Below are 72,089 nucleotides of genomic sequence, written 5' to 3'. Positions count from 1 at the left end.
AGCATTAACTAACCCTTAACTTAGTGAGCCTTATTGTAAAGTGTTACCAAAAAAAACCCAAACACATCAGTCACTATAAAGAAAAACAAAGAACAAAAATATATCCTAAATAGGCCTATTGCAATTCAGGTATTAAAACACGGTGACTATGAATTACATTCACATCCACCCACACAGGTAATCAATCAAACCTAGTGGTGGAACAGCCAGGTGATCACAATTCATTTTGGTATACTTTCATGGTTTTAGTGACCAGGCTTGTTCACTAGATATTACAGTGCATTGTGGGAAATATGTAGTGCCCTCAAAACCATTCCACAATGTCATTTTATGATTCGGACACTAACAAAAAATGGCTGTCGTATGTATTAGTGCCCTAAAACGTAGATAGTGATCCATTCCGGTCACAACCATAGTAAGCTCCAGCTAACACTTTATCATACACTATGTTGAGTGATAGTAGGTTCCATGCTAACACTTTAGCATACACTATGTTGAGTGATAGTAAGCTCCATGCTAACACTTTATCATACACTATGTTGAGTGATAGTAGGCTCCATGCTAACACTTTAGCATACACTATGTTGAGTGATAGTAAGCTCCATGCTAACACTTTAGCATGCACTATGCTAGTAGGCTCCATGCTAACACTTTAGCATACACTATGTTGAGTGATAGTAAGCTCCATGCTAACACTTTAGCATGCACTATGCTAGTACGCTCCATGCTAACACTTTAGCATGCACTATGCTAGTAGGCTCCATGCTAACACTTTAGCATACACTATGTTGAGTGATAGTAAGCTCCATGCTAACACTTTAGCATACATTGTTGAGTGATAGTAAGCTCCATGCTAACACTTTATCATACACTATGTTGAGTGATAGTTGGCTCCATGCTAACACTTTAGCATACATTTTTGAGTGATAGTAAGCTCCATGCTAACACTTTAGCATGCACTATGCTAGTAGGATCCATGCTAACACTTTAGCATATACTATGTTGAGTGATAGTAAGTTCCATGCTAACACTTTAGCATACACTATTGCCGCTTTTCCACCGCATGGTACCGGCTCGGCTCGACTCGACTCGACTCGCCTTTTTTGGTTTTCCACTGGGCAAGTACCAGGTACCAGGTACCATATTACCTAGTACCTGGTACTTTTTTTCGTAGCACCTCCGTCGAGGTTCCAAGCGAGCTGAGGCGAGCTGAAGTGATACCAAAAGGTGACATGAAAACACTGCAGACTACTGATTGGTCGGAGAGAATAGTCATCGCGACACGGGACATATGCTAACGTTAGCTACCAGGCTAGCTTACCCTCTTGCGTCGCCTTGAGCAACCAGAGAGCAGTCTGCTGTCTCGCTGCCTTCAGCCTCTTCTGAAATAAAATCTGTTTCCTTGCTGTGACTAACAGCCATATACCGAGAATCAACCCTTCGATATCCTCCATTGTTGCTATGTGTGTCGCGTTTCATGCAGCGTCGCGGCGTCGCTATGACGACCAGCTGTGGGGGGGTGGGGCACATTGAGGGGGTACTATCTGCAGTGGAAACCCTTACTACCAAAAGCGAGTAGAGGTGATGCGAGGCGAGTTGAGCCGGTACCATGCGGTGGAAAAGCGGCATATGTTGAGTGATAGTAAGCTCCATGTGAACACTTGAACAGAAAAATGAGAAAGAAATCATTGGTGCCTGTGCCTGAGCTCAGTAAAGGACTACAAGTGGTAACATTTTACAATAAGGGTACATTAATTAAGGGTTAGTTAATGCTTAATAAGTATTAACTAACCCTTAATTAACAGTTAACTAATGTGTCTGGTAATCATTTACTAATGGTGTTCATGCTAAGGTATTAATTTATTTAATAGTCATCTTTATAAACTATTAAATAATGTATAAATTAATACCTTAGTTAACATGAACACCATTAGTAAATTACACATTAGTTAACTGTTAATTAAGGGTTAGTTCATGCTTATGAAGCATGAACTAACCCTTAACTTAGTGACCCTTATTGTAAAGTGTTACCCTACAATTTTGATAGGGCTTTATGCTACAGTGCTGTTTTTGATCGATTGGCCAGCTCTCTGTGATAAAAATTGATAAGTGATGTGATATACAGTACATGTACATGGTAAGAATAATCTCTTTCAAACAGACGTGCAGCACAGAGCTGTTACGGAGCACATAGCTAGCTACTGCATCAAAATGGTGCTGAGGAGAGCGTGACAGTGGAACAAGCGTAAGAGCTGTTCTAAATGTGTGATTGGTCAGGAGTTGGGGAGGCTTATGGGTATTGTAGTAGGTGTCATGGAAACGTATGTGTCTGACTATAAATAAGCACATTTTTCAACACAGAGGTTGAAACATTTGCAATCACTGATGACAACAATCACATAATGCAGCCTTACTTCACCCTGTAGAAGATAATAAGCCGACTTTATAGAGATCGGCTGTACTCAAAAATGGAATGAAGCTGGACAGGTGGCTAACATAGGGAAAATCACTTGCTGAACCACTGTGGGCCTCCCACATAACTAGCCAGCTCTATGTTGAGTGACAGTAGGTCACTAGCATTATCCAAAATAAGAAGACAGAAGTAGTGTTTTTTTTAGGCCTATATGGCCTGTAGATTCAAGAATTTTAAAAATGAAATATCATTAAGTCAACAGAACTGATGTAGCCAGGTTTATTTTTGGAGCTATTTCAGGTGAGAAACCATATATTAATCTGCTGAGCAGCTATTTTTAGCTGTACACAGTCTCCCATCACCCACCACCTTCACTTACTAGTCCCTGCTAGTTCAAAACAGCATGTTATTTTTCGTCGTATTTCATGTCAATCTCCACAAGCCTGCCAGATTTAGTCTAGACTTGTAAAAGCTTTCATGAACTGGCTATAGATTGAATCACTATTGTGTAATGTCAGTTGCCCATAGGGAGTAGCAAAATGGAAATTTAAGTGTATGAAAATGTCACAGATTCTTACATTAAGAAATTGATTGATTTAATGTAATATTTATTTGATATTATTTGGACAGATGCATTTAGCATAGAGAATTGCACAACAATTATCCAATGCAATGCATCACAGCATTTATAGCTACTGCTAATTTCCAATGCCCGTCCCTAGAAGGGCCTTTAAAATAACAGACATAAAACATGTTCACATAAAACATACAGACACTTACACATATATATATACACATATGTATACATACATATATATACACATACATACCTGCCCACCCCCCCACCCCTACACATGACTACATAATTGATTGTCTTTTATAAATTCCTTCAGTTTAATTTTAAAATGTTGACAATTTTGGTCTGTTTTGCATTCCATGTGTTAGCTCCCTTTATTGAAAAGGACGTCTGGCCAAAAGGAGGTATTCCGGTATGATACTTTACAGTTCCCTGCCGTGGTATTCCTAGTGGACAATCCAAAGGCCTATAACGGTCGCACCATGACCTACAGCCCAGTCTCACCACCTTAGACTAGTCTCCACCTGGGATACAAAAGAGGTCCAGCGGGCCTATCTGCAGACACGACCTAGGCTCCTCCCTTTGCTCTATAGCAGCCAAAATTTCTCAACCATGCTGAGTGAATTTTTCCACGCTGCTGGCTTCCAGTTGGGCTCAGTAACTTGTCGACCAGCTGACGGTCTTTAGGACTGGACCGTGCTTGCCGCAGCTAACTGCAATCCACTCACAGTGACTCACACAATGATACCCAGGTAGCAGCATCCAGTCTGCTTTAAACTTAAACTTTAAACAGTCCCTTCAGTCCACACTCAATCAAAACGTGTGCCAGTGCTAACAGCTTAATGCACCGCGGTGATTCTTCTTTTAGGTCAACAAAACAGGCAGCGGACCTTGCTCTAGAGTAGGCTAACGTTAGGTAAGCTGTGTTTGTTTGGAGGAGGAAGCTTGCAGTTGACCTGACAACAGAGAACTGGATTTATTAGAGGAATAACTGGTATTACTGGAGAATAACTAGTTTTATTTGTGAATAACTGATTTCACGGGAAGATAACTGGTTCTATTGGTTTTAGAATAACCAGTTTTATGAGAGAATTACTGTTTTTAATAGAGATGAACTGGTTTCATCTCTATTAAGCTCTGTTAAGCTTGCAGCTGACCTGACAACAGAGAACTGGATTTATTAGAGTAATAACTGGTATTACTGGAGAATAACTAGTTTTATTTGTGAATAACTGATTTCATGGAAAGACAACTGGTTGGTTTTACCAGAAAATAGATAGTTAGAGAATAACCAGTTTTATGAGAGAATTATTGTTTTTAATAGAGATTAACTGGTTTTATGGAGAATAACTGGTTTTATTGGAGAATGACTGTTTTTAGAGATGAACTGGTTTCACTGGACCATAACTCATTTAATTAGAGATCAACTGGTTTTATTGGACAATAACTGGGTTTTGGGTTTTTTATTTATTTATAAGAGAATGGATGTTTGTTTTAGAGAATAACTGGTTTTATTTGAGGATGACTGGTTCTGTAACAGAATAATGGCTTTATTGGATGATAAGTGGTATTACTGTTTTTTAACGCTTAACTGGTTTTATTGAAGGACAACTTTGTCCTATAACAGAATACCTTATAATAATGGTTTATAAGAGAATAAGTAGTTCTGCTGGGGATTAACTGTTTTTATTAAAAGCAGGAAGCAGAGTGCGCCCACACGCTACAGCAGGCTGGAGATTTCCCGTTGCCATGGAGATGAAGATGATCCAGATGATAATAATAATAATAATAATAATAATAATAATAATAATAATGATAAAAATAATAATAATAATGTGCTAATAAGAGGAAATAACAAGAGAAGTGAAGATAAGTAAAGATAAATAGCAAGAAGAAGCAAGAAGAAGTAGTTAGTTCGTTTATTTCCTTCCCATGTTGATCCACAGCTTTATCCTTCCTTGTGTATTATATTTTATATATATATTATATTAAATTGCTAGTGTTGTGAGGCTGCAGGCCTGCCGGACTCAGACTGATAACATTTCCTTGTAACATCTTCCAAATCGTTTACTAAAATCAGCTTTTCTTTTATCATGTCACATGCGACATCTGCAATTGGGCTATTATTTAAAAAAAAAAAAAAAAAGAATAATTAGGCTACATGTATATGTAATTAATGGAATCGTGTTTTCTTGTAGACATTGACTAACATTATAATTAATCCCGTTTATGGATCGTCTTGCAGTGTTATGTAACCATCCACCCCCACCGCTCTCTTTCTAACAGAGCCTGTATGGATGAATTAAATAGGCTAACTACCAATAGCCTACCTTCGAAAGGAAAAGCGAAGGGAAAGATGCACAGCCTACCTTATTGATCAATGTTCGTCATTTTAAGACGTTTTTTTTTTCCACGCAATTTCTCTGTGTCTGGTTGTAGTTTCTGATGTCGAGTCGCTCAGTGGGGACGGATTGAAGAAGAAGAAGAAGAAGAAGAAGAAGAAGAAGAAGAGCCGCTAATTCCCCCTTTCCTCCATCCTCTCTACAGAAAATACATCTGCCGCCTCCACCCCTCCTCTGCTGGGAAAGAGACATAAGCAAACAACGGGGAGGGGGGAGAGAGAGAGAGAGAGAGAGAGAGAGAGAGACATAGATAAAGAGTGTTGAGATCGGGATACTAACAACAAGTAATGATTGAATACTACTAATAATACTAATAATAATACTGATCACTAATAATACTGAATAGGCTACTACTACCACCATCACACATTTCACATTGACAGGTCTATTCTCATAGAGTATATGGCCAAGCTAATGTGAATCAACCTCACTAATATTCAATAATATATAATGTAGAATTCTATCAAATATTTGTTATATTAGTTAAAACCAATATCAATATTAAATGTAGTATTTTAGGCATAATTGTATTAGCCTACGTTGTATTTATCCACATTTAATTTTACATTGGCATGTCATTGCAATAATTTCCATTTTAATTTTTCCTCTTTTGCAGAATGCCTAAGATTTTTCCCTCCTTTAGTAAAGAGTGGCAGCCTGAAAGCAACAAAGCAGAAGACCACTTAGAAAAGGTGCACTCAGATAAGGAAAGGTATAGGGGGATAGGGCTCCCTCTAGATATCCCACCAGCTGGAGCAATACACCACCAGATGGATGGTAGCCCCCCCAAGTGGAGAGAGGTGCAAAATGTGAAAAGAGATTCTTGTGAGAGCTTTTGAAGTGAGCATAGAAGAAACAGTGTTTTCCTAGATCATGGCTTAGCGCAAGAGGAATTTTTATTCCCAATGAGAAAGATTTCGGTAGATATGAATCATTTTCAATGTAGAAGGGAAGATTTTTCTTTCATGTAGTGGCACAGAGGTCATCAAGATACCAAGAAAACAATAGGGTTAAGGATAGGGATAGAGATAGGGTAAGGGTTAGGGTTAGGGTTAGGGTTAGTTAGTTAACTCAATAGCGCAAAAAGATGGAATGCCAAGCTATTCTGGCTGATTAGTACGGTTGCCCTGAGGGTCAAAACACAACAACTTTTCAGAGAACACAACATTTCAGAAAACACAACAACATTTTACAAAACACAACAACATATCAGAAAACACAACAACATTTTACAAAACACAACAACATTTCAGAAAACACAACAACATTTTACAAAACACAACAACATATCAGAAAACACAACAACATTTAAGAAAACACAACGACATTTCAGAAAACACAACAACGTTGTTGTGTTTTGTGAAATGTTGTTGTGTTTTCTGAAATGTCATTGTGTTTTGTGAAATGTTGTGTTTTGCATGGTGGACGATAAAACTACTATGACTATAACAGCACCTTGTACCAAAAGGTTGCTGAACAAATTAAATGATAATAAATTGGAGTAGGATGAAAGTTAAGTCACGTGAGTCTAGTAGCTTCTCCAGTTTTAAGGGGAAACTGGCAAACAAAAGGTTCTACATAGATGAGGAAGCAATTCCAACAATTTTATGCCGCTTTTCCACCGCATGGTACCGGCTCGACTCGACTCGACTCGCCTTTTTTGGTTTTCCACTGGGCAAGTACCAGGTACCAGGTACCATACTACCTAGTACCTGGTACTTTTTTTCATAGCACCTCCGTCAAGGTTCCAAGCGAGCTGAGGCGAGCTGAGGCGATACCAAAAGGTGACGTGAAAACACTGCAGACTACTGATTGGTCGGAGAGAATCGTCATCGCGACACAGGACATAATGCTAACGTTAGCTACTAGGTTAGCTTACCCTCTTGCGTCGCCTTTGAGCAACCAGAGAGCAGTCTGCTGTCTCGCTGCCTTCAGCCTCTTCTGAAATAAAATCTGTTTCACATACCGAGAATCAAGAACACCATCCCTTCGATATCCTGCATTGTTGCTGTGTGTGTCGTGTGACGACCAGTTGTGGGGGGTGGGGCACATTGAGGGGGTACTATCTGCAGTGGAAAACCTTACTACCAAAAGCGAGTAGAGTCGAGTCGAGTCGAGCCGAGGCGAGTTGAGCCGGTGACATGCGGTGGAAAAGCGGCATTAGAGGAATCTGTCAAAAGCGTAGGAAGGTGGTACGATGCGACCCTCAACGACAAGGAGGAGATTCAGGAGATAAGGCAGGAGGTTGTTAGAGGCAATGAGGGCACAGAGAGGTCAGGACTACCGGGCAAGCTGTGGTGCCTGCACTTCAGTCTGTTGCCTCATCGAATGTGGCTCTTGACACGTATACAAGATACCTACATCAAAGGTAGAGAAGGTAGATAGGCTTGTTCACTCATATGTTGGAATCCACAGTGTCTTAGCAGCTTTGAATGTTCCTCACTTAAACATACATTCTCTCTGGTACTATCACTACTATGGTCTTGGGTCTCTTACCTTGTCGGTTAAACCCTCCATAATAAATCTAGGTGTCACTATGGACCAGGCTCTGACTCTGGACCAACATGTCAAGTGTCTGATTCGCTCTTGTTTTTTCCAGCTGATAAACATTGCAAAGCTCAGGCCCATTGTGTCTCAAGCAGAGATGGAAATGTTAATCCATGCTTTTATATCGTCCCGTCTTGATTATTGTAACTCCCTTTTCACCTGCCTCAGCAAAACATCCCTGGATCATTTACAAGTGGTCCAAAATGCTGCTGCTAAACTCTTGACCAGGTCCTCCAAAAGGTCTCATGTGACACCGATTCTGATTGCTCTTCACTGGCTCCCCATCAAATTCAGAATCCAATTCAAAGTTCTTGTGATCTCCTATAGAGCTCTGCATGGTCAGGCACTTGCCTACATTAGAGATCTACTGCAGCCCTATGTCACCAGCAGGTCTCTAAGGTCCTCTGATCAGGGTTTGCTGGTTGTTCCTTGATCTAGGCTAAAAACTAAAGGAGACTGTGCTTTTGAGGTTGTGGCTCCTAAAGTTTGGAACTCTCTCCCTCTGGACTTAAGATCTGTGGACACTGTGGACACCTTTAAAAAGCAGCTCAAGACCCATTTATTTAGACTTGCCTTTGTGTAAATTTACTTTTGTTTTATTGTTTTTTTTTGTCTGTTTTTATTGTGCTTTATGTCTGTATGTATGTTTATGCTTTATTTCCTCTGTGAAGCACTTTGTGACGTCTCTGCTCTTGAAAGGTGCTATATAAATAAAGTTACTTACTTACTTACTACAACATACTAGGTGAAACAGAAGAGCAAGAGGCGACCTTAAAGAAGGGGAAGGCTGCTACATAGAGAATGAATTGGGAAATGTATGTATCTTTTTATTATTTAGAGCAGCCCAATTCATTCACATGCTCAAGTTTAACTAATTGACATTCCACTTCTCCAACTACGCACATCTGGGGGGATACCAAGTGTGCTGTACCCTAACAGGTTTCCAGACCCTACTATCTTGACAAATAGCCACCCAACAACCGTCTCCACGGGCTACTTCTGCTACACAGAACACAGCTTTAACTTGGCTGATGGCAGCAAACAGACAAGATGACTGATTACACAACTGCGGACGTACCTACTCACCAAAATATCCCCATGGGTGTGACTCTGATCTCTCTGAAGGGTCCTTGGTTACATCATATGCGTTGCATTTGCATGTTGTCCTGCCTGTGGGGGTTGGGGGGTGCAAACAGACACATTTTCGCCCTGGTTAACCTCTAGCTAAAACTGTCCCTGCCCTGCCTGCCCAGTACTACAAACTAGAGAGAAACTGATCCAGTGGCCCGTCACTGACAGGCAGTTAGTGAGGGGCCATTGGTTCCCTCTATTAAGGCCAGTGACCTTGGGCTCTCCTATCCTTTTAGGGCATTGATCTGATGTCCAGGGCCTTCAGGAGCTTGAGAGTTCTGCTGGGCTCTTCCTCCTTAATTTCTGGACTGACTAAAGGCCTACCAGCCTTGTGGCTGGGTTATTGACTCAGTTCTCCCTACCAAATTAAGTCCTTTGACTCTTTAACAGAGTAAATCGACTCGGACACATGGTAGAATCTTTTATGTGTTTTTATTAAAATGTGTGCCCTTTACAATGGATCTAAGGATGAAGTCTTAAATATATAAGATAACTAGAAGGGCACTCGGAGAGCGCAGACCTCCGCCAAGGTTCGTGCTATTATTGCTTGTTCGTGAGTGGGATCCGGATCTGCTCCAAAATTTAATGGGTTCTTCCTTGGCTCATGCTACACCCTTCCACGAAGTTTCATGAAAATCGGGCCAGTAGTTTTTCCATAATCCTGCTAACAGAGAAACAAACAGACAAACGGCACCGAAAACATAACCTCCTTGGTGGAGGTAATCATCTGAACACCAGCCTTGTCTTAGAAGAAGGCACATGTTTTAAGACTGGCTGCCTGGACAGACAGGGTCCGATGTTAAAATACCCTCCTATATGTCCCTACCCACCCTGCTGTCCCTAGAGAACAAACACTCAATGACCCCCCTAAACTTACTAAACTCTATTGCCAAGGTCTGTCTGCTGGAGAACAGGAATCTCTATTTCCCTCTCCAACCCCAGAACAACAGTTTCTTATATTGTTTTTTCTCTGCCTTGACCTTCACTAACAATGTCACTACATCTATGTCAGCCATCTAGCTTAATCATAAAACTAAAGAAATAAGAAATAACAGTTGTATAACTGTATACAATGTCTTGGAATATTCTTTATTACATTGTCACCCATATTTTACATGTGTATTTACCATGTAGAATGTAGAAAGTAAGTATTTTCTTTTTCTTCCAGAGGAAGAAGGAGCAAAAAATACATAATTACTCAATAATTACCCATGTACTTACAGGTGATTTGATATTACTGATAATTAATATATCATCATATTAATCAACTACTTGTTATTACTGATACTTACCACATACTAACCTGGTATATATTTAAGATTTGTTTTTTTAGATAATTTACTTTAATTCACTACATATACCACCAGGTTACAAATTTTATTATTAATAATTACTACATACCTATCTGGTACATATTTAATTCTTTCTATATTCATTACTATGTTATTTAGTAGTATTTATCAGAGATAACTACTTGTTTACACTAATAATTACTGTTTATTTACCTGGGACACGCAAGGTAATTGCCACACTGTAAAGAAACAATAAGCAAGTGAGTGGAAAACTCTGACAATGTCATTTTTATGAGGATAAGAATAGTTTCATACATGTAGAAATTTAGTTTTCCCTGCTGCTTCCACCCATTCTCTGAAAAAGAGTCCAATATTCCCAGTGGTTTTTAAAGCCTAGACGATAAAAATACAGAAGGAAGAAAGTAACAAGTAGATTATCTTTCTGTTTCTCTCAATCCCATCTGTGTATGTGTGTGACTGAACAGGATACATTCTTGAATCTGTAACCAAGGAAACACAACAGTGAACACAGATAACAAATCGCGAATAAAAACAAATGGATAATGATGACAGATATGATGACAAGTCAATAAATTTGACTTTACACTGATATGGACAGAAAGAACAGCAGAACTGTCATCTTCACACACACACACACACACACACACACACTCAGAGTCTATTTCCTGTAAACACTAGCCCTCAGTAGGGTTAATAACAAACGTAAGGAGTGTAATTCAAGGTCATACAGTTACACACCGATTGGTCAAGACTTAAAGAGTCATGTGACATATACTGTAAAAGAGATTGATCATTAAGCCAAAAATGTTTTAGAATGCAAGTCCTACACTTCTCCTAGACCAGGTAAATTAACTTACTCCAGATTAAGAACTATTATATTCAGTTTTTAATTACAATGCCCAGAACACTAGAATTCAAAGTACTATACCGACACATCTAACAGTATGCTAATGATTTGTCAAGGAGTCATAATGTCCTTCAGAAAACTATTAGGCCTTGGGAGTAGTAAATCAGGGCGTGTATAAAGGAACAACAACCATAAAAGGAACAAAACAAACTCAAGTCTTCACACTAGCCATTCCCACTTGTGGTGGACGGAGAGGTGGGGAGATAAAAGCCAACCCACATGCAGACAAGAGCTTATAGTTCTTCACTTTGTCTCTCATCTCTGGTCTGCCCTAAATATCACTGTGCCAAAGTTCAATGCACACAACCTGGGACAATAGGAGAAAGAAGACACTGAACAAGGTGTTCTCTGGCAGTTTCGCCTTACAGATTACAACTCCTTGGACAAGTGAAGGCAAACACCTGAGACGATTCAACAAGGTAACAACTTGGGATGTGAGTATAACGCACTTAAATGTGAGATTTATCGAGAAAACGTCGATCATTTCAAGTTGACACAACCGTTCTTGTGCTCCTGCAATGCTTTACTAGCAAGTTAACATTCAACTTTGCTGAAGTGTGTGTATTAACCTCGAAAAGTAAGAGCAATCTGTTGTAAGATAGTCTTGTTTTGTGAATAAATGTTTTGCCGTATAAAACATTTCATGAAATCATTTCAGTTTATCATTCAGCCTAACATTTTTTCTGTGATTTTAGACCGTTTGGTATTTCTGTGTTAAATACTTTAGCTTTTTGCGATTTGTTCATTTGCTGATTTTTTTTATTGTAAAGTGTTACCAAAAAATTGATAAAAAAAACTTTCATGTTAGATGAAAGTTTTTTGATCTTTTAACTTAAAAAAAAAAAAAAAACATTTGTCAGAAATGTTGGATTCAATTCCTAGTGGGATGTAAGACCTGACCTATCCTATCACAAGGGATCATAAATTAGGCAATAGCGTATGTGTGAATAGATGCACCATTGATGGAAGGTTTGATGAGAAATGATTACAGCACTAAGCAAGCAATTGTGTCTTGTTTGGGTCTTTTTTTCAGTCTTTCTGTCGGCAATGCAAAACAAAACTTCAGAGGTCACAATCAGTTATAAATGACCAAGAGCAACATGACCACCAGGACGGCCGAAGTCCAGCGAAGGATCGTGTCCAAGGATGGCCACAACAACGTGCGCATCGACAATGTGGAGGGCATGGTCAAGCTGTATCTGCACGACATCTGGACCACCGTTGTGGACATGAAATGGCGCTACAAACTCACCTTGTTCGCCTCCACCTTCGTCATGACTTGGTTCATCTTCGGCGTCATCTTCTACTTCATCGGCATGGGCAACGGCGACTTCGAGGATGGCCTGCAGTCCAACCACACGCCCTGCGTGACCAACGTGGAGACGCTCACCGGGGCCTTCCTGTTCTCTCTCGAATCGCAGACCACCATTGGCTACGGCTTCCGCTACATCTCAGAAGAGTGTCCCTTGGCCATCTTCACTCTGGTGGCTCAGCTGGTCATCACCGGCCTGGCCGAGATCTTCGTGACCGGCGCCTTCCTGGCCAAGCTGGCTCGCCCCAAGAAGCGAGCGGAGACCATCAAGTTCAGCCAGTCGGCGGTGATTTGCCGGCGCCAGGGCAAGCTCTGCCTCATGGTGCGGGTGGCTAACATGAGGAAGAGCCTGCTGATCCAGTGCCAGCTCGCAGGCAAGCTCCTTCACTCCAATGTGACAGAGGAAGGCGAAAAGACACAGGTCCACCAGAGCTGTGTCGATTTCTACATGGACTCCAGCGGAGACTGCCCTTTCCTCATCCTTCCGCTCACTTTCTACCACGTGCTGGACGACAAGAGCCCACTTGCGGGGCTGACAGCCGAAAATCTCCAAACTCGTGATTTTGAGCTACTGGTGACCCTCAATGCGACCATGGAGTCCACTGCGGCCACATGCCAGAGCCGAACCTCCTATGTTCCTCAGGAGATTCTCTGGGGTTATGAGTTCAAGCCGGTGTTGTTCAGCACCGCTAGCGGCCGATACGTGGCTGATTTTAACTTTTTTAACAAGGTGCAGGTGAGCAACGACGCCGCCTTGCTCAGTAACAATACAGAGAAGCTAAAACTGGAAGAAGATTATAAGAGAGAGTAGAGGATGTATTGTTTGTTATTGTGGTAATAACACAAATGTATTAGAATTGTTACAATCTCGGAACCCATCGTCTATCGGTCTGACGACAATTAGACTCTGGGGGCGACGGCCAATATTTCGGGGTTTCCGGTGTAGCCAGCGGACATCCGGGCCAAGACTTCCTCTTCCGTGCGCCAGTCATTGTTTACAGTCCGATTAGCAACTTGAGGCGCGAGAATGGAGTTGGAGTTGAGTACAATACACAAACATCGCTACTTTTTGTAGGTGTTTTAGGTCCAGACAACATTTCGGCTAATCTCTATAAACAGATATCTGCATATGAGACGTCGTCTCAAGTCCAACTCCATTCTCGCATCTCAAGTTGCTAATCGGACTGTAAACAATGACCGGCGCACAGAAGAGGAAGTCTTGGTCCGGATGTCCGCTGGCTCCACCGGAAACCCTGAAATATTGGCCGTCACCCCCAGAGTCTAATCGTCGTCGATACGATAGACGATGGGTTCCGAGATTGGGATTGTTACTGTTTTGAATCATTGCTACCCCGGAGATATGTTAGAGTTTAGGTTTAGACCAATATTTTTGTTTGCCGATATATCGGGCCAGTACGCCCACTGGCCTTTTATTAAATATGGGATATCGCCCAGGCAGTGTCGTCCACCTTTGATATGATGGAGGTTCCTCCCTGACCACAGCTACAGAAAAACAGTCCGGAAAACCTGACATGACATTTGATTTTCTTTCCACTTTTTATTAATTCATTTAATTATTCAGTGTTTTGTGTATATTAATTCTTCATTTAGAGGAATAGTTCACCCAAAAGTGAAAATACTGTCATCATCTACTCACCCTCATGCCAGTTGAAACACAGGTGAAATTTGTCCATATAACACACAGGGAGGTTGCCAGCACAACTCCATAGCAGCCTTCTCCAAAACAACTGAAGTCAATGGGGACCAGTTTCTTCAGAGTTCCAAAAAGACCTACAGTATATTTACACCATCATTTAGTGCAAATCTGAACTACAGCTGATTGATTTGCACCAAATAATGGTGTATAGGTCTTTCTATTCACAGTGTGATTGTTTGGCTGTTTTTGTTTTGGAACTCTAAAGAACAGGTCCCCATTGACTTCAGTTGTTTTGGAGAAGGTTGCTACGAAATTGTGCTGGCAACCTCCCTGTGTGTTATATGGACTAACAAATTTCACTTGTGTTTCATCTGGCATGAGGGTGAGTAGATGATGACAGTGATGACATCATGTCTTCAAGTTCTCCTCCCTTCCCTATCCCTTCCTCATCCTCATGTACTGTAAGAGTTTTAAACCTAATAAAAAAAGAATCACTATTGTCTTTAAAAAGAAAAAAAAGAAGAAGAAGAAAGCACCAAGGCTTCCCTCTCCCACCCACTCCCACTTACCTACCTCCCACAAAATCTACATTTAGACTTGAGACTTGTGCCTCAAGACTTGAGACCTCTGCTAGTTTGAATATTTTGAATGGATGAATAATGTCATTTTCTCTCCCTACTAGCAGTGAAGTATGAATCTGAACTGAGTATATGCTCTGTCCAGCATGTACAGTATGAAGCAGAACAGCCGGGTCTCAGGTGCTGAGGCTTGGACGTTATTGGATTTGTGTGGCAGTTGCTGTCGCTTGATGAAAACAAATGAGAATGTACGTAACATGATTCCTGGAAAGTAGATGTAAGATATGCCTGTTATGTATTACTCAAGTAGGACAGGCAAATTATCTCAATACAATAACATAATAACATTGGGCATAGGAGTGGAAAACATGTACTGTAAAGTTTTAAACCTAATAAAATAATGAATCAATATTGTCTTTCAAAAAATGCTCCTTATTTCACTGAAAGATTGAAAGGGGTTGCTCATTTTTTTGTGAAAGCAGGAAAACCTATTTGAAAGATACAACAACTTCAGCCATCAGCTCTCATATTACAGTTGTCTATTGCTTTCAGCTATTGTTGTGGCAACAATGAGAAGCCAGTGTGGTCTAGTTGACTGTTGGCAACTGTATCTGGTCAAAACAAAGCACAACTCGCTTTCTTTTCTTTTCTTTTCTTTCTTTTCAGTGGCATGTCTTGAATTAAATGACTACTATATAGAGATTACTGTGGGTTTTGTTTGTGATGTAAGTTCTAGCCAGTTCCCCCTTTTTGTTGCCATTTTTCTTCCTGCATGTCTGTGTGACTCATAGTGTCACATGCAATCCATTAGTCTTGCTTTTTCTGTATATTTTGTCTGTCTTCCCAATTATTCTAGTATACTATTTGATTTATTAAAATTACTGCAGGGTACTTACAAACGCACATGCGTATATATTTATATATGCAGATATGTCTATTTTTTTTCTCTCTCTTTTTGTTTTTCATATATGTCTATATGTGTCAGTATGGTTGGTTGAATTATTGATTGTAAAAAAAAGAATAAAAAGTTTGATCATAAAAAAAACAAAGCACAACTCATGTTTTACCTTCAGAAACAGACACAAGAGGCAACATTTTGATCAACAATACTTTATTAGAAAATACTCAGAGGGGAAAAAAAAAGAAGGATATAATTTTTGTCTACTTTATTGACACCCTGTTTTAAGATTTCAAAGTATGTATAAAGTCTGCATACCATAGAATAATACTGAACAGGTCTGAAACATCTTGCCAGCCCGATACTCAGTTTTATATTAAAGTACATTTATACAAAGAATATACAGATTGAGCTTCTCTTTATTACTACATACTCTTTTTTATAATAATAATAATGATAATAATAATAATAATAAACTTTATTTGTATAGCACCTTTCATACAAGAAATGCAGCTCAAAGTGCTTTACAACAAAGAAATTACATGCACCAAGTGCTTCACATAAAACTTGATAATAATAGTAAAAATAAGGTAAAGATGAGAATAGAATACATAGAATGCATCTTCACATGAAAATAGACATAGAATGAGCATAAAAACAGGGATAGAATGCCATAATTAATGTAAAATAAGATGGAGAATAAAACCCACTGAATAATAATAATAAAAATAAAGTTAAAAAATAGAGTACATAGAATCCATAAAATCAAGAGTATGTATAAATCTTTGTCTGTTTATTTGGCTTGCTAAGATCAAGTTATAGTGCATAAATGCATAAGTTATACATAGTTATTTTAAAATGATTGACATAGAGAAACATTGACTTTAATACTTAAGTCAGACTACCGCACAGTACCGCAAGTGCGGTGAAGCACTTCAAGTAAGAAAAGCTTCCCTTTGCATTCCATGAAACCATGATGCACTATATGTAATGTACTTTATTACACAGCTTTGTCTGATTGGCCAATGAACATTTTCTGAGGTCTGTAACATTCTGCTGTTTCACATCTAATCATATAGTTCAGTGATTCTCAACCTTTTTCATATCAAGGAGCCCTACTTTACTACATATTAGGGCCACGAACCCCCATGTGATGAGATTTTGTCTCTTGGACCCAAATCTGAGAATATTTTTATTGTTATGATTTTGTCCAGAATTCCATGACTATCTGTATTGTAGGTAGAGAGATAACAGTGAAACTATGATCATTCTCTAATTGTGTTAACTTCTTGTAAATGAAATAATGCTGAAGTTTAACAATTCATCAATTTGCTGGGGACCCCCTGGAAATCCCTGAAGGACCCCTGGTGGTCCCTGAACCCCACGTTGAGAACCACTGATATCGTTGACTACAGGCCTGATTGATTTTGTTTCTAATCAAATTAAGTGGCGACACCTTGTGGCAAAAAGACTTCACTCCACAGTTACTACAGACAGTCCTGCTGGAAGCTGGTAAATGATTTTAGCTTCTAATAAATCAACATAAATTAACACAAATCATAAAATCAGTATTTTGTGTCAAATGTTAATGTCAAATGTTAATGTCTGTGGTAAGTACCCATGTAATAAGTGGGAAAATGTACAGCATTGTTTTTGTAATTTTTGTCATTATTTTGTAATAATGCCCAGCTTACATAATATAGATATGACATGACAGTTCATATCCAGTCACGTTACAGTCTTTGTTGTTTACCCCACAAATAACATCAAAAAACACAACTGCTCATGCAACTATTGCGTTTTTGGTGTCAAAATCCTCACTTTACAAATATCCCTATATCCTTATAAATATTCCATGTTTACTATAAGAAACTACATACACACCACAATGCCTTTGACATTGGTCAATTGGTCAACAAGCTGCATATGCATAATGTACAGTACTGTGCAAAAGTTTTAGGTGCCCTAGATTTTTTTATATAAATTTAGATGTTTATTTATTCGTTTTCTCCATTAGTGTGTCAGTAGACTGCTCTTTATAGTAGTATTTTTTTTTTTATATATATATACAGTACTGTGCAAAAGTCTTAGGCACTTACTTTTTTCTCTTACTTTTTTCTTTTACATGTGCCTAAGACTTTTGCACGGTATTGTATATGTATTTAGAAACTTAGACCACTTAGAAAGTATTGCTTGATCACCAACTCCACTGATTGCCCCCCATTCAATGAAATCTGGACTATGGTCTCATGGTGTGTGTGTGTGTGTGTGTGTGTGAGAGAGAGAGAGAGAGAGAGAGAGAGAGAGAGAGAGAGAGAGAGAGAGAGAGAGAGAGAGAGAGACCCCATGCTGTCACGGAGAGAAAATACATCTGCCGCCTCCACCCCTCCTCTGCTGGGAACGAGACATAAGCAAACAATGGGAGGAGAGAGAGCGAGAGAGAGAGAGATACAATCTTCTTTGCCCCTATGCTGTCACGGATCCCTTAGCGCCCCCTTGCGGCCCCGCTTTAAAAACCACTGCTCTAACCCACACTCCAGTTCAGTAGGTGGTGGTAATGCACACCCTGACATTGGATGCCAACCGCCGATACAAACCGAAGAAGAAGAAGAAGAAGAAGAAGGAGGAGGAGGAGGAAGTGCAAAACACAGTAACAGTATTTATTAACAAGGAGGATTCTACTGGATCTAATTAATTGAACAAAACTGCGTGGTTGATGCTCGGTGGTCAGCGATGAGTGTCACTTTGGATATACGACTCAAAAGAGCAAATAAGGTTTACCATGAAGGGGTAAGTCAACCACTGTTAGCTAGCTGCTCCTGGACCGTTTAGCTAACTTTACTCGCTAATGGCAACGACGTTACTATCTCCATAGCACACGAAACATGGACCACGTCGTTTAACGTAGCTGTAGTTCACAAAAACAGGATTTATTAAAGACGAAATAAACCATAAACATGTCCCGGTTTGTTTTCCTTTCAGCACATGACCAGCAGCTGACCTGTCTATGGTATCTACAGGACAGTTAGTCTGAACGGCCACCAGATGCCGCTGTTTTACTCGTTTTCTTTACGAACCAGTAACATAAATTCACCCCTTAATTCATGCAAAATCCCCTCAAAATGAGTGAAGGGAGTTATTAATGGAGGAGACCCCATCAAAACCTCCTTAAAAACACCTTAATTTTTTATTACAATTCAGGGAGACAGGGACTTTCCATTAATAACTCATTAACCCCTTGTACCCTGACGTTACCCTTAAATTTCCCCTTAAGCAGCTTCAAAGTTAGACAAAAAAATGTTCCTAACTGTACAACAATGTCACATCCATATTCTGTATCTGCTGTTCCAACACTTTCTTGAAGCTCTAGCTGCTTATATTGAATGAAATATTCAAATACGCATGTTTTTATGGCTGCACCATCACATCAAATGGAAAAAATCTATATGTTTGTGCGTCATTTTATACACATTTCCCTGTAATTCAGCATGACACATTTGGTGTCTTTGGAAAACTTGTTATCTTGACCAGAATTTAAAATAAAGTTCAGTGGGTTTGAACAAAGCTTGGCTGTGCAACCAGCGTTTGTAATGATGGACCCAGTGGCGGGGGCGGCAGGGAAGAGGTTAATAACCTGTAAACCATGCACAATCTTTAGACTCTCACTGACAATTTAGCCCATATCTTTTATTGTGTGTATAGAGAAAAAACAGTGAAATCAGCCTTTACTCTGTTTTCACAAATAGATAAAAAGTTTCACAAATCTGAAAAAGGGTCTTAAACAATCTTTAGGCTCTCACTGACAATTTAGCCCAGGTTGGACCAGTCTAAATACAGTAGTTTTTGATCTAGACCATATCTTTTATTGTGTGTATAGAGAAAAAACAGTGAAATCAGCCTTTACTTTGTGTTCACAAATAGATAAAAAGTTTCACAAATCTGAAAAGGGTCTTAAACAATCTTTAGGCTCTCACTGACAATTTAGCCCAGGTTGGACCAGTCTGAGTACAGTAGTTTCTTTTTTTATCTAGACGTAGTCTTGTGAAATCCTCTGTTTGAATTTGAATGTCAAACGAATATCAAATATCATGCTGTCTTTACCGCGGTCTCAAAAGGCATGAAAAATCCCTGAATTACTAGTATCTCCACGAACCAACCCATGAATAAACCCATGATACTAACCTTACTTTTCTTTTTTTTTATATGGTTTGGCTTGGTAAATGGAGATGTGGTTGCTAGTAAATTCCCTCCATTAAAGCTGGTCAGAAGAGGAAAACAGTGCCACATTTAGTTTGTAGTTCTGTAGTTCTGCCTTTAATACAGGAGACAACTTCACCTGATAGCCTTGTTGATCTGGCCAGATTATCAGGAGTTTATTACAGTTCCAGAACCTTGTTGGTATTGAAGTGTGTGTGCTGTCTGCAGGAGGCGCTGGCCGGGGTCGTAGTGCTCATGAGCAAGGAGCCGGTGCAGCACCAGGGCATCTCTCTGAACATGGAGGGCGTGGTCAACCTGCAGCTCAGCTCCAAGAGCGTCGGCGTCTTCGAGGCCTTCTACAACTCTGTCAAGGTGAAACCCCAAACCACAGTGCCGGTGCCGGTGTTACACCGAATTTGGTGACCCATCAGATTCTGTGACCTGCCCTGATATTCTTACCCTAACCCTAACCATCTCAGTCCTCATGCCTAAACCTAACCAACCTAACCAACACTGCAGGTCACAGAATCTGATGGGTCACCAAATATGTTTCTCAACCTGTTTCGTATCAAGGACCCCTAATTTAGTCCACATTAGGGCCACGGACCCCCACTTGATGAGATTTTGACTCTAAGTAGGGCTGGGCGATATGGACAAAATCAAATATCACAATATTTTTGACCAAATACCTCAATATCGATATTGTGACAATATTGTAGCGATGATTATTGGTGCTTTCACAAAATATTTACACAATGAGATTTTTGATAAATAATCATCAGTAATGTGGATATAATGACTAAGTGGGTAAAGGCAAATAATAGAACAGCTAGAACAGTCAGAAAATTACGTCACTTTACTGTAATGCAGCCTTTAAAACCAGGAAAAGACAACACTTATGCCATATCACGATATCCAAAATCGAAGACGATATCTCGTCTCATATCACGATATCGATATAATATCGATCAAAATGATCTGCTATTCTGTGGGAGATTGAAGTGATAAAAAGCAGCTAAGTTAAAGACATGGTGTTATTATTTGTGAAAGTAAAGAAGAGCAACACACTCATGCGTGGAAAGGAGGGGAGCCAATCGGGACCAAGTCCAGTTGTCATGTGTTGTCTGGAGTTTGTCTGAAACTAGCTGTAAAAATGAGTTTTGAAAATGCAATAACAATAGGAACTGGGTTTATGGGAAATTAATTTGGAGAAACACTACCACTACTACTACTATACTACTGGTGTGAGACAGAGGCTACCAATCGTCTCCACCATGGTCTCATTTGTTTACAGTAACAAAACAATATCGATGTTTAAAAATGCTACACTTGTCACCTTTTATAATTAATAAACTGTTGCTAATGTTTATCAGATGTGTACACCATATTTTTTTTGCCCGTGTTCCAGCCTATCCAGCTGATCAGCAGTAACATTGAGGTGGCCAAGGCAGGAAAGGTCCCAGGAGGCAAGACCGAGATTCCTTTCGAGTTTCCTCTGCTCACCAAGGGCAACAAAGTGCTGTACGAGACCTACCACGGGGTTTTCGTTAACATTCAGGTAAATGGGAGCCTCGCATAGAAGATCGGTTTTCTCTCAGAGGTTTGGTCAGGTCTAAGATGTTAGCCACACAGGTGAAGTATTGCTCCTCTTGAATTTTGGCCCACTTCACCTTAGGGCTGGGCGATATGGACCAAAAATCATATCTCGGTATTTTTAGGCTGAATGACGATACACGATATATATCTCGGTATTTTCTACGAAGTGGGCTAAATGTTCAGTTGTAAGTAGGGCTGGGCGATATGGACAAAATCAAATATCACAATATTTTTGACCAAATACCTCGATATCGATATTGCGACAATATTGAAGGGATGACTATTGGTGCTTTCACAAAATATTTACACAATGAGATTTTTGATAAATAATCATCAGTATTGTGGATATAATGACTAAGTGGGTAAAGGCAAATAATAGAACAGCTAGAACAGTCTGGTAAGTTCAGAAAATGACATCACTTTACTGTAATGCAGCCTTTAAAACCAGGAAAAGACACTTATGCCATATCACGATATTACGATATCCAAAATATAAGACGATATCTAGTCTCATATCACGATATCGATATAATATTGATATATTGCCCAGCCCTACTTCACCTCACCACCTAATAACCAGACGTGGGGACTCGAGTCAGAATTTTAATCGCTTGAGACTTGACTTGATGCATGGGTTCTGGTGACTTGGGACTTGACTTTGACTTGTACTTTGATGACTTGAAAAGGTTTCTAAAGTCTTGACTTGAGATCTTGTGCTTGTGTAAATGACTGAGATTGAAAGTGATGAGATTTGTTCCAGCAGACGACTGAATTTAAATTCGGTTTTCTGAATTTGTATGGAATGATTGAATTTACTGAAGTTGAAACTTGGTAATCTACATTTTAGACTTGGGACTTGAGACTTGTACCTCAAGACTTGAGACTCGAGCAAAGTTGACTTGGTCGCACCTCTGCTAATAACAGAGGAAGATGAAGCACAAGGCTCTGTTGTCAGTCAGTAAAGCATCGTTTTTGCATTGTTCTTCCCAGTATACCCTACGCTGTGACATGAAGCGCTCCCTGCTGGCCAAAGACTTGAGCCGGACCTGTGAGTTCATGGTGCACTGTCAGGTGAGACTAACACACTTCGTTTGGTTGGACTCAAGGTACTGTCGTCAGTTCAGTCCACTTGTATTATTAAAATGTTCTTCAGACAACCACACCAAACCCAGTTCTAGATACCTCTCTTTTCGGGGGTCATAGCCACATTTCCGTCATCTGAACAATTTTCAATCTGAACATATGTTTTTTTCTTTCCCATTATCAAGTTAAATGAATGAAATGAATAGCTTCAATCAACTTCATGTGCTGATCTGGTAATAACCGCTACTGAAATCTTTGGATAATTTACCATTCCTTGACTGGAAGCATTGGCATCGTCTATCTTATCCATCCAGCTTAGAAGCAGCTATTAGGCTTCATTTGGTGGAGATTGGGCAACTTTTATGATTATTTAGGATAGTGTAGGGTTTGTGCTGCTTCAGTATTGTACAGAAGAGGATTAGGGCCACATGTGAAAAATGTATTTGAGTTCTGAGTTTAAAGTCAGAATTCTGAGTTTAAAGTCAGAATTCTGAGATTAAAGTCAGAATTCTGACATTATTCTCAGAATTCTGACATTAAACTCAGAATTCTGACTTTATTCTCAGAAGTCAGAATTCTGAGTTTAAAGTCAGAATTTGAGATTAAAGACAGAATTCCTACATTATTCTGACATTATTCCCAGAATTCTGACTTTAATATCAGAATTCTGACATTAAACTCAGAATTCTGACTTTTTTCTCAGAATTCTGACTTGGCTAAATTCAAGAAGGCAAAATAGAAAATGGGCCTTGCTGGTTGTGGGAGTTCCATCCCACAACCAGCAAGGCCCATAGTCCTTTGACCTAGACTATATAAGACTATATTATTCCCAAACATCTACAAGCAAGGATAAGTAGATCCACATAGCAAAGTTCTGTGTTCTATATCATACTTTTTGGAAATAGTTTGGCTTTTTAAATTTTTCATCATTGAGAAATAAAGCTGAATGGTGATGACAGCAACTCACCAATGACGTACAAGACATCCTGTAAACTAGATCTTATCTGGGTTGAGCTTTGCCAAATCTGCTGCTCTGTTTTATTTTCCTCTCAGCCGCAGAAGGCTAAAGTTTTACCGACTCCAGTGGACTTCACCATCACTCCAGACACCCTGCAGAACACCCGGGAGGTGGAGTCACTTTAATTCATTTGATAACTACAATTTCACAGCTAGGTTGACAGTACGATTGTTCCACGTCAAGCCGTACTGCGCAGATAACCTCGCCTTTTTCCATCTTTAGAGGAGTTTGTTGCCAAAGTTTCTCATCCGAGGGCATTTAGACGCCACAACCTGTGTGATCAGCCAGCCGCTGACCGGAGAAGTGGTGGTGGAGAATTCCCAGGTTCCCATCAAGAGCATCGAACTGCAGCTTGTCCGAGTAGAGACCTGCGGTAAGCTCCAGGCTGTTAGACAGGACTTCCATTGTACGGAACAAAATGTAATTGATCAAAAGAAAATGTATGGACTGATGACCGTACCAGACACCGGGATTTAATTTGGGCAAATAGGCTGAATGTAGGGCGTAGGCATTGGTGATATGAAAACCGTAATATCACGATACTGTCCCAAACTGTCCCATTCTCATGAACGCGATATCTCAGGAACGCCTTGGGGGAATTTCTTCAAATTTGGCACAAACGTCCACTTGGACTCAAGGATGAACTGATTAGAATTTGGTGGTCAAAGGTCAAAGGTCACTGTGACCTCACAAAAGACGTTTTTGGGCATAACTCAAGAATTCATACGCTAATTATGACAAAATTTCACACAAATGTCTAATAGGATAAAATGATGAAGTGATAACATTTTATATCCAAAAGTTCAAAGGTCAACTCCACTGTGACATCATAATGTTTTGCTTACCACTGTAGCTGAGAAAACGATCTTGGGTCATTCTACAAAAACGGTGGAAGTGCTGTTACTTACTTTTGCAGACACCAAAATCCTTTAAGTTGACCTAATAATCACATTAATTATATATGTTCAATAAATAAAGACTGTCCTTGCAATGATAAAACAAAGTTTATTGGCGAGGGCATACAACCGCGAGGCGGTTATTTCTAGTTTTTGGGTTTTTTTGTATTTCATCTAAATGACATCACATTTCTTGGCTATTAATAATAATCATTATTATTAATAGCAATATTCGATATCACGGAAAATATTGATATTCAAATATCAAATCATATATCAAATACTGCCCCAAGCCTAGTAGGGTGTCTCAATTAGTGGAGATGGGGCGCCCTAGTTAATGCTTAATAAGGGTTAGTTAATGCTTATTAAGCATTAACTAACCCTTAACTTAGTGACCCTTAACTTAGTGACCCGTAAAGTGTTACAGAATAATGCAATATTTTGTGAATATCGCGATACTTTACGCGGTATCAAAAAAAAAAAAAACACCCCGCAATAATATCGTATATCACAATATTTTGGCGGGAGTCGGGACAGTATCGCGATACATTTTGGATATTGCCCAAGCCTAGTATAGGATGCAGTGAGGAAAGAAGCGCCTTGAACACCGCATGCAAACTATTCCATATACTTCCATTCTTTTGTAATGGTAGCATGAAGTTCTGGTTTGAGTTGCTTGTTTTTCTAAATGTCTGCCATGTTCAGGGTGTGCTGAGGGTTACGCCAGAGACGCCACTGAGATCCAGAACATCCAGATAGCTGAAGGTGACGTCTGCCACAGCCTCTCTATTCCCATCTACATGGTCTTCCCCAGGCTGTTCACCTGCCCCACCCTCGAGACCACCAACTTCAAAGTCGGTCAGTCCCCGCTTTCAGTCTGGTTTAGGTGCTAAGTAGCTTCACCTTGAGGAGTCACTGGTTTATTGAAGTCTTTACAGATCATTGCTTTTTAAAACGATCTTGTAAGAACATGGGCAGAACATTGGCTCTTTAAGCTTGTAAGTAATCCTACACATGTTCCCAGTGTGGACCTGATGTAAACTTCTGTGACTAAATCGGAGCGCCGCTTACATGAGCTGAAAATGTTCTTCCTTCCCGTCTGGTTTCCACAAGAGTTTGGCTGAAAACCATCTAATGCAATGAATGTGTGAAACAACTTGGAAAATGAATTCTGCTATATTCCTCAGGGTTCCTACGCAGGTCTAGAAATGAATTTGATCATTTCCAGGTCTGGAAAAGTATGGAAAATGTTGCGGCTCAGGTCCGATACACACATAATTCTAGCTTTTATGTTGTTGTAGAGCCACTTTGAGTCCACAGTTTTTGTTGATGTGAAGAATAATGTTCAGATAGAGGGACGCTCTTATTACCCAGCCGCTGTGATATGGAATTTTACAATGGAAACCGTGTAGGAACCCTGCCAATCATCTCACATATTCTGATATTTGTCGCTGTGAAGAACAATCTTCATCTATACAGTGATATGACCTAGTTAGCAGGGGCAAGATGTCTATCTGTGTAAATCATATTGAACACCAGACAAAATCTTCATAACAAATCAAGGTCTGGAAAAAGTATGGAATTTTTTAAATTGAAAATGTGTAGGAACCCTGATTCCTGTAAAGTGACCCATTTGTAAAATTCCCTGACTTGCACCTAAAAATTCCCTGATATTCCAGGGATTCATGACCAGTGGGAAGCTGTACTACTGCACAGTGACAGTATGTTTGACCCATGGCTTCTGTTTTCTGTCCTTTTAGAGTTTGAAGTCAATGTTGTCATCGTGCTGCATGATGATCATCTGATCACAGAGAACTTCCCTCTGAAGCTGTGCAGAGTGTGAACCTGGTAATGGCATCAACCCTTCAACAAGTTCAAAGGAGGAAGGCTGCCTAAGGTTTTGACCCTCCTTACAACACATGGACAACTACATGTGGCTATAGAAAAGTCCAGAGAAAGCCCTGAAATACTTCAAATTTGGGACTGTGCCTTTTGCATCTTTTTTTTCCAGTGTATTGTCCCAACACTGACACTTGCTGTGTGAAGTGGGGAGTTGAACACGGACACATCTCCAATGAGGGTTCCCTCTGGAAATATGGACCGCTTCACTGGAGGACAATGCAGCAACTCTCTTCTAAAGCCAGAAACCAGAGAAGCAAGGCTAACCGAGAGTAGCTCCATTGACAAATCAATCGAAATCAAATTCAAATTTCCCATCTATATACATATTTGATTAAAGATGTGTAAAGAAGACTATGTTAAAATTGTATTTTGTTTGATTCATTTTGAAGTTGCATTTTCGTTTTTTTTTTTTTACACCGTGTTGAACAATAAGGGTCCAGTATTGTGACTGTCAGTGAGAACTCATCGTGCTTTCATGTGCTGGTGGGAAAGTCCGACATCCAGGAACTTCCAAATCGGCTGCTAAACAGCATCGCATTCATGTGCTGTTTTATTGGAAAACCAAACCTAGAAGACATACAATAAACAAACATGGACCTCCTGCAGCTTAAACCTACAAGCGATATCAGATCTTATAACCAACCCTGAAACTAACGTGTGCTATGTGAAGATTTCACATTACTACAAACTTTTTAATTTTTTTTTACTGTTTACTGACACAAAACTTGATTTTTTTTTTTTTGCCTTGTTGAGAAGGTTAAAGGTCATTGCATCATAAATCAGACAGCAAAATTTTCTGTATATATATATATATCTGATAGCACATTAATGCAAAGTATGTCTTCAAATTCATTCAATAAAAACCCTTTTAACTACACTGCATTTATTTGCAAAACATCATGAAATTATTCTTTTTTTTGAATATTTTATTTTCAGATTTATTTGTAACAATCATACAGGACAGCAAAGAAACCCCAATTCCCTACCCTCCCTGCATAAACCCAATTAGAAAAAAGAAAAAGAAAAAAAAGGTCAGTGCATAGAGTGTAACACAAAGAGACACTGCACCAACACACTGTTATATCCTTCAAAGAGGCCTTCTGGCTAACCAGAAATGATCACATCCCTATGGTGGTGTCAGTGATGTGCCTATATACTCTAGGTAAGGCTGCCAAATTTTCAGAAAGGTGTTGTATCCTTTTCTAAGACTATATGTGATCTTTTCAAGAGGAATACAACTGTTCATTTCCAAAGACCATCTATCAATGAGGAGAGAGGAATCACATTTCCATGTCACTGTTATGCATTTCCTGGCCACACATAAAGCGATTTCCATAAATTTCATTTGGGAATTTACTGACACTTGTGAAATTCCCCAGTAAGCAAAGCTCAGGATCTAACGGGAAGGTAACTCCTGTGATCTTGGTCAATCACAGAACCTCTATACCACATCTGAAGCACATTTCTGACAATTGAGGTTTGGATTTATGGAGTTTCTGTGGGGTGAGGTACAGTTGATGGAGGAAATTATAGTGAACCAGTCTGTACCGTCCGGGCATTAATGGTAGCTGACATACTGCCTTGGCATAAATCTGATCAGAGCTGTTCATCAATTGTTACGTTCAGATCTGATTCCCATCTCACTCTAGATTTGTGCAAACCTGGCTTCGGGCCCTCATTCAGCAGTAAGGAGTACATTTTAGAAAAAAATTTGTATACAATTCCCTCATGAAGCAGTCTCTCCACATCAGTAAATACAGGTCAAGTCATTCCAGGGCCCAGGTTGGTTCTAAGGAAAGATCTTAACTGAAAATAGCAGAAGGAGGGTCTTGCTGGACAGGTCATATTTCCTCTTCAATTGTTCAAAGGACATGAGAAGTCCTTTTTCGTAACAGTCTTCCAAATGCTGGATCCCTTTATGATGCCAAGTCTCCAGAATCTTGTTATTTAGAGTCATGGGTATGAGTTCATTTTGTCTCAGAGGTGTTTTCGGTGACAGTTCCATTTTCAGTCCAAGACTTCCATGAGTCTCACACCATATTTTAATCAAATGCTTTAAAATAGGATTGTCTGTCGTGTTGGATATAATTCTGGAGTTCCATTTATAAATAGAATCACTGAATACCCTTTCTTTCAGGGAACGCAATCCAATTTGTATCCAGGAGGGGGCACTGTTGCCCTCAAAAAAGGATGAAATAAATCACATTTGAGCTGCCAATCATGAAATTATTCTTAGCAATGACCAGTCTAGTTCCACTATTTCATATTCACTCTGTGTTGTGAGAGTTGTAGTGCCACCTTACCTTAAAATTCTCAGATGCTCCAGCTAAGATTTGTGCCTGAGAGTCATGGATGTTTGAATTTTGTTCGTAAAACAATCTTTTCTTCAGGGACTATTTTCTGGCAGAGACATACACTCTGTAATGCAGGTGTCTCTGCATGGAAAGCATGTCGACAGAGGAATGGTGCATTCAGGTGTTATTGGATAAATCGGAAAAGCAAAATTCCTACTTTGTAGTTAGCCAGACTAGTTATTAGAACTTTTTTTAAAGCAAGAAGCATCATACTTTTTCATGATATCCATGTTTGCTTCTGGGTTTGATTTCCCGACCAACTACCCCATGAATGTAATGTTTGGCAGCCGACTTGGAAAGCCCGGATGTCGGAGCTTCCGACCAGCATTTGAACACACCAGAAGATGGGCGGGATGTTCACTGTGATAGATTACCTATCACAAGCAAGTTTCAAGTCTCTGCAAGTTGTTTTACAGTAGTTTTTGTGTCCCACAGTATAAATGCTGTTTCTGAGGCTTTCCCACCATAACAAGAATACAATTCTAGGGCAGTGATTCTCAACCTTTTTAACATCAAGGACCCTCTAATTTAGTCCACATTAGAGCCACGGACCCCCATTTGATGAGATTTGGTCTCTCGGACCCAAATATGAGAATATTTCTATTGTTAGATATGATTTTGTCCAGAATTCTACGACTATCTATATTGTAGGTAGAGAGATAACAGAGAAACTATGATCAAAACAGTCATTCTTCTACATTCTCTGATTGTGTTAACTTCTTGTCAATTTGCTGAGGACCCCCTGGAACCCCCTCAAGGACCCCTGGTGGTCCCCGGACCCCACGTTGAGAATCACTGTTCTAGGGGATACATTTGGATTATGGGATATCGGCACAAAATATCAGCTCAAAATATCAAAATACTGGCCTTTAAAAATCCATATTGGTCAAACCCTTCTGAGCATCTAAGATGTGTGATGGATGAGCATCCTATAGCGAGGAGCAGAAACATATGATCACCTCTTCCTTTAGATTTGTTAGAAATAAAGCATTTCAACAAATTTACTGTTGAGAAGTATGAAATGGCAGTCTCTCCCTACACGTTTGATAGAATAATTCTAGTACAACAATGTAGCGTGATTAAAAACACAACAAGCCAATGCCTTTTTCAATTTTAATGAAATTATTTGGTAAAAAAAATAAGAAGTAAAATAAAATCAGAAAGTTGGGTACTGGACCAGCTGATTGACAGGTTAAGGCATCAGAAGGCTTGGTTGTAGCCGCGGCGCCTCCTGCCAGGCAGCATGGGGAAATCGTCCGGCAGCAAGGCGTGATCCCTGCAGGTGGGACAGGTGCTCTGCTCCCTCAGCCAAGACCTGATACACTGGACAGAGACACAAGAGGAACCCTGAACATGAAACCCAGCAGCAGATCACAAGGAACAGAAAACAGCCGTCGTATTTCACACACACTGCCCCCATCAGCGAGCATTAGGGCTGGGCAATATATTGATATTATATCGATATCGTGATATGAGACTAGATATCGTCTTAGATTTTGGATATCGTAATATGGTGATATGGCATAAGTGTCTTTTCCTGGTTTTAAAGGCTGCATTACAGTAAAGTGATGTCATTTTCTGAACTTACCAGACTGTTCTAGCTGTTCTATTATTTGCCTTTACCCACTTAGTCATTATATCCACATTACTGATGATTATTTATCAAAAATCTCATTGTGTAAATGTTTTGTGAAAGCACCAATAGTCATCCCTACAATATTGTCGCAATATCGATATCGAGGTACAGTACTGTGCAGAAGTCTTAGGCACCCTAGATTTTCTATATAAATTTTGTCTTAGATGTTTGTTTCCTGCATTTTTTGATATTTAGAAGCTTTTCATTTCATTATTTTTGAAAGCATCTTCATCGCTTTATGGACTTTGTATTTCACATGTACCCTAGGACTTTTGCACAGTACTGGATTTGGTTGAAAATATTGTGATATTTGAATTTGTCCATATCGCCCAGCCCTACTTACAACTGAACATTTAGCCCACTTCGTAGAAAATACCGAGATATATAACGTGTATCGCCATTCAGCCTAAAAATACCGAGATATGATTTTTGGTCCATATCGCCCAGCCCTAGTTTACAGAACAAGGTGAGCTGGATATGTCTACAACGTTTTATGACTAGCGGGGAAGCGCATGAAGATTAAAGAGACAACCATAACTTAGGGGAAACCAGAAATAGCAGTGACAAAACTAGAAGCAGAGTCCTAAGCCAATGGAGCGCTTCATTTTCTCCACAACTTTCTCCTTTTGTTTGCACAAATTCCATCATGCTGTAAAGTTCCAGTTCTCTAGCAGGATATAGCACTGGCAGAAAATGAAATGAAATGGAAAAGCCTTAATTGTGACCAAACCTCTGTCCTGTGACATTCCAGGGAGCTTAAATGAATCATTTGCTCTAAAGGTATTGAAACGGGTACTTTCTTAAAACGAATTCTATCCCGGCATCGGTATACCTGATGTGATACAGAGTAAGAACTGGCAGGTTTGACAGGGGATGTGGACCAGCCCATTTTACACTTCCACTACTTTAAACCCAGCAGGAGGGAGCGCTGTGATAAAACGCTGTGGCTCACGTAGAAACAGACCAACATTCACTCCCTCACCTCCTTGTGGAAGCTGTGTCTGCACTCCAGCACACACACGTCGTCTGGACTCATGTCATCATGACAGATGATGCAGGGATCTTCTTCGTTCAGCTGCAACGGACATACAAAACACTTCATAGCAAACACTTCTCATGACTTTTATCAGTAGAGGTGGACAGCACCATCGCGGAGTCCGACCCGGGTTTTGTCTTGCTACTTGTATAAAGCCTAATGAAAACAAGCTTGGAAAATATTTTTGAATGAATTTTCAGACTTGGAAATGAAAATCACGGCATACTTTCTGGACCTGCATGAGAACCCTGTAATCAGCTTCAAGCAGAACTGTATTTTTTTTTTTCTTCCCAAATTCGGTGACAGGCTCATTGTGGTAGTGGAGTGTGGTTTCACTGTGCTCATGACATCATTTATTTACACACAAAAAAGCAACATGGGTGGAGTTTCACACTGACAATGATGATGATGGAGTTTGGAGTTTTCTGTTGCTAAATGTCCATATGACAGATTCACTGTTGATTTTTCAAGTTCAGCCACCAAACTCATGCCAGAGAAGCTAGTGGTTATGGATATTTCAGACTCACAGCGTTGATTTGGGGGGGTCTCTGGGGTCCCATTGCCTGCCAGACTGGGATGGAGGGTACTGGGGAGGGTGAAGCAGAATGAGCAGGACTCCCGGCCTGCTGGATGCTGGACTTGACGCCGGAGTTGATCTGCTCCTGAACGGAAAGCACCAGTCAACATCGATGCTCATCTCCGGCTCCAGATGGACTGAGCCGTCATGTATCGAGCGTTCCTTACCTGCTGGTCCAGGATCAGCTGGGTCACGCCACTGACAACGTCCTGCAACGTCATGCTGCTGAGGCTTCCGCCGCTGGATGAGCGCAACTCCTGGACAACCCTCATCAAGTCCGGCCTACACACACAAACATTATCTCGCATTACAGAAGCAAGGATATTTCATTACTTACATTCATTCCTTAAAGTGGTAACCTGCGAGATCCTGTTATTTTATATAGAATAATGGTTCTTAGAAGTGACTATTTGGGTTTTTCTGTTTGCCAGATGGGCCAGCATGGGTTTGAGTGTAATATTTTTATTAGGTCCTTGTTGAAGTTGCGGTTTTGGTTCGTTGTATTCTGCATTAAAAGATCCACAAGCTTTTTTCTTGTGTTTGCATTCCGTGAAGGACTTAGACAGCAAAGTTTGTTGATTTTCTGATGTAAGTGATTTACTATTACAAAATTTACTGTTTGATTAGTTATTTTGGATTCTGTTTGATGGTTTTATGATTATTGGTTGCTAGAGAGTTTGTAGCCAACTAGTGAGGATCCCATGCACTTCAGCCCATATATACCAGGAGGCCGGTACTCAGAATAGGACAATCAAGTAATTCAAAGTCCCTTGGCACCTCCACTGATTCATGTTAGCAAAACATCCAATTAACATGCTTTATGTTGGCATTTCTTCATTATTCATTCACCATTCATTATTTTGGCAGTTACCTGTATATATTAAAACGTTAATAACTGAATGAACTACCAGGGAGTTGCACTTTTTTTTGATGAAAATGTAATAATACAGTGCATTATGTATTATGTTTCTGTTAAGCTAAGGAATACAGTGAGGTTAAGGCGATGAATTTTGAGTCAGTATGATTCATACTAGAATGCATAAAATAAACATTGTTGTTATAATGTTATAACGATTTTTAGAAATGAAGACATCCATTTTGGTTGGTTGTTGCATAATGCACCATATTATTACATTTTCATTAAAAAAAAAGTGCTACTCCCGTATAAAATGCGGGTGTCATTACATAATGAAGTGAAAATGTATTACAATTTGTCAAGTTATTACATAATGCAGTGTTATTACATAATGTGTTGTTACACATCCTTTTAATGAGTTACATTAATCTAACTATTTGGTTGATTAGTCCCCTAGTGTTACCTGGTATAGTCAGGGAACATGGTGGCAAGGCGCTCCAGAGCCCTGTGGAACACAGTGTTGTGTTGAGGTTCTGGTGTCCTAGTCCGAGGATGGGGCTGCCGCGGAGCCGGACCACCCAGCCCATCAGCAGGAAGTCCGGCGTTAGATGAACCGGACTGCTGGATGAGCGCGGGACCACCGTAGGACTGGGCTGAAGGCTGATGAGCAAACTCTTGGGCTTGCAGAGACATCTGGGCAATTCAGACAAAAAGACAGAAAAACCTTAATATTTCTTTGTATTTTTAACTTCTTTGACTGCACTAGGAGTAGGTTTTACTGAATCGTCATTTATTTTTAACCGAGCCACTACACACATACATATATATTTTTGTTTTTTGTGTGATGTTGTCATCAGCTTAGCCTAGATGTTGGGAATTTTTTGAAAGTTTGAATGTACAATTGATATAATTGGGTTGGATATTTTAAACTGTTATATTGGCAAAACAGGTGGTGAGCTTGAAATGAGCATTAAGGTAGTTTTCACTTGTTGGGTTTCCAAGGATTTCAACAGATTTTTAATATTATAGGAGGATGCAAGATCTAGAGGTTTTTGATGATAAATGATGCAACAGGGATGCAGTATGTATTTTGAGTGGTGGAGAATTACTATTTGCTGAGTAGCTAAGATAATGATTTGTTAACAGTTGTCTGGATGTGTGTGAGACTATGTATTTGTGTATACCATTTTTTCCCCATAGAGGGGCAGTTTTGGGAGTTTAATGCACTTTATGTTCATGTATACTAATGAGATGAGACTGGTGACTGTCGTTTAAGTTTTATTAAACTCTGTTCAAATTACTTTAATGACGTATCTGATTATTTAAAAAAGTTAGCAGCCAAATCACAAAAGTTGGCACTGATCCCTACAAACAAATATTCGATACGGCTGGTGTTTTTAAATACACTTTACCCGGAAGTCATTGGCTCCAACTGTAAGCTAAAAACCTTGAAACACAGCTCACAAAGACATAGTTTACATTTTAAAAATCACTAACTGTTACCATGAAAAGTCAGGCTGTTGTAGTTATTACCAAATCAAATTCAAATGGGAACAAATTCTTCATTATGCCGGGGACTATTTTCTGTGCTACGGAACTACTTTCCTGAGATCGCAAACGTGTTTACAGCCGGCTTATTAAGTTGTTTGAGGAAAAAGTCGGCCCGCCCGGTGCATCGTGATGATGAAATATGCTGCCAGACAAGGTTATTATAGTTTTGCATTTTTCATTAGTTTTTATTTTTTTATTTCGTTTTGACTTTTTGTTTTCAATTTCAGTTTAGTTTTAATTAGTTTTTAAAGCGGGTTTGCTAGTTTAGTTTAGTTTTTATTTTTTGAAAATGCTTAGTTTTAGTTTAGTTTTTATTAGTTTTAGTCTTTTTTTGTAATATGGGGTATTTGTCAGGGGCGAGATTAAAAAAGGTAAAAAAAAAATAGAAAAAAAAAATAACTGAAAGATCCACCCAAAATGCTAGGCTTATGTCTGAATTAATTGACAAAGACGAAAACTAAAGACATTTTCTCTATAATGGCTTGGTGAGACGGTCTTACCGTTACAGCTGGAAGTTCAGGAGGGTTGGCAATATTGACTGGAAGCAACTCGCTCATCCTGCTGCCACTCTTCATCTGATTTATCTGGTCCTGGTACTGGGCCTGTGGACCAGCACAAAGACAGGCCATACTGGACAGCTGGTCCAACACACACATCATAAGCCACTAGGGCTTTGAGAATTTAACTTGCATGGGTTTGAGAGCTAACGGGCTGGCCAGAACAGAGGCATCATGAAAGTGAATGAGAATTGACTGACAGTGTCGTTAGAATGTGATACCGTATTTCCTCTAATATAGGCCCGGGCCTTTATTTACCTCAACTGCAGAGGGTACCAGGCCTTTATTGGAGGCAGGCTTATATTAGAGACAGGCCTTTATTTCTAATTCCCTCTGTTTGATAAGTATATTTGCTCATATTTTAGTACGAAGCCTCCTTGTTTTCTGATCTGCTTCTGTTGGGGTTCGTTAGGTAGCCATTTTTTTGTTACTGCGACGCATTACTGATAATTACGGTAATTGATGATGCCATGCTCCAGAGATTTCCGCCGGCCGAGCCGTCTTGTGACATACTGCCATCTTGTGGCACTTGTACGTTACTACAAACTACAGTTACATTATATAACAGGCACCAGGAGTTTACCGGTATCCACTGTTGTTTTTTCCTTCGTTTTTTTTCCCCGGCCTTTATTTGTTCATGTCGACCACGGCCCCGGCCATTATCGGAGACCCAGCTTTTAATTGACTAGCGGCCACTATTAGAGGAAATACGGTAAGTGTAATCAATGCTTGTGTTCTTTGTATCTACCTCAGCAATTGAGATTTTCTTCTCGGCCTCTTGAACACAAACTCTCCAGTTCTTTTTAGCGATGGCCAGGTCTTGGGGAGGGTATCTGGAAAAGACAAACGGACGGCATTCAATATGAACAACATCTATGACACCAACTGGTCCATTTTCAACCCGTCTGATTCTGATCGGATCGGAGGACTGAGTCAGCGGTGTGGTTTCTGTCCTTACCTGGGTGCTACTTCCTCCAGTTTGGCCAGCGTGGCCCTGGAATCCATCAGGACTTTGTAGAGGCTGTGCAAGCCCTGTTCACGGCCGCTCTCCACGACAGACAGCTAAAGGACGGCAACAGTGAACAGTCAATCTGCTGTGTGTGTGTGTGGTATGTGCATACGTATACGCTGGGAGCCTAGCAGGAACGAGGAACACTCAAAGTTGATGTGGTCTCAAGCTAAACTGAAGAGCTACAATCAACTTCAAATCATCTTCAAATCTAGAAAATGGCAAATATTCAGTGTTTCCTTCAGTTGTATTCTTGTCAAGGTGGAAGGAACAGAATCTGAAAGAAATCAAATCCATTTCATAGTGTCTGTGATTAGGGTGTGGGTCAGACTTTTCTTCAGTAATATTTCCACAGAGATGGGACCAACCTGAGCTTTGTGAGACCTCCTGGTGGCCTTGGTACACAAGTCTTTACAGCGCTTGATCTCGTCCTCCAGGCTCATCTTCTCAGCCGCTGACTGATTACTGAGGGAACATTGAAGACTTAAGTGAAGGAAAGCCTAGAAAGGCCTTGGCAGCATTTGGCTCATGCTTCACCGTCAGTCACTACTTACCTCAGCTCTAAGAATTCATTGAACTGTGCATGGTACTTGTTGTTCTTCTCTCTGATGTTTTTGGTATGGCTGCGCATGGCAAAAACAACACACAAATATAAATATACGAACTAGAGTAAAAAGGCATTTTGAAACATCAAGTGATGATTTCTGCAGAAAGAATAAGCAGTACAGAAGGTTATAATTAGAGTGTATTGCTGAGAGTCACTGTAATAAATTAGGATTAGCGAGGCAATATGATTGAATGATTTAAAACCAAATTACACTACAAGTAATACAATTCCGATTCCAAATTTCCAGCAGAGATGTATGTATAAGTATGGATGCAGGGCACATTCAGGAAACCAATATAATAATGTCAGGGTGTGCCAAACGGATTGGCCTTGGTCATACCTCTCCTGATCCTCCACCAGCTGTTCTATCTCCATCTTCAGGGACTTGAGCACCTCCTGATTGCTTTTCTTCTCCTTCTGGTCCTTCTTCACCTCCTCTTCCAGCTTCTGCTGGAACAGGGCCAGCTCTTTGTTGGTCACCTTTACACAAGAAAACAACACAAAGACACTGAGCCCATTCTGATTCATCTCATCACCTACACATTCATTGTTGCACTTGGGACTAGGGCTGAACGATTTTGAAAAAATGATTATTTTGACTGATATTGCAATTGCGATATGATTTGCGATATTAGAGGGAATGATCATTTTTACATCATTATTCTCATTTTCATTGAAAAATGTATTCAAATGATTATGGCGTGATTTTTGCGGGGATCTGTACCAAACAAAGATGTTTTCTTAAGTCTGCAGAATATGATGTGTAGGCCAGGACATCTCTGCAGCACCACAATATTTCATTTAAAATGCTATTTTGACACACATTTCGCCTTTAACAAATATTGCGCCTCCTGCGATTTGAAAATTGCAGTGGGCCATATTGCGATTTCGATAAAATTTCGATTAATTGTTCAGCCCTACTTGGGACTTTTCTTGCATTCTGACGGGGGTTATGGGCCTACTTGTATATTGGCACTGATCTCCTCAAAGTCTTTCTCAAGGGAAGCAACAGCCTCTTTGCGCCTTAGATTCACTCCGTCACAGTCATTCATTATTTTGGTGATCTGTTCCTCTAACTCCTTGCAGCTCTTTTCTTTCTTGTTGATATCACCCTAGAACAGGAACAAGGCAGAAAGACATTGGGAAAGGTCAATAACATTAAAAACAGTCAGAGACAATATGTGTTGGCACATGCACTTAAGGGATATATGGAACTCACATTGCTGCTCTCAAAAGGCTCATAAACCTCTGTATTGACCGCTACACTCCTATTGGCCGGACGACATGCCTATAAGATCAAAGCAAAACAGTAAGACTCAAACTTAGCAAACATTTATAATTCTGCATGCACTTTATGCATGATTTCCATATTCTGGCCCTTTTATTTAAAAGGCAGGTGAAATGTTTGTGCCCACCTGTACAGGTGCAGGTTTTTTCAAAAGGCTTTCCTCGGTTTTCATCGAAGCGCTTGCCCCTGAGGATGTAATAGTTTCCCAAACACCTTCATCCATCTCACTGGCATACAGATCCACCTGGCCAGAGTCACTGGCTGAAAAGTAAGGGGCATACGGTTGATTTGCAAGGCCTTCACTCTCAGTAGTCCAATGGGACAGTGGATCATCTCCTCTCCAAGTTCCTACGGCTATTCCTCTCGCTGACAGGCCAAGCTGTGGAACTTGGGAGCCAAGTACATAAGGATTTGGGAGGAAGGGATAGACTTCAGGCTGTGCAGAAGAATAATCTTGCAGATAGCTTGCGAAGGCTAGATCATGACTTTCATGCAAATCGGGAGCCAAAGAGTTGACGTCAGGATCTGCTATGACATCCAGTTCATCCAGACTGTTCCCATGGCCAGCCTGTTGCAGGGAAACGGCATGCTTAGCCAGGCCGATACAGCTCCCCATCTTTATGAAGCGAAGGGACTCCAGGAGAAAGGGCTCGAAGCCACCGGCCTCTTGGATCTTCTGTTGAGCCACGGGCGGGAAGTTGTCGAGCTCGCCCACCAGCAGGGCGTCCTCAGCAGCCAGAGGACCATGTTCTTCCAAGATCTGGGCAAAGTAGCTGCAGGTTGGAGAGAGGCATCCCAAAATCAAAAGAAGAATACGCATGGAGAATACACTGTATACAAGTCGTACTAGTGGTGGCCAAGAGCGCGCCCACACACACACACACCAGGAATTCACTAATACATCAACCACAGCCACAAAGCCAACATTACTTTAGAAATTTGTATACAGTTACTCCATCTGAGGAAGCTTGGTTTTTCCACTGTGCACATTGACTATAAAGAGGCAGTTTGATTTCTATAGAGGGATTGGAAATATAAATGTGTCATTTTCACAAGCTCAGAGGTGACCAATGTAAGGCCATTCAGAGGAAGTGTAAGGCCCGGGCCAATCTCTAACATTATCTTGCACAAATATACACCAGCTCTGTGCTCACCTCGTACACACACATTATTGTTATCATACATATATCAAACTTCTTTAATTTTCCGCACAAAATTTGGACGACAACCTGCAAGTCAATGTTCCAGGATGGTCGGAGCAGCAGCCATTTTTATGTGTACCGTTGGGCTAGCTTCTGTATGATCCAACTTACAGCAAGTCGCTGAGGCATGGGGTATTGCAGCAAGGACCAAAGCAGTGGAATGAAGTTGTTACTCATGCCACCACTAGGTGGTGGCTTTTACCAGTTGCTGCTGTCTTTTTAAATAGGTCAAAAGTTTTGACATTGTGCACAGTTAGTAGAAGTGGTTATTAGGGCTGGGTTTAAAAAAAATTGATTTTCCGATTTAAATCGATCTTTATTTGAATGATCTGATATCGATTCATAAAATCCTGAGATCAGTCTTTTAATACATGCCTTTTCCCATGGATGCTTGAAGCTTGAAGCTACACTGCACTAAAGAAAGCACTTATCTGGTCACTCTCACTGACTGTAGAGTCTGTAGGTTTATGACACTTAAGGGTTATTACAGGCCTGGAATGAAGTCATTTTTAGGGCAAGGCCACTTTGGCCTTTGATAAATACAAATTTATTGGGGCATCGTGGGCAAAATTTTAGGCACCAAGGCCAAAACCAATGGTTATTAAAATCCTTTTTTCAGTCCTTTTTCCTCAACAAAATAGATATCCTAATAGAAAAATTAAGTGCTGCAGTGTGATACAGCACATATGTAAGATGGCTCAGACTGCAAAGTTAGTTACAAGTCCAGTATCACACGATAACATAAGTGTAACTCAGGTTATTTTCTGTAGCTACAAATTACAGATGTCCCCTAAACGCCTCACATGCAGACTATCGGTAGACGCTACAATTTACCGATGTTCCCTAAACGCCTCATATGCAGGCTACTGCTACTGATAGTGTTTTTGCTGTTCTCAACACAGTTAATTTTGCTATATTCTTCATTACAGTGGCTAATTACCCACTGTACATTTAAACTTACACTAGTTCTGCTCAAGCACTCATAGCTCTCTCCTTCTTTTAGCGACTTTCTCGCTAATCCCACAGTTGTTTACACGCTTTTCAGATCTGCTAGTTAACGTTACTTAGCTAAATTTAGCAGTTAGCAATAGCTTAGCAGTTAGCGATGGCTTCTCTCTCTCCCTCTGTCTAATTAATAATTAGGTGTTAATGTTTACGTTAATGTTACACATATATTTGCGGAAGTGGGAGAAATCTGACGCTACTGTTGATGTACAGTGTGATGACGGAGACACTGGGAAACTTGAGTTTGTTTATTTGCTGCGTTGCATGTAGTTTTAAATGAGGAAATCCGCAACTTTCTTTTAAGGGCACAACGGCCAGTTGAAAACAGGGCATGCCAAACTGGCCGTGTGGATAGTTCATTTTATAAGGGGCATTACGGCCACACTCCGGGGCATCCACGACACTGACCGTTTGGCCGTGGTATAATTCCTGCCCTGTTATTACATTCAAAGGTACCTGTTTGATGAAGCTTATCAGCTAGGTTTGCTAATATGCAAATGTTGACAAGAAGAGCTAGCGAGAGAAGCATAACCATTGATAATGCTATGTTAACCTTGTCGCTAACGTCAGCTTTCAATTGAGTTTTGACAGTTTGCTAAGCAGTCGTGCAACAGACTCATCCGCACAGTTCTCAAGCAAGTGTGACACATTTTATGGCCTTAATGCCCAGATTTGGGTTGTCACCATCGCAACTAACCCTTAAAATTCCATAGTTGCCATTTCATGCTGTGCTAGCCAAATTACCATAGCAAACAGTAGCAGGACCGTTCTATCCATGCAAATTCTGTGGGGTAAGCGCTCGAGAGTTCGATTCAACTGCTCCAAACACGGCAGGTTTGTCCAACCATTCACATAAAAGGAGTCATAGTTTGAACGTACTCATACAAACTCTCTCTTGTCGGGTCGGGGTTGTTGTCTAATATGTTTTTATAGTGACTTCTGTGGCTGGTGCCGTTGTACTGGTCCTCAAAATCTGCCACTTGCTCTCGAAGGTGACCGGGTACACTGAATGGATCACCGGGGTGAAGGAATGATCTATTGACAGAAATCGGAACGTTAGAGACAGATCCAACCTCCGAGAGACGAGCAGTGCTTCTCTGTTGATTCGTTTACTTACAGAGAGTCTTCCTCATCAAAAATGTCTTGGTCCCAATCGTCTCTTGGAGTAGCGCCTCTCATCCCAGACAAAACGATAACACCCTGGGGGGGGGGGGGGGGGGGAGATAAGAGTTAACCACCACCAGAATGATGCTATAATAGAACTCATGATATAAGACATGCACACTTCACCGGCAGCAACTCCCAATCCATGTTCTCACCTTTGGCTCTTTCTGTTTCTTTTTCCGGCCTCGATTCTTAGTCTTAATAGGAGAATTCTGAAAAGACAAGTTCAATGACAACTGCTCAACGCTTCATTCTGTATTAAGATAACAGGGATCACACAATACTCAACGTGCCTAAATATGCTTTGGTCACACAGAATGAAAGCTTGTTATCTACAATGAATAGTATAGGCAGTAATAACAGTTCTTCCTTATGTCACACCCTGCAAGCCTTCGGTCACAAATAACTTCAAGCCTGTATGATATTGATCTCAACCCAGTGAAGACCCATGTGTTTTTGGTATTCTAACTACTTACATTGTGATTTTCATTCTCAGACTTTTTTAAGACTAAACAATGGCCATCTGAAAAACAAAGAACTGCAAGTTAAGACATGAAGTCAGAGAAAAAAACAGCAACAGCAACAGCAACAAATGCACAAACATACCTTTCCAAAGGTTAGTCCGGTCCAAAATGCTTACCCATCATTTCAAAATACTCATCCAGTATAGTGTGGCAGGAGGCATACTGATCCCTGTGCTCCTCCAGAGTCCAGATAAAGAGCCTCATGTCCTGTTCTGGGGCTTGTTTTAGGTATTCAGTCACAGTCAAGCCAATACTAGTAAAAAACTCCGGCCTGGTCCCAAGCTTCTCAATAATCATGTCCTGCAATGGGCCAAAGTTGAGCAGAACAGCCAGGTCCAACTCCTCCAAGTGTCCCGCGTAGCGTTCAATGAAGCTTTTGGCAGCATTCAGACCTGGGGAAGGTAGCGAGCATTAACTCAGGCTTCCCACCCTTGTACTGGATTTTTTTTTTTTTAAGTTACAGCGCATCCATAAGCTAACAATGTTCTTCCTTCCTGGGTTGTTGATGTTTTTCTAAAGGGGTGACCAGTCTGGTTTCCACTACAGTTGGGCCAAAAACCACCAACTAATGCAATGATGCAACATTCTGCTAGATATATCAAATTATTTGACTATCCCCGTCTGCACTACTTATTACAGGAATTGCATGAGTTATGTGTCATACATCTTTTAAATTTCTGCTGCAGGTTATGTGAAACCGAGTGTTCAGCGAATTCTTATGATACACAAGGATGTATTACGTGGCCATGAAATGAAGCACATATACAGAAGAGGTATTACAACGTAAAAAATGTAAATAAGTAAAAGGATCATGGCTGAAAGCAATAACTAAGAAATGGCTAGACAAGGATCCACCAACAAAAGGAGAGTGGACAGCGATAGTAAAGGAAATGTATGATATGGAGAAACTGACCTTTTCTCTAAGACCTTTTCCCTTGTAAGTATTGGTCGAAATGGTTATTACATATGAATATGGATATTACTTTTTCTCTCCTCCCTTGACTTTATGTATGTGGTTTACCAGTATTATCACATTTATATATATTTTTTTCCAAAATGGGTTTGTATGTGAACTTGTTAAACGTCATAAGACAATAGTCATTTTAACTTACTTTGAGGACTAGATGGACTGAGACTGATATGGACTTGAGGTGATCCTTACTTGATGCCCTGTTGATGTTTTCTCTTTATGCCTCTCTTTCTTCGGGAAAGTAACCCTTAACACAAAGCTAACTACTGATAACATATGAGCTGTGTTGTATTACCCCTGGTGACGTGTCTGTTCAGTTCTCCTGTGCATTTGTGTTCCACTAAAACAAAAACTACAAAAATAAAGTGATAAAAAAAAAAAGGATCATGGCTGACCTGCATTGTTGAGCTGGCGTGCCCAGTCATGCAGCTTGGCATTGACATCCAGGCAGCTGCTGAGTTCCTGGATGAGGACGCGAGCCCAAACCCGGTTCCTCCTCTCCAGCAGAAGCTCCACGGCCTGCCCCAGCCTCTCCGGCAGCTGCTGCTGCCAGCTCAGCATCCTCTCGGCCAGCTGGTTGCCCCTAGACGAGTCCAGCTCGAGCCAGGGCTTCAGGCTACTGATCAGGACTGCGACAGGCAGGCCGTTCTCCTCTCTCAGCAGCTCCATGTTCTGGCTGATCTGCAGCAGGACTCGATCCCTGTACAGCAGCCAGGCTGACAACACAGCGGCGACGTTACAACAAAATAGTAGCGATAGTGTCGGAAATTAATTTTTTTGGGCTCACCTACCAAGGGCTGGAAAATGAAAAAAGATTACCGTTCCAAATAATTGCTATATATTTTTCAAAGAAATATGTCACCCTACCTGGTTTCAATGCTATTTACTGTATAGAATCAGGTGATGACAGAAAAGGGAGTTACACAGCTGTGGTGAAATTATGACTTTTTGTGATCCCTTATTTTCCTTGTTTTGGTTACTATGACAAATTACTTGATATAGAGCCATTGTTTGCTTTGATTTGATCGGCTCATGGTCAGAGAGAGTGTACGGTGGTCAGCAGGGACAAAATTTGAGAACAGGCAAGACCAAAGATAGTATATAACTCAGGCATTCAAATGTTATGGTCTCAAAAAGTTACCAGCCAGTGTGCCAGGTGGCCTTTACTGATTTATTCACCAAAGGCAAATTGGTGCTTGGTGGATCAACAGCATAGTCAACACTGGACATGTTAGTCCACACTGAAACTAGCAGTCAAGTTTGACTTCAGCACTACAGCTGTGTAACCATTGAAGGTGTAGTCAGTGAAACATTTCAGGCAAATGAGATGTCATGGGTATTAAATCCAGCGGTACCTTTCTGCTGAGACTGGGTTGCTGAGTTTTCGTTCTCTAGCAGAATGTCATCGCTGGCGTCCTGCTTAACTTCAGATGGCGGCTTATGCTGCTTCCTCCTGAGCTTGCGGTCTTCCTTGGATTTTAACTTCTTCATACTGAAAATTAGAACGAAATAACCAGCAGTTATTCCAAACAGAAGCCGTGTAGCTGTGAATGCGTTTAGGGCACTTAACAGGGACGTCCCAATTCAATATCAAAGATCAGAATCAGACCCGGCGGATTTTGATTGATCAGTATCGGCTACATGATGCCCGATCAAATCTGCCGTATGGTTAGTGTAATAGAATGGTATTTAGTTTTATACTTAAGTTTTTGAACATCATTATCATCATCTGAGTATTAAGCTTATCTTTCCTAACTTGGTTTGGTTTAGATCCATCAGAGTGATGCTTGCAGTATGCAGCTGTTTAATTGTTAAAAAAAAAAAAAAGACAAAAATTTCGGATCGGGGCTCGGCATCGGCAGATACTCAATATTAAATGACTCGGATTGCAATGACATAAAACTTAGGACTGTTTAAGAGGAAAGTTCTACGTCAGTAATACAAGGACAAGGCATCACATTTGATTCAGCTGATTTCAGGTCTCTGTTGTGGAAAATAAAGGGGATTTTTTTTTTGTCCACTGGCAGCTCAGTCAGTATGCATGTCATTTGCTGAATCTGAATGTTGAAATATCTTTAATATCAGCTGTGATTGTTTGAGGCTACATCAGTCTCAGGTGGTTAAATGATATCATAAGTTAAGTGAAACTCTTTTTTATGTATACTCAATGTGCATATTTCAATTCAAGTTACATGTGCGTGATTCAACACGACACAGATTGTTTCCCCTCACCTTGTACATTTCTGATTTACTCTCAGCTTCTCTGGACCCTTCGGTTTAGTGATAGCCGCCTCAAACTGAAGGGGGAAAAGGAGTCATATCAGTAGTAATACTGTGATTCATGAACATAATGACTTTCAAGCCCCACTTCAGCTCCAGAGAACTTCCTTACCTTGCATTTGAGGAGGCCTGTTGAACCAAAGATTTTGATGCTACAGATTTGACCACCACAGTCTGGAGTGAAACATGCGTCTTGCAGGAATTCCTGTGGCACAAAAATATAAACATAAGTTAATGTTGCAATGTGTAGTAGGGCTGAACGATTTTGAAAGAATATCTATAATATATATATTGCGATTATTTTGACTGATATTGCAATTGCGATATGATTTGCGATATTAGAGGGAATGATCATTTTTACATCATTATTCTCATTTTCATTGAAAAACGTATTAAAGTGATTATGGTGTGATTTTTGCGGGGATCTGTACCAAACAAAGATGTTTTCTTAAGTCTGTAGAATATGATGTGTAGGCCAGGACATCTCTGCAGCACCACAATATTTCATTTAAAATGCTATTTTGACACATTTCACCTTTAACAAATATTACGCCTCCTGCGATTTGAAAATTGCAGTAGGCCATATTGTGATTTCGATACAATTTCGATTAATTGTTCAGCCCTAACATGTAGCACTTTGTGTTTTTTTTAATGAAGACCACACTTCCTATAAACCTCATTTTTGTCACACAGAGGATGTTTAATTGCCCCCACCTTGAAGAGCCAGAACAAAGATAAGAGCCAATAACAGCTGCTGATAATTGCCAATTTGCATTCTGACCAGGTAAGCTAACGTGAAGTTGAAACTATGCAGTTAGAATAGTAAAACTACAATAAAGTTCTAATAAAGTATTACTTCCAAAGTAAAAATGGCCCCTGTTTTGTGCTGTACAGCAATCTCCCTTTGTGTAAAGCATTCCAGCAGATTTCCCACCAAATCCAACCGGTGGCACGCAATGTAAAGGCTGCCAATCTTCTTGGCAGTGGTCTCATTGGTTAGGGTGATTATGCTGAATGTTTCAAAATTAATGTGGTCATGATTTATTGATGGTATATGCCTTTTGGTATTGTGAGAAAATTAGAAAGACTTGGGAGAACACTGAAAGATGGATTTCAAGAACTTGTAATTGTAAAGTAGCATTTTCACCAATGATTTGTCTCTTTCAAAATGTTGGGAAAATAAGATACCCAACTGGATGGCAAATTCTTTTTCGTCATTAGTTTATAAGAAGCTAATATTGCAAAACTGGAAAAATAAAGAAGCACCTACACTTCAAAAATGGAAATATTACTTGAGTATTGAAAGGACAATGTCGGAGGACACCAACAAAGAGAAACAATTTCACAAGATATGGAGCTCAAATTACGAAGCTCTGTAGATTGAGTGGAGCCGCAAAATCACCCAGCATCCATAAATTATAAGGAACCCTGTTTTCGTTTTTATTTTGTTCTGTTTTGGTGTGTGTGCGTGTTTATGTGTGCGTGTGTGTGTGTGATAAATGTGTATATGCTTGTGTGGGTGGGGATGCTATATTACCTGTGAGGACAACCGTATGTGACTGTATGATACTTGTGAATGAGCAACTCAAACAGGGTCAAATCATGAAATTTGATTTCTTTAAGAAATGACGATTATGTTACATGTTGAAATATGGATTGTATTGTATTCAGACCCTTACTCACTCAATAAAAAATAAAAAAAATAAATAAAAAAAAAAAGATTTATTGATGGTAAAATGCTACACATAGCACCTTTAAGAAATGCTGTTATGAAATCCAGATTTACCTTTTCGTTCTTTTCAAAGAATGATGCTGCCTTGAGGGCTTTCCAACAGGTGATGTGGTACTCCACATTGCAGCTTTGACAGCAACCTATTCGAATGAAGCCCTAAGAAAAGAAGCACATCGGTTTGAACGCTTGTGACATTTCACTGGCGGGTTTGGAGTGGCTTTAACTCGATGGCTGCGGCCATTTACCTTAAAATCCGGGTCAGTGAGGTAGATTTCAACTTTCAAAGGCCCGAGGCAATTCTCGAGACGACAAATAGCATCGGGGATAGGAGGAAATTTGCACAACTCTATAGCATTCATCAGAAGGTCCTAAGAGGGGGAAACACACTTCTTATACATTTTACACAGAATAATACACTTTCAGGCTGAAGCCAAACTCAGGTCAGAATGTAACTGCTCTAATTTCAACCCTTTATTAAATGGAGTGTGTTGGATTACTGATTTGCATTGTTTCATTCCTTCTGATACTACCCTTAAATATGTTTAAATATGTATATAATGCATAAAAAGGTAAAAAAAAAAACAATACAATATCTTGATACCTTGAAATAGTCTAGCTGTGTTTCTTTGACAATCTCTTTTGTCATAGGCCAGGTGAGTTTACCAGGCGTTATTTGATTCTTAACCATCTGCAGGGAATCGGAAAACTGCGCCAGAGCAACAGGATACCTGCCAGGAGAAGAGGGGTTGCATGAGACTCGCATTAAGAGACGGCACACACTGTTAACCACTGACACCAAACTAGTATGAAATGACCAGAAGCTACCTGTTCTCCTTGAGATACACCCTCCCAATGCCATAGTATACTAGACACTGAAACGTCCTCTCCTCAAACGAATTCATCTTCTCCAATACTCTTTGTGCTTCCCCAAGTTCCTGTGTTTAACAAAATGACCATCAATGACACATTTTATTATTGCAACACATTGAATTGATTTAAAATCCTTGTAACACCGCATTATGTAATAACACCGCATTATGTAATAACTCGACAAAATGTAATAACTCGACAAAATGTAATACATTTTCACTTCATTATGTAATAACACCTGCATTTTGTAATAATCTGCCACATGTTGTAATACACAGCCTGAACGCAATATGTAATAAATTTCCCCGTATTTTGTAATAAATTATTACATATTGCGGTGGTTATTACAAAATACGGGAGATGCACTTTTTTTTTTTATGAAAATTTAATAATATGATGCATTATGTAATAACCAACCAAAATGGATGTCTTCATTCATAAAAATCGTTATAACATTATAACAACAATGTTTATTTTATGCATTCTAGCATGAATCATACTGACTCAAAATTCATTTTAAAAACAATACTATTAGTTCAGTAGATTAGTAGTATCTTTCATTGGTCAAAACTACATTAAGTGTCACTGTATTCCTTAGTTTAATAGAAGCTTTACTTGAGGGTTCATAGAGACATAGAAACTGCACGACACTGAGTGTTACACTGACACAAATCCACATTTTAGAATAGTATTTAACAATTGATTGCAAACTTTTAAAGCAATTAAGATAGATATTCATATGAACTCTGCATCTTAAAGCATTAAGGAGTTGTAGTGGTTCCACAAAAATCAGTTTTTCCTCATTAATATGCAAATTTATGCAGGAAGGTGCTCCAAAATCGAATCAGGTTATCTACTCTATAGGGGGAACCTGTGGTAGGTCATTTCCATCATGTATTGTTTTTGAGTTCTTGTGTTCACAAGAATGAGTCTACACACAGACACATGATGTACTATGGTGGCGGGACATAAAAACTGGTTTGAGGCAATGACCTGGCATGAGTTCACATTCCAAATGGTGACAGTATTGGTAATGGCTGAGATATGGACCGCAGAATTTTCAGGTTTTTAAAATCACTGATTAAAAGTTAAGTTACCTCAGGTTGGCCAACTTCTGTCAGGGCTGATGCACGGCCATAGAGCAACAACAATATATCCAGTGTAGAAAGTCCAAGTTCCTGAGAAAGCAAAAACAAAACCCATCACTCCTGGGGCTTCCAAGTGTCCATGTGCCCTGCGGTCTGAAGTATACAGGCTAGTGCAGACATCAGACATTCATTCATAGTACAGCTTGTCTTAGTACAGCTTACTGTGACCACCACAAATCTAACAAGCCATAGGAAATAATGGGTTTCAGGGCACAGGGGGTCCCCATTGCCACGTCCCATCTGAAAAGGCCTTAAAAGAAAACTGAGATGCCTTGATTCATCTCATTGATGTAATGGACAGTTTTAAATAAAGGTAGTTATGTTGTATTGAGAGCTCTTGTAAACTGTTATTTTACAGTGAAGACAGGGAAGTAGAGATATGTAGCCAACGTGTAAAAATCTCATGGGGCAGTGGGTTGGTTTTCCTTCGATCCTCACAAAATTTTTGAATCACTAGCTGCCACTGGTATAAAAATATACTGGCCCTCTCCACCATCACAGTTTTTTTTTTTTTTATATACAGTACAGTGCAAAAGTCTTAGGCATATGTCAAAGATATCCATAAAGCAAAGATGCTTACAAAACTAATGAAATGAAAACTTGAATATCAAAAATTTACAATAAAGAGCAGTCTACTGGCACACTAATGCAGAAAACAAATAAACATCTAAGACTTCTAAGAAATTTCTATAAAAAATCTAGGGTGCCTAAGACTTTTGCACAGTACTGTATATATTTTTATTGGAGACCGGTATCATACAAATGTCAAGTACAAAGTACAAATCTGTGTTCCAAATTATTATTTTTTTTTCCACTCCCCCTGATACTATATTTTTACATTCCTGTATGCATATTCACGTATGGACATGAGTTTTCTGGTGTGTGGACATGGAGCCAGCATGTCTGAAACATTGTATATGTTAGACCATTAGCCACATGTGTTCCATACCATGTAAGGTTAAGGTATGTACTTTGGAACCGAGTGATGGATGGAGAACTGCTTACTCTGATCTATATAACTATCTATATAATTGGTATTGCTTGTCTGTACCACTGACTGTGACCAATTGACCCGGCCGTATTAAACCTGCATGAAGACTGATTCTTCTTATCAGAGCATCATCCCTGGGAAACACCCAATCACACCCCCTTTTTTGGAGTGTTAGAACAGAACTAGAGCACCACCTTTCTCCAACCCCCCCCACCCATCGCCAAACTGCCAGAAAGAGACAAAAAAAGAAAACATACACATACAACTAAATAAAATAAATGAAACACATACACAAAAAAGTGAATAAAATGAAAGAAAATAGGAAGGGAAGTACAAAAAAAAAAGGGATGCTCAGGTTGCTCACTTCAGTTGGGGTCCAGAGAAGTAAGAGTATTCACATGTGAGATAACAGGCGGAATATTTCACCTTTTCTACTCAACCGTCACAGTTGCCTACCCCATCCGATTTCATTTAATTCTACTGTTATGGCTGAAACTAAAAGCAGGCAGTGGTTTACAGCTCAGCGGGTTACCTTGGGTGTGCTGGCCTCCAGTAAGGCCAGAGCCTGGCTGAAGGCCTGCTCGGCGTTGCGGCTGCGGAGGTCGGCCAGGGCGGCGTGGGCGTCCTGCACCGCTGACCTCAACGCTGCACACGCGCCCGCTTTGTTATCGGACGCTTTCTGATAGGACACACACACACACACACACACATCATACAGCAGGTCAGCCAATGATGACCACTCAATGATGCTGCTATGAGTTAAAGCTGCAATATGACTTATCTGCCTCACCTCATCTTTGGACTGATACGTTTTGTTCTTTGATTTCTTTTTCGCAGTGGTGTTGGACTCTCCTTTTCCCATCTTCTTGTTAGCTTCACTGAAAGCACAGGATTTTCAATTAATTGTGCAGTCCTTAATATACACAACTCCTGCCATACCTATGCTGTTAAGACTTGGCACTCCTATTCTGAATTATTAAGAAGTGTTATCATTAGCAGCATTAGCATTTTTATTAGCAGCAGCAGCAAGCATTCTAGGGCTGAACAATGAATCGAAATTTTATGGAAATCGCAATATGGCCTACTGTGTGTCAAAATAGCATTTTAAAGTAAATATTGTGGTGCTGCAGAGATGTCCTGGCCTACACATCATATTCTACAGACTTAAGAAAACATCTTTGTTTGGTACAGATCCCCGCAAAAATCACACCATAATCATTTTAATAAGTTTTTTCAATGAAAATGAGAATAATGATGTAAAAATTACCATTCCCTCTAATATCGCAAATCATATCGCAATTGCAATATCAGTCAAAATAATCGCAATTAGATATTTTTTCAAAATCATTCAGCCCTAATTCCTACTAACCTTTTTGTCTGTTTAGAGTCTTTGGTATTGCCTGCTGCATTCGCAGTTCCTCCATTTTTCCCTGGGGAGAAAAGGTTAGACATAAACGTCTTGGATGTTAGGGACATAAATGAGGCCTTACTTCAATGACAAACCACACACACCACATAAAGCCAAAACTCTTGATAAAGACAAAAGAAAATGCTGCAATAAGTAGGAAATCAGACACAGCTAGTACAAAGTTTACAAGGTGTAAAGTTCAGCAACATCTGAAAGTTACAGTTCAAGATTTTTCCTGAAGGATGACTGGTACATACATGAAGTTTATAGGGACATGAATTCATTGAACGGCATTCTTTCAAAATTTGACTCGATGTTTCTGGCTAGAACATCGAGTGGGAAAGTGTGTTCATCGGTTTTAGCAGTAAAAACACACCTGGTTGGGTCTGCTTGTCCATTCTGTCCTGTGAGACCTGTAAAAATGACAACAAACATCATTTAAGTCCTTGTCTTCGTGGGAGTTTGCAGCACCATGTCAAATGTCAACTGAGCCCCTCTTCAATGATCACTTCACCAGGAGCAACATTTGAGATTATCAATGTCAACAAAACGTCCCCGTGACACCCAGGCAGGATGGGGGGGGGGGGGGGGGGGGCGGATGAGACAAACAAACATCTTTACAGGCTACATGTCTAACGATGCTACATAGATAAGCCAATTAAATACAGGGTTCCTACACACTTTCAATTAAAAAATTCCATACTTTTTCCAGACCTTGATTTGTTTTGAAGATTTTGTCTGGTGTTCAATATGATTTACGCAGATAGACATCTTGCCCCTGCTAACTAGGTCATATCACTGTATAGATGAAGATTGTTCTTCACAGCCACAAATATCAGAATATGTGAGATGATTGGCAGGGTTCCTACACGGTTTCCATTTTAAAATTCCATATTTTTCCCAGACCCCATGTTCTTGACTGGATTTGATTTTGGTGGGTATTTGATATAATGCATGCTGACAGCGGCTGGGTAATAAGAGCGTCCCTCTATCTGAACATTATTCTTCACATCAACAAAAACTGTGGACTCAAAGTGGCTCTACAACAACATAAAAGCTAGAATTATGTGTGTATCGGACCTGAACCGCAACATTTTCCAGACTTTTCCAGACATTTTTTCAAATTCCCAAACTATCCAAGACCTGGAAATTATCAAATTCATTTTTAATACTTTTCCAGACTATCCAGACCTGCGTAGGAACCCTGTAAATATATCAAAATATACGTACAACAGGGATCAACCTTAACTTTCTTCTTCATTTGCTCTGGCAAGTGGACTGAAAGTCCACTGACCCGAACTGAATTTCAACTGTCACAAATTTAATGTTTATTTTGGACTACTTACAGACACAAACACACTGCCATACATAACTCACTTTATATTTGTTTATTCTCATACTATCAAAAAATATAAGAAGTCATGTTGATGAAGCTTGGCAGCTTACATACTATTTAATTATTTTATTTAAAGTTGTCTGCAAGCCACCTAAGTCCCAACCTTCTTTGAAAAAACACTTATATAAAGATGACCCAAATACACAGAAAACCATGTTATCTATACAGATCCCCCTGATGGCATGCAGAGCTGCTTACCAGGTTTGCTGACCTAATGCAGAAGGTAGTTGTAATTATACTAAAAGTATGTGGAGTGACTGTTGTAAAAAGGTAGGTGTGGTGGGAAACACAAACTCAATGTTATATACAAATATTTTTTTGAATTGTGGACGGCAACAGTATATATTACAGTAGGCCGGTACTGTTTTTCTGCCAATTGCCATTTGAAAGATGTTACGTACAAGATATTTGTGGTAATGCCCGTTTTTAGCCTTGGGTTTCAACAGTGCAGTTACTTAATATACATAATATTTTGTTGATTTTAGGGCAGGTATCACACTGAAGTACTGTGACATTTCTCATTGGAACACTCATATAAACTTCTGATAAAACTAAAATAAAAAGAAATGACAAGACTTGTTGGCCTACTTACGTTTTGTCTTCAGGTGGTAAAACAGGTTGCTGTGTTTCCACCTCTGCCAATGAGTCACGCTACAAATCTAAGCTGCAGATGATAGTTTTATACAGTTTCCTGTTTTTATAGCCAAACCATGACCACACGATGACGGATGCCCCTTTTTTAGACGATCTCTTCTTAATGTTTTCTCGGTTGGGTTTTGTTTTGTCGAGTACAAGGTGCGCTCGCTTTACTTTCACTTTCGTCACGTCTTTGAGTCGATAGAACCTCCTTGCGAGAGACGGGTCTAGCTGCAGACTCGCTACAAGACACGCCCCCGCCAACAAGAAACGCCCCCTGAGAATATGGTGGCCGAAATGGGCGAAACTGGCCAAAACCTGTTTTGTCGCCGATGCCCATTTCCTTTTCAAAATAAAAGCCCCATAGAGGCTGCCACTAAAAACACAGTTGTGAACCGTGAAATCTCTGTAACTAATCATTAATAATGTAGCAAAATGTTCAAGAGGACGACGTAGGCTGTTTCTCACTGCAGCAATCCCATTTAATGTCCATGAATCAATTAATGCTGAGGTGGCATAACAAATAGAAAGGTAGGGGGCATGCAGAGTTTTATTAATAATATAATTTCCTTGTCACTTTGATATAACAGAGTACTTTGCATAGAACTTGGAATTGAAAATGTCAAATACATTTTGAATTAACAATGTAGAGCAAAAAAAAAAAAAGAATAACCCCACCACCAAAAACCAAATTGTGATTGAAGTAGTCTAATTGTATCTTTAATTCACTGATAGAGCTCTTGATACAAGAAGTAAGAATATACAGCCCCCACACTTACAATGATGATTGGTTTCTTCTATACATTTTCTTATCCCTCTCCTGTAGATTCAATTTCACGCCCCTTTCAAGAAGGCACAAAGTGTAGTTTTCCCAGCCACACTAGCCGAATGTGCACTTTTTTTCCTCTTTCAGTGTGAATTAATGCCGTTAACATCAACGTCAACCGCATTGTCACTATCACAGTTTCTTGGAAGGGGTTCTGTGATTAACATGTTTACTATTTCGTTAAAACATCAAGACTTTTATTTTGAAGGCTAACAAATTCTACCGGAAGTGAGTTTCCTTATTGTGGCTAGTTTCATGCAGCTTTACTTTGCAGAAGGCAAAAAACATATAATTTCCTATGAAAACGATTGTTTTTCAACTTGCCATTGATATAGCTTGCTATCCACATATCATAGCATCAGAGTCGACTTAGCTACGTTAAGTTGCTAACCAAATAGCATAGAATCAGCAGTCTTTTGATAGCCAGTTAGCTTCTAGCATCTCCTCTGCCACGAGATTGAAATACCCGCCGAAAAGCTGTCGTGATGACGGGGCGTGTCTTGTACTGACTAGTCGGTGGGTGAGTGTCTTGTAGCGAGTCCTCAGGCTACAGATAGACCTACTTGGGGTGGGTGGGTCGCCGTTTACAGAAACAAAATCACATGGCTGCTTACGGAGTGAACAGAGCGCAAATACTATTTACACGATTTCTAAGATTCTCAAATATGAATTAAGTTTTGTGACGTGAAAATAAAAATAATACACTTGTGATTGGAGCAAACAAATTCACATGTGTAAATGTATATCTACAAATGCACACTGTTGTGTCTCACAACAAGTCAACACAAGACAACACAAACCTGTCTGGAGTCACAGATCTGCATTTGGCATTTGTCAATCTCATTTTTTATTTCTCATAGTATTAATTAATTGCTTAGGCCAGTGATGCTCAACCATTTTCATATCAAGGACCCCTAATTTAGTCCACATTAGGGCCACGGACCCCCATTTGATGAGATTTTGTCTCTCAGACCCAAATCTGAGAATGTTTTTATTGTTAGGTATGATTTTGTCCAGAATTCTATGACTATCTGTATTGTAGGTAGAGAGATAACAGAGAAACTATGATCAAAATAGTCATTCTTCTACATTCTCTAACTGTGTTAACATCTGGAGCAGTGACTTCCTCTGATGTGTGGTTTCATCTTTGTGCAGCATTTGCTGTGACCACAGCATGGCAAGTGATAAGCAACAAGGTTTTTAAAAAAAAAAAAAAAAAAAAAGATATGAATGGCTTATCCAGGTGATTTGTTTTGACGATAAATACATAAAGGTGAGGGAAAATGTCTATGCAAGGGGCCAGCAGTTTGTGGTATAATACTGTATACCACAAATGCAACCATTTTGGTTGCAATTCAGAGCCCTGTTTGAGCAAGCAAATTATGTATTTTTCACTGCTTTGGTGTTGCCTTTCATAACATTACCTTGTTTTAATGAGTTGACATAGCTAATTAGCATGTGTACAGAAGAGGATTAGGGCCACATGAAAAATTCATTGGGTTCCGAGTCAGAATTCAGATTTTTCTCAGAATGATGATTTTAATCTCAGAATTATGAGTTTAAAGTCAGAATCCTGAGATTAAGTCGCAATTCTGAGAAAATAAGTGAGAATTCTGATTCTAACTTTAAAGCCAGAATTCTGGCGTTTTTCACAGAATTATGACTTTAATCTCAGAGCTCAAATTTTCACGTGGTCCTAATCCTCTTCTGTACATGTGCTACTTAGGTAGCATCAATAAAAAAAATACACAGTCTGTCAAATAGAAGTTTTAGTGAACTGGGCCACTTTGAATGGCTGTAATCAAGCCTCCATGTTGCACCTGCCAGGTGGAACTAAACCAAATCCCACCGGTAGGGAAACAAGGAAGCGCAGGAAACTAATTGGCTGTTGATGGCCTATGAAAAGTTCAGCTGTGGCCAACCCTGGTTGTTAGTGGTGTAACGGACCGTAGTTGATCCGTGATCCATACGGATCCCCCCCCACGCTTCGGCACGCATGTGAACCGCGGATTAATTGCAACGTTTAACCATCATAGTGTGAAATACAGTTTTACTGCCACTTTTTCCTTATCCTAAATCTGGATGCAGAGTTGCAGTGAAAAGATACAGACAGACAGATGCTGCTGTGTTTTACTCTGAAGAACAATGATGTTAGGGAAGAAAAAAAAAGGAAGAGCCTCCATTGAGTGAAATCCTGTAGGCTGTGACTTGACTTCAGGCATTTTCAGTGGTGGAACTGGGAAACTGGGCTGCTTGTCATCATTGAAATAGATCACAAGATTGTGATGTTTATTTCAACTTCGGCAACATGCTGCCTTCCCTTCACACACAGCTCCGCTCGGAGAATCTCCGGTCTCTTTGCCTGTCTGTGGCAGAGCCTTCAGTGTTGATAGGCTGTTAGTCGTGTAACCAATCAGATAGTGCTGTGGGCGGGACATTGAGCGAGACTACAGAGTGGTGACTACAGACAGGCATCAGAGCCAAAGTAGCACATTTTTAAATTAATTTAAAATTAATTTTTTTTTTTTTGCTGATCCGAAAAATGATCCGATCCATGACTCCAAACCGTGATACGATCCGAACCGTGAGTTTTGTGACCCGTTGCAGCCCTACTGGTTGTTCAGCTCTACAGGACATGAATGGACTTCCGGTGACTTGTTGATCGTGTCGCTCGGTGTGAACAGGCAGTAAGTGAACTTTCAGGGCTTTCTTTCTAACAATGCATGTTGGCTGTTCCTGAATGACTGTAAGGGAAACATATGTATGGTTAACAGAGAGTTAGTAACCTTGCTTTGTGGAGCTGTACTGGTTGTCGGATCGACCTTAGTAGCTGGTTTTACAGTCTTTGATCGTGGCTCCACTGTATCTGCTCTGTTAGCACTGTCAGGTCTGTAGAAAGGCAAGAAAACACACAGTCTCATTCAAGTCTGTCAGCATATTTATCATCCTGTCACAATGTGCATGGCAGTACATACCTTTTACTGTGGCTTTTCTTAGGCTGTCCGGCTGAAAGGTAAACAAATAAAGACGATCTTTACTGGCTGAACACAATGAAGTAATACAAGCTGTAGTTGGTTGGTTTTTTTAAGTAGTCTGCTATTGTTTGTCTATTGCTATGGTGATGTGTTCTTGCCTTTCACAATTTAACCGTCGATGTCGCCAGGTATCGTTGAAAAAAAAAAAGGTGAATGGAAAAAAAGGGTGGCATGACAGTAATTCTATTGTATTCTAATTCATATCAGTAATGATGTGGAGAATAAGGTTTCCCATCCAGTCCTGCCATACACACCTACCTCTTCAAAACTCATGTGAAATGCGCCTTTATTTTATCATCATATACACTAAGGCCGCATTCATCAGCTGAGTTATTTTTATTTGTTAACCGAGTTTCATATTTGTATAACTAGCTTAGAGGCAAATAATGTGTTTAAATTATGTGTTTTTAATAGTAGGGTTAGGGTTCTCTACTCTTGTCACAAAATAAAAAAAAAAGCCCCCCCCCCCCCCCCCCCCCCAAAAAAACAAAAAACCTACAAATCCAATCTGAGCAGTCATACGGTGTTGCATTTTCAATTTTAAATCTGATCTGAAAAAAATGATGCGTTTTTGCTGTTGAGACTTTAGAAGCATTATCAGATATGCAGAAAAGAAAAAAAAACAAACAGATGTGAGCTGCCTGTCTGAACATGGCCAGAGTGCAGTGAACGCACCTTTGAGTTTTGCCATTTCACTGAGGAACTTGCTGTGTTGCAGCTCCAGGTCCTTCGCCCCCTCGCGGTCTTCCTTGCACAGGGTCTGGGCCAGGCAGTTGGCTTCAATAGCTTTTCTGACCTCGCCCAAGTAGAACAAGGCCTCACAGTACCGGTAGTGGCCCTGCACACAAAACAACACAGTCGGTCCCAACAGCTCTAACTAATGGGGCCACATCAGTGCCAACAGATATGCAGTGGCCTCTGGTTACAATCAGTACACGACACAACACTAACAAAAATGACACTTGAGGAATATTCCTAATGAAGACATGAACAGCTGTCAATTGAAAGCTATGCTACTTCCATTTCCGTTTAAGACATTTTGAATAAAAGTCACTTATTCAGCGTATCTTGATCTTTTTGTTTCATTTGCACTTAGGGCTGAACGATTTTGAAAAAATATCCAATCGCAATTATTTTGACTGATCTTGCAATTGCGATATGATTTGCGATATTAGAGGGAATGATCATTTTTACATCATTATTCTCGTTTTCATTGAAAAACGTATTAAAATGATTATGGTGTGATTTTTGCGGGGATCTGTACCAAACAAAGATGTTTTCTTAAGTCTGTAGAATATGATGTGTAGGCCAGGACATCTCTGCAGCACCACAATATTTCACTTAAAATGGTATTTTGACACATTTCGCCTTTAACAAATATTGCGCCTCCTGCGATTTGAAAATTGCAGTAGGCCATATTGCGATTTCGATAAAATTCCGATTAATTGTTCAGCCCTAAATTGCACTATATATTACTGCAAAAGTGATAAGTACCTTAGCCCACAGTGGCTTTATCAGAGTAGCACGTTTTCCATCACCAACAGCTTTTCTGCAATATCCAAAATCATGTTTTGGTTAAAACACATTCTGTAAGCCTTGGACCTTCCATGAGCAACACCATGCATTTCCAAGAGTCACACTTCCTACAACAGCTCAACATTCAATCTTGCTCTGATCTGGGAATGATAAAAGATCATCCAACAAAAGGGGTTTTTAGTCCTCCTAGCATAAATGCCATCTGCTTCATAAGTTCATGTCCATTTGGTGACCTGTCCTATGCTACAGGAACAACAATTTGGTTGATTTCCAAACCATTAAAGGATAATTCCAGTTGTTTTTAACCTCGACTTTAATTACCTCCGCCAAGGAGGTTATGTATTTGGTGCCGTTTGTCTGTTTGTTTGTCTGTTAGCAGGATTACGGAAAAACTACTGGCCAGATTTCATGAAACTTCGTGGAAGGGTGTAGCATGGGCCAAGGAAGAACCCGTTAAATACGACTCACGAACAAGCCTTGGCGGAGGTCTGCGCTCTCCGAGTGTTCTCCAAAACACCGCCACAGGGCCAACGCTATCTCCAATATGTCAAACCCAAGAAGCGATTCAAAGACGGCCTTTCGACATAATAACCACACTGCAGTGGGACCTGCCTGCATCCGGTTTACCTGATTATCCATGGCCTGAAGCTGGAGTATACTGCAGTAGTTGGCAAGTAGAGCGCTGAAGGGGCACGTTCGCTTTTTAGGTTCAACTGTTGGAGTTTGCATTGGCCCTGTGTGTGTGTGTGTGTGTTGGAGAACTGGAGGCATGTAAAGCACTACATTGAGGAAAGCCATGAAATTCTGAACACAATCGTCACAATGGCAAAAACTCGGAAAATAAGGCCCAGATTGAAAATAACCGGTACTATCCTTTAAACACTAAATTTGTCGTTTTCGAAGATATTTTGTTTACAGAAATTTTGTTATCTCTAAAATAACTGCTTCGCAATAAATTGTCTGAAATGTACTGTATGTATCTATGCTTTCATAAAACTTAAAAAAAAATACAACTATTGTACTGGGTACTTAAAATCTTCATTTGTAAATAGCTGTAGTGATTGTACTCAATTTCATGAATTCTATTATCTGCCATAACTGATACTTACAGATATTTCTCACATCGGATATAGCATAGGGCTCTGTTCCCGTAAATAATGTGGTTTTCAGGGCTAGAAAAGAAGAGATGGATTCAAGTTACGAAACAAACACTGATTTTAACATGCAAGTTGTGTATGTGATATATTCATGTTAGAACAATCTAGAAATGTAGAAGTTCTAGATTACATCTTGATGACAAAATCAGATTCAAGTGTTAGTTCTCTGCTGAAGGAGACTGGCAGAGGACTGAAGCTTTAGACATCTGTTCAGAAAAATCGACAAAAAAACAAAACGACTTACTAATATCTGATGGCCTGGGAGTAAAACTTCACAGCGGCATCGTACTTCTTTTTCTGAAAGTTGGCATTGCCTTTACTCTTCATCTCTTCACTTTTCTGGGAGGAGAGGAACACGACAGACCACAATTAGTCTCACCTTCTCATCCTTCATGAAAGATAAATTGTGGAAGATACATTTCGGGAAAATCTGGCCAAAATGTATGCCGCGTCCCAGAGTCAGGGTGTTGCTGATGTTCCTTACCTCTATGGCCCATTGACTCGGCCGGGCAGCCAGGGCTGTCATCGTCCCCTCCGTGTTGATACCCATGGCCCGAATATACTGAGCGTCTGATTCAAGACAAAAGGGGAGTTTCTGTTCATTCACCTTGAAAAATCGCTGGCATGGCAACATAATCCTACTACCCAGGGGCCGTTCACACAAAACACCTTACGTTAAGATTTTCCTTAAAGCCCGAGTTAAAGATTCCTTAAAATAAAATCGGTTGCACAAAACACCCTTAAGTCTTCTTCTTAAGGTTTTCTTAAAATGTTCACTTAAGTATAAGACCAAGATAAGGAGAAAACCTTAAATACTTCAGGAGTCCCTTAAAGTTAGTTAAACCGTTGCAAAAAAGACCTTAGCAACCAAAGTAAGGAAAAAAACTTAAGGTCCCTCTGACTCTATCTTAACCACAACATGGCCGAGTTTATGGAGATAAATGAATGATTTTTTTTGGACCTCTTGGATGGACCTCTTCACCAGACTTCTTGAATTAATTTTCGTTGCAATTTCCTCCCACATTCGTTGTTTTCTGTTTGCTGTTATTTGCGGATCAAATTTACTTTTTAGTATGTGCTTTCTTTTATTGTATTCCTCCAGAAGTATAATCTTTTCCTCCTCTGACCAATTTGGTTTTCTTGTCTTCTCCCATTTTTTTTACTATCTATAGGCCAACTTTGTGAGACGGTAACAGGTGAGGCGATAACAGGTATCACAAGCGCAAGTGCAAGCAAACAAACGGTCTCCATGGAAACTGTAGAATTTTACCGCTGTAAAATCTCTTTCAATGCAGTAAATGCCTTAACGTTTTTCCTTAACTAAGGAAACCTTTTAAGGGATTCTGTGCAACGCCCTTAAGTAAGTCCCTCAGCTAAGGAGAAATTAAGCCTTAAGTGTCATACTTAAGGAGAAAACTTAAGGTGTTTTGTGCAACCGGCCCCAGGGGCCAGTTGCACAAAACACCTTAAGTTTTCTTCAGATACCTAACCATAGCCAAATTTTCTGTGTCGGAGCACTAGAATATAAGATTGCCACTGTGTCTAATAACATATTTACAGTCTTTCTTTAATGTTTGTGCAACTCATGAACTTAAAGCAGTTTTTTGGGCTATAAAATAATTGCTAAACGTCATTATTTGAGGGTTTTTTGTCTGAGGCCTACAAAAAGCCTCTATCCCATCAAAGTGAAAAGAAGTCTACCCATTTATGACGAAGACGTAAAATTCAGGCCATAATCAGCTCTCGCATCCACTGATCACCAAAGCCTACCGCACTGTTGTACACTAAATATTTGTTTGGTTTGAGTTTACGTTCACGTGAATTTTCTTGCCGCTTGATAAAATAGAGCACATTGTGTAAGTGCGTAACTGAAAGGTTTGGTAGCAGAACAGCGGTGTGGGGTGTGACTCTTACACTCTGTGAAGATGTGCTGCAGGGCGGAGTAGCAGGTCTGTCCGTGGCCAAACTCCAGGATGCGCTTGCAGATAGCGGGTTCTTCTGTTCGCTCCAACCAGCGTAAAGCATCGTCCAGAACCTCTGAGGAGCGCTGGTGGTACATAGTCACATTTGCCCTCGGTTATAGTCACACTTGCACTCAGTTATAGCTCAGTAACAGAGAACCCACCGACTCCATCTCACTCTGAGCGAAGCACCAAAGACATTCAAAGACTAAACCGACTCAAATACAGGCTCAAATTGTGTTGATCCATGCTCACTTAAAAAGGAAAAATCCACCCTAGAACACTTATTATTATATTAAACAGTTATTTCCGTGTTTTGGTGGTGTATTTTTCCCATGTTGCGGCTGAGGGCATCATGAGGCAAATTTGGGTCAGTCAGTCAGTCATTCAGGTAACGCTTAGATCAGTAATTCTCAACCATTTTGATATCAAGGACCCTCCGTTAGTACACATTAGGGCCACAGACCCCCATTTGATGAGATTTAATCTCTCAGACCAGAGAAACTATGATCAAAACAGTCATTCTTCTACATTCTCTAATTGTGTTAACTTCTCGTAAATGAAATAATGCTGAAGTCTAACAATTCATCGATTTGCTGGGGACCCCCTGGAACCCCCTCAAGGACCCCCTGGTGGTCCCCGGACCCCACGTTGAGAACCACTGGCGTAGATGATGCGCTTCGTCAGATGGCCTCTAGAGGGCGTTTTTGACAGTGCGATGCAGTGTTTCCCATACAGACGCACAAAATCAAAAGTTGCTCAGTGTATAGAAATGGATCTAAATGGATCTCTAATGGGCCTGATGTCGCATCACATCATGTCTGTAATGTGGAGATGTACAGACAGCAGACCAGCAGCACTGAACTCAGTCCACAGAGTCTCCCGGTGTGAAAACAAAATTGAAGCTTAACATTTCACAGTTAGTAACGGGGATTTGCAGACAGAAGACAGGTGCCTTTAACGTTAACCTTGTGGTATTTAAGTAACGTTAGTGGATTTAGGTCATTCAACCGTGTCGCAGTGCTTCAGTGCACAGAATTGAACACGCACTGTGGGTCTGTACAGGATCTGTGCTTGTTCTTATTCCTTTGGGTAACTGGCAAAATGTAGACAATGTGACATCGCATTGAGATATTTGCATAGCAGCTCCAATGGAGCTTGACAGCACAAGGTTCACCACACTGACATTGATCTAACACAAACAGTAAACATCAGCTTTTGGTGTCTGTCCCACAGAATCAAAGAGCAAGAGCTTCTTTCTAGAGCTGCCATTCCTGAGGAGACAGCGGAGTTGAGGACATACTGGAAACCTGTCTAAATATTCATTAAGCTAGCCAGATGGAAGCTACCAAGCTAGCAGGCACTCCAAAACAGTGAATGTCACCAACTGTCTTTTAGACCACATTTAATTCACACGCACGCCAGAGTGCTTAGATGGTTATTTGTGTAACTGACAATTTTGTGACACTTTTTCATCCTACTTTGGTCAATTCACAATCTGAAGTGTTCATTTGGCCACTGCAGTGAAATTACTGTTAAAAAGGGGATGGGCACAGCAGTGAGTTTAGTTGAATAGATTTGTTCCAACAAGCCCTTCAGGTCCATCTTATCTACCCACACCATATTAAGAACTTTGCTCAGCCAGGTCTGGCATGAAGTGTTATGGAGAAAGAGTTGCAGTAAGCAAATAGTCTTTGCTAATGTTACCAGGAACTTAGTCAGGCTCAACTGGCAAGGAGGCATATTACTCATACTGTTAGCCTATTCAAATTACACCCTCCTTTGCCTGCCAAGCAAAACATTCATTTCAACAGCCAAATGACAATAATAAACACTGGATGGCTGAAAAATAGCCCAGAGGTCAAATGTTGTTAGACACATTCCCCAAGACAAGTGATGACATCCTCTAGCATACTCAGTGTATAAGATCATTTGTAAAACTTACCAAGTTAAACTTATTGCTTATCCAGATCACATGCATTGTCTGGTCCCGGTTAAACTGGAACAGAGAACAAGTCAGAGCATGAGCATTTTGGATCCAAAGCTAAAGCACAATAGAGTCAGCAGTGTGATGTTGGCCTATATCCAGTTATGTGGGTTATGTCTGCTGACGCTGAAACAATACTCAACAGTCAATCTATTCTATGGCAATTCTCTCCCAGGAGCAATGAAGGTGTGTTATATATTGTGTAATGACTCTTTTGTTTCAATTTATTATTATTATTATTACTTATTTGCAATGCTCAGCTTGTGGTTATGTTTACCTGCATAATGAAAAACTCAAATGAAAGCCCAGGGTGAGGCTTCAAACCAGAGAGACACGCCTTCCAATGAACATTTTTAGCAGGTGTTGGAATGGGAGTTTGTTTGTTTGTTTATTTAGATCCCCATTAGCTACTGTATTGTAACAGTAGCTCTTCCTGGGGTCTCCATTAGCATTTTTAACAATACTTCAATAACAGAAAATACATCAATACACATCTGTAACATTCATACTCACAATAGGACTCAATACATAACACAACCACTAAGACACACAACAACAAACACCAACTCCAAGCCTGTCTAATACATACGATAGCTCTATATAATCTCTTGAAGTAATTGAGAAAAAGAAATCACTTAGCAACTCATCCACTAAAATCACAAATAAAAGTGGGATGGATAGTAGGGTTGGGCGGTAATACGGTATCCCGGGGTATTTGAAAATAGCAACGGTGTCCGTTTCATTACCGTCATGAAAAAAATTCTGCTGTCAATGTGCGCATATATATAATAAACGCCTTAAGAGTGTTTATCCAGCACCACTGTCTGTGTGGTTGAAGATGCTATGAAAGTGATGACAGAAATTTTTGTAAACAATGTAATTTGTCAAATAAATAACCTGTCAAAAAAGACTAACTAGTTAGAAGCGATCATAATCGCGCGTCATGTGACAGCTTCTCCTCAGAAGGGAGAATTAGAAAAAAAAGATGGCGAGCGCAAGCGAGTTGGTCCCTAAAAATAATGCAACTGCTGCAATTTGGCAGCATTTCGGGTTCCGACTAGGGATGGGCATTTCAAGCAAAAATATTAACGTTATTCGATATTCACTGGGACCTATTCGACCATTCTTCAAAGATCAACCCCCCGCCTGCACGGACGGTGTGAACTAGGCTAGCCATATTGACGTTAGCTAGCCAGGCTAACTAGCAAGCTAGGCGGACGTTAGCATAGAGCTAGCAAGCTAAGCCAGCTACCTAGTCCGGCTAAATAGCCCCGAACCGGTCCTTCTCTCGTTTTACGTGCCCATCTCAGAATCAATCAAATATGTAACGTTTGCTATTCCGTTTCTGATGTTCAGAGAATAAAACTGGAACATGTATCACATTTTTGTCGTTGTGTGAAAATCACAGTTGAAGTGCACTGCAGCCACCTTGTGGCGGGAAACGGTATAGCAGCGACTACATAAATTCATCATTTGGAATTGGCGGCTCCGTCCAAGCCCTACAATGTGATTTTTAATCAGACGGTAATACCGTATACCGCGGGAAAATTTGGGGACGGTTTAACGGTGTCAGAAATTGGATACCGCCCAACCCTAATGGATAGCTCAAAAACAAAAGTCATATAATATTCTACACTATTCCTTGTGTAAACAAATACAATCTTAAGGGTTAGGGTTAGGGTATTGCCTACGCAGTTTTCTTCTGACTAGTTTTGTGCTGTGATTTTAATTGCAAGACCTTATAGCTGCTGTGTGACAGTTGTAGCCTGGTTGCAGCCTAAAAAAACGAAAACAGCTAAAACAACACAAACATGAAAAAAGCATCTGAACTAACACTGAACCGCTCATTAGACAACTTACACATCCTTTCTCCAAGGCTCTGAGAACTGCTTCCAATATTTCAATCTTGTACAGCTGCCTCAGGGTTAGGTCCTCACTGTCACTGGAACAAGACGATTACAAACGATATAAAAGGAGTCTAAACAGTAAAGATTCAAAAGTGAAATGTCGGGAGTTAAAAAAAAATAACCATTCCAAGTCCTAATCAGAAGTATACTTACTTTGAGTCTATGAAGCCTACTTGCACAGCCCAGCGTGTGGTGTTGTTGGACTCTTGGCGCTGCAGCAGGATGGGATACCAAAACGCACAGATTCTCATCAGCTGGCCAGCCTCCTTTTTTAAGCTGAGGGGGATGCTGTTCCAGCACTCATAAATGGCTTCTGGAGAACAGAAAGAAGCAGAGAATATATATCGGTCCATCCACTGAAAGCAGGGGCAAACACAGTTTAACGTCTTCATTTTCAAAACACCAAGAAAATAACTTCCGTCCTGTGATTTATAAGTCAAAAAAATATGGGCAGAAATATGTGTCACTAGAAACTGAAATTGAATTATTTATATTTGAATTGCTCAACTTGAATAACTGCTTTAAAAAACTTAATTTGAATCCCATAATTTGAATTTGTATTGTTTAACTTGAATAACTGCATTGAAAAACTGAATCTGAATAGCATAATTTGAAACTGAATTTATTAGTTTGAAACTGAATTCCAATAAACTTGAAACTGAATGTAATATTATGAAATTGAATTCATTTGCTCTGAAACTGTATTCAGTTCTCGTAATTCAAATTCAGTTCTTGCAATTCAATTTCAGTTCACTGAGACACACATCCTGGTCGTTGAGGAAGAGAGAGATTCACAGAACTCCTTTTCACGTTTTTGCCCAGAAAATTCCAGATCCCTTCATTTCATAATGCAATTATTCAAGCTGAGCAATTCAAATTCAAATATAAATAATTCAATTTCAGTTTCTAGTGACACATATTTCTGCCCATAAAAAACTCCTGAACACTGAATTCCTTTAGCTTTGACACGTTTCTCCAAGACCGGTCATTTCAATTCAATTCAGGCTCAATATATTTCATTGATTTCAAGCTTCTGTTACTCAACATTGTTAGAAGTCAATGTTTGTCAGCTATGGACTTTTTGTTTTTCCATGATCCAGTGATGTTACACAGACTGTTCGCACCCAGCATGATCTCTGTGGTTTATTTGAACTCTGCAGCACTTCCTCCTTTTCCTTCCTCCCGAGTTAACGGCACAGAGACGCCTGAAAATGCGAGTCTCAGTCCTCTATCAAGAGAACTGCGGTGCGGTTCATGAGGAGTGAGAACGTTATGCAAACCAACTGCAGGAGACGAGCCCAAAACAGCGTGTTGACATCTGATAGCCAGCAGGTCCTCATGCTTGGAAAACCTATATCAAATGGACCAAGGGCAAACCGCAATCTGGACCGATGCTCATAGGGCTGGGCGATAAATCAATATTATCGTTTATAGTCTTTCAGTGGAATCATATTGTGATGATATGAAGATATTTGATATCGTGACACACATTTCTGCTGTCTAAATGGATGATGACAAGCAAATTTTACTTAAATTACTTATAAAAACTCTGATAAAATGAGGTATGGTAGGAATATTATTTGAATATTTCTGTTATGTTTGACATCACACCTAACATTACCATTCGGTTCAATGAGATGAACATTCATTCGATTATTTAACGTGATTTTGCATACATGAACCACATCGTGCTATATATTGATATCGAGAAAAATCCTTATGATTATCATGATATTGATTTCAACCATATCGCCCAGCCCTAGATGCTCATATTCAGCCATTTCTTCATGTGTTCTTCATCGGTATGAACACCAGAGAAGGTCAATTACAGCAAAGAGTGCAGACAAGTCCATCATGCTTAGTTAAACTTACAGGGACTGGAATCTGGAAAACCAGTTTTCACAGTAAGACTGATACATGGACAGATGTTTGTTACTTCTAAATTGTCAGTAGACTTAAAATCTGAACGATCTGCTTGGTTGCACTTCTAACACATGGTTCTAAAAGCGGTTCCACTTTCTCCACATCGTTGATTTTGTTTGTACGAAAGACTTTGTCATTTTGGTCACCAAGTATAAATATTCATGCAACAGAAGATCACTTCCCCCTCATGCAAATCCCAACAATAACCATGCATGGTAGAGCATTATGGCCTACCGTATTCACATAGTCTTCGGTGTCCCTTACCTGTAGGATGGACGGTGACAACTGCACAGTCTTTGTCATAGATCTGTGGGAGAAAATGTGGTAAACGCATTATGATCAGAACATAGTTGGTTTAAAAAAAAAAAGACACTTTGTTTATCGGTGTGGTGTAACTCACATAATTCATCCGATGGCGGACGTCTTCCCAGTCCACGAATTCTGCTTCAGAGTCTGAATCTGACATTTTGTCCAACTCTGTAACGATATTTAGACACAAATCACTCAAATCAGGCCAAGCTTTTCTTGCAATGCTTAACTAAACACGGAAATGACTTTTAATGATGATGTAAATATTTGAGAATAGTTATTACATTCATAATACACAGACTACACAATTCATAAACATACAGATACATTTAGAAAGAAAAGAGACAAAGAGAAAGGACTATTATTATTATATATTATTATTCTTAATCGTTTTTTCCTTTCAAATTAGCTGAACAGAATTGAGCATTTGTAGGCTATAGCACTTTTCTAAAGCAACTTCATGGGATTTGGAGATTTGAAGGGGAAATAAGGAGAGAGTAAAAGAATGACTGTTACTGTGGTTGATGTCTTGTCAAAAAAAAAGCAATACGTATTATTAATAAGGCTGATTACTATGATCACACTGATCCACTGTTTATAAAATCCCATGCTATGAAATTTTATGATTTGGTATATTATAAAATAATGCAAATAATGTTCAGAGCTAAAACAAAGTTTCTCCCAGACTGTGTACAAAGGTTTTTTTTCAATGCAGGAGTGCAAATATGATTTGAGAGATGTTTGTAAGTTTATCGTCCAAAAAGCTAAAAAACAAAAAAAGGGATTAAAAGGAGATGTATTTCTATTGTTGGGGTTAAATTATGGAACAATGCTAATATAAATTTAAGAATGTGTAACTCGCTTTTGGTTTTCAAAAACATGGTTTATAAAGCTATTTTTGAGGGTTACGTGTGAATGCTTCTTTATTTTATCATTATTTTTTATTTCTGGAGGGTAGCTTAAATTGATGAGAATGTAGGATAGGCATATATAAGCATTGTGCCTTTTCAGTCACTACTTAATACATAGTTTGTTGATTCTGTTTATACTGTCTAGACAGCTTATACTTATTGTATTAGATTGTATATACCAGTGATTCTCAACCTTTTCCATATCAAGGACCCCTAATTTAGTCCACATTAGGGCTACGAACACCCATTTGATGAGATTTGGAATCTGGGACCTAAATCTGAGAATATTTTTATGGCTAGATTTGATTTTGTCCAGAATTCCATGACTATCTGTATTGTAGGTAGAGAGATAACAGTGCAGCTATGATCAAAATAGTCATTCTTCTACATTCTCTAATTGTTTTAACTTCTTGTAAATTAAATAATGCTGAAGTTTCTCAATCCATTAATTTGCTGGGGACCCCATGGAACCCACTCAAGGACCCCTGGTGGTCCCCAGACCCCACGTTGAGAACCACTGGTATATACTGTTTACTTATTGTATTGTGTGTGACGACTGAATAAAATACTACTACTACTACTATTCGCCAATATCTGAGTATGTTTTACTTGCAAACACTATTCTACTTTGACTGTCTTAGAGTAGGCTACCATTGTACATGCTGACATTATGGAACCAGGTCCACAGGGAGGGCCATGCCCATTTGTCATCCATTAAGAGCAATGTTAAATTCACCCCATAGTATGTTGAGCAGTAGAACATGGAGGCCGTAAACAGCAAATACTGTACAGGAGACCATTGGGGTGAAGTTAAGCTTTGGCTAAATCTCAGTTCTCTCAGTTGTCACCAGAACTGCGCATTTAAGGCTCTTCTTCAAAAAAATTCTCGTAACGTCATCGGTCCTGATATAATAATGTTAGCATGCTAGCTAACTAACTGGCATTGTTATGTATCACTAGTTCGTTTAGTAGTGTTATCAGAAAGTAGTAAACTATCTGGTATTTTTAGTTTGGTATTGGTAGTGTTAGCATGCTATCTTACTACGTGGCACTGTTTTATGTTAGTTAGTTTGGTCATGTTAGCATACTAGCGAGACATCTGGTTGGTTAGCAGCTACGACACTTGGCTGCTAGTTTGCGCGCGGCGCGACCGAGCATGCCACGAGCCAACATAACTTACTCACGTTTGTCAGTGGGTTAAAGAGCGGATAGATTGTAGTTGTGAATTCGGAAAAGACTTGCCTCTCGGTCACTTCGTTGTGAAAGCTTAGTTGACTTGGACAGTTCTGTTCATGTTAGTAAGCGGAAGTGTAAATGATGCACGTTCCATACTAGATGGCACTGCCGCTTTGTCGTCAGAACGCGTGGAGGGGAAAGTTCAACAAACACCATTCGCGCAATGATTCATGGGGGAATGGTATGAACCACCCACTGTCTGAGCGCTGAGCTGAGGGACTTTATTCCCTCAGTACGGGCTGTCAGGGAGATACCTCCTACAATGCTGCCAATCGCTGTACTGAATCGCTGAGCCAACCACAAGTGATGAGCAAACTGCACATGGTAGTCATGTTAGCTGGCTAACTAGCTAACCTAGAAGCTAAAGTTTTGGAGAAAGGCCAAGAATTTACGGAAGAGGATTAGGGCCACATGTGAAAAATGTATTTAAGTTCTGAGTTTAAAGTCAGAATTCTGAGATTAAAGTCAGAATTCTGACTTTATTCTCAGAATTCTGACTTTATTCTCAGAATTCTGAGTTTAGAATTCTGACTTTAAACTCAGAATTCTGACTTTAAACTCAGAACTCAAATCAATTTTTCACATGTGGCCCTAATCCTCTTCCATAAAGAATTAACATGATTTCTTCTTAAAAATATTTACTGTTGTATCACTAATTATAATAATGATAATAAACTTTATTTATATATCACTTTTCTAAAACACAGTGCTTCACAGTATATAAAAAGACAAGGTGAGATAATAAAAGACTAGCACCACAAAACAAATAGTAGCCTAGATAAAACCATGACACAATAAATAAAGTAAAAAATAAAAATAAAACAAGAGAAAACAAAACACAATAAAATAAACATAAAATTAAATAAAAGATGAATTCATGACAGAAAAGAGAGTTGCAATAATCGAGAGGAAATAAAAGCATGCATGGCTTTTTCTATATTAGTAATGGATAAAAATGATTTAATTTTAGAGATGTTTCTCAACTGCAAAGAATATGACTGGACAACTTTCTTTACTTGCTCATCAAATGTTAGATTAGAGTCGAAGAATACACCTACATTTCTAGCAACTGGCTTTATGTTTGAAGATAGATTAAATTAAAACTATTTCTGATTTGCTTTTGTTGAGTTGTAAAAAGTTTTGTGGGTAATTGTGGCTAAGCTGTCTTGGTCATTCAGATTTATGGGTATGTAAAACTGAGTGTCATCTACATATATGGAAAGAGACATTGTGTTTCCAGATTATGTGACCATGTACAAATTTAAAACTGAGCATTTTCCAGCATCTGCTGCTAAAAGATCATTGGTTAGGCTACTTTAAGAAGTGCAGTCTCTGTACGTCGGAGTGATCTGAAACCTGACTGAAAAGTTTCAATTAAATGGTTTTGATTCATAAAAGATACCAGCTGGTTGGAGACTTTGGTAATTAGTCTGTAAACACTTGGGTCCTGTGGGTTGAGGTTAGGCTTCTTAAGAAGTGGTTTGTTTGTTTGTTTGTTTATTTAGATCCCCATTAACTACTGTATTGTAACAGTAGCTACTCTTCCTGGGGTCCCAATTAACATTTTTAACAATACTTCAATAACAGAAAATACATCAATACACCTCTGTAACATTCATACTCACAATAAGACTCAATACATAACACAACCACTAAGACACACAACAACAAACACCAACTCAAAGCCTGTCTAATACATACGATAGCTCTATATAATACTTTCATCTCTTGAGTAATTGAGAAAAAGAAATCACTTAGCAACTCATCCACTAAATCACAAATAAAAGTGGGATGGATAGCTGAAAAACAAAAAGTCATATAATGTTCTACAATATTCCTTGTGTAAACAAATACAATCTTAACTTTTTGTTAAAACATGTTGTATTACTTTCTGAAATCAAAAAACTTGGTTATGAATTCCATGCCACCATTGCTCGATAATGAACTGTTCTCTGTATGAAACTAGTTCTTCATGGAGGCAACAGAAAATGACCCTCTGATGACTGCCGAGTAGAATAATGATGTCTATCTGAAAAAAAATAGTATTTCTGGGGTTTTAGTTATGACGATATTTTTA

General features: G+C 39.7%; 3 protein-coding genes across 9 annotated transcripts; 2 read left to right on the top strand and 1 right to left on the bottom strand.

Moving 5' to 3' along the window:
* Positions 1-11,471: 11,471 nt before the first annotated feature.
* Positions 11,472-15,850, top strand: kcnj15 (potassium inwardly rectifying channel subfamily J member 15). The gene is made up of 2 exons (XM_071531750.1): positions 11,472-11,724; positions 12,324-15,850. Exon 2 carries the CDS (start codon positions 12,376-12,378, stop codon positions 13,411-13,413), a length of 1,038 nt encoding a protein of 345 aa, XP_071387851.1. The 5' UTR covers positions 11,472-11,724; positions 12,324-12,375; the 3' UTR covers positions 13,414-15,850.
* Positions 15,851-18,348: 2,498 nt separating this feature from the next.
* On the top strand, positions 18,349-27,283 carry vps26c (VPS26 endosomal protein sorting factor C). 4 transcript variants are annotated; one of them, XM_071531755.1, is made up of 8 exons: positions 18,349-18,525; positions 20,161-20,304; positions 21,341-21,490; positions 22,519-22,599; positions 23,665-23,739; positions 23,852-24,002; positions 25,231-25,383; positions 26,286-27,283. In XM_071531755.1, exons 1-8 carry the CDS (start codon positions 18,469-18,471, stop codon positions 26,366-26,368), a joined length of 894 nt encoding a protein of 297 aa, XP_071387856.1. In that variant the 5' UTR covers positions 18,349-18,468; the 3' UTR covers positions 26,369-27,283. The 4 variants fall into 4 exon arrangements, with proteins under 4 accessions (XP_071387856.1, XP_071387858.1, XP_071387857.1 ...); XM_071531757.1 differs by lacking the exon at positions 20,161-20,304; XM_071531756.1 differs by lacking the exon at positions 22,519-22,599.
* Positions 27,284-29,886: 2,603 nt separating this feature from the next.
* On the bottom strand, positions 29,887-70,117 carry ttc3 (tetratricopeptide repeat domain 3). 4 transcript variants are annotated; one of them, XM_071531751.1, is made up of 46 exons: positions 70,019-70,117; positions 67,957-68,033; positions 67,791-67,863; positions 65,787-65,946; positions 65,587-65,668; positions 63,685-63,738; positions 61,693-61,825; positions 60,263-60,348; positions 60,023-60,117; positions 59,731-59,793; positions 58,580-58,634; positions 57,761-57,923; positions 57,026-57,056; positions 56,837-56,939; positions 51,569-51,605; positions 51,154-51,214; positions 50,575-50,662; positions 50,317-50,463; positions 48,743-48,823; positions 47,601-47,710; positions 47,377-47,503; positions 47,021-47,143; positions 46,830-46,931; positions 45,156-45,248; positions 44,996-45,060; positions 44,119-44,255; positions 43,159-43,479; positions 41,910-42,185; positions 41,746-41,792; positions 41,425-41,481; positions 41,223-41,305; positions 40,985-41,140; positions 38,026-38,671; positions 37,830-37,898; positions 37,573-37,722; positions 36,951-37,090; positions 36,558-36,626; positions 36,372-36,468; positions 35,953-36,056; positions 35,743-35,827; positions 34,938-35,039; positions 33,350-33,579; positions 32,198-32,312; positions 31,981-32,115; positions 31,400-31,492; positions 29,887-30,104 (listed from the first exon to the last, which is right to left on the bottom strand). In XM_071531751.1, the coding sequence occupies exons 2-46, from the start codon at positions 68,020-68,022 to the stop codon at positions 29,982-29,984; spliced, it is 5,433 nt and encodes a 1,810-aa protein (XP_071387852.1). In that variant the 5' UTR covers positions 68,023-68,033; positions 70,019-70,117; the 3' UTR covers positions 29,887-29,981. The 4 variants fall into 4 exon arrangements, with proteins under 4 accessions (XP_071387852.1, XP_071387854.1, XP_071387853.1 ...); XM_071531753.1 differs by having other exon boundaries at positions 67,821-67,863; XM_071531752.1 differs by having other exon boundaries at positions 69,961-70,110.
* Positions 70,118-72,089: the final 1,972 nt, after the last annotated feature.

This window comes from Centroberyx affinis, unplaced genomic scaffold (genome assembly GCF_046629955.1).
Source record: "Centroberyx affinis isolate AG114_WGS23_722 - 3 ecotype Tasmania unplaced genomic scaffold, CSIRO-AGI_Caff_v1 ptg002126l_1, whole genome shotgun sequence".
Classification (NCBI taxonomy): domain Eukaryota; kingdom Metazoa; phylum Chordata; class Actinopteri; order Beryciformes; family Berycidae; genus Centroberyx; species Centroberyx affinis.
Note: the sequence above shows the minus strand (reverse complement) of the source record. Positions and strands in the feature narration are given on the sequence as shown.

What these genes read in the sequence shown, in the direction of transcription:
- kcnj15 (XM_071531750.1), top strand. Translation starts at nt 12,376, where the DNA reads ATGACCAAGAGCAACATGACCACCAGGACGGCCGAAGTCCAGCGAAGG.
- vps26c (XM_071531755.1), top strand. Translation starts at nt 18,469, where the DNA reads ATGAGTGTCACTTTGGATATACGACTCAAAAGAGCAAATAAGGTTTAC. An exon ending in AGTTCATGGTGCACTGTCAG is followed by an intron (nt 22,600 to 23,664) that starts GTGAGACTAACA and finishes TTTTCCTCTCAG; the next exon opens with CCGCAGAAGGCTAAAGTTTT. An exon ending in CCCTGCAGAACACCCGGGAG is followed by an intron (nt 23,740 to 23,851) that starts GTGGAGTCACTT and finishes TTCCATCTTTAG; the next exon opens with AGGAGTTTGTTGCCAAAGTT.
- ttc3 (XM_071531751.1), bottom strand. Translation starts at nt 68,022, where the DNA reads ATGTCAGATTCAGACTCTGAAGCAGAATTCGTGGACTGGGAAGACGTC. An exon ending in CCGAAGACTATGTGAATACG is followed by an intron (nt 65,947 to 67,790) that starts GTAGGCCATAAT and finishes TCTGTTCTCCAG; the next exon opens with AAGCCATTTATGAGTGCTGG. An exon ending in TCCCAGGCCATCAGATATTA is followed by an intron (nt 59,794 to 60,022) that starts GTAAGTCGTTTT and finishes CTTCTTTTCTAG; the next exon opens with CCCTGAAAACCACATTATTT.